The sequence below is a fragment of the Cupressus sempervirens genome, chromosome 8, assembly GCF_028749045.1.
Source record: "Cupressus sempervirens isolate cs-2001-9-10 chromosome 8, ASM2874904v1, whole genome shotgun sequence".
NCBI lineage: Eukaryota > Viridiplantae > Streptophyta > Pinopsida > Cupressales > Cupressaceae > Cupressus > Cupressus sempervirens.
The window spans coordinates 450,650,412-450,722,500 of record NC_143125.1 but is presented as its reverse complement, the minus strand read 5'-3'; positions in this window follow the sequence as shown (position 1 = coordinate 450,722,500).

The window sequence follows — 72,089 nt, the reverse complement described above, 5'->3', positions numbered from 1 at the left end:
CTCATCTCCCAAGATCCAAAGAATCCTTTCTCTTTGGCTACTGTGATAGTCACCCTAGCTAAGAGGAAGATGTTAAGTATAGAATCACTTAGGATGACCTCCAAGGTGATAGGTATTGACTGCTGGTTGGAGGATACTCTGGAGAGAAAAAGGAAAAGGAAAGATGAGAGCAGTTATACTAAAGATACTGTATCTCTTGTTATCTGCTCTGGGTCTACATTGACAAGAGTTAATAATTAGAAAACCTTGTCTAGACTTGGGAAAGATTCAAAAATAGGTCACCTAGCAATGGAGATCACCAAGCCCAACAAAGGAGGGTAGACTGAGGACATGACGGCTGAAGATTTTACTCTGCACTCTATGGATCTTGGAGAAGCAAGGCATGACATCAAAGTTGGCTAATGGAAGTCAACCAATGAGGTGATTGAAGGGCAGCTAGAAAGTTTAAAGTTATCTAAGACTAAGATGAATGTTGAGATAGGAGAATTAAATAAATTCATCAGACAACTAGTCACTCCGTTAGTAGCCATCTCTGGAGTATCAGTGACTAAAAATCCTATTGCTACTAAAGTTCATGCCCTCATCTCTCAACTCCAATAAGATAGACATTTTGGTTAGATTGGGAAGGAATGGATTGAGAAGCTCAAATCAGAAGGAGCCGCTATTGTTGAGTAGATTGGTAATGTTATCTTAAGGTTGGAAACAAAAAAAGATAACATTATATCAAATAGCAATACTCTGGCTGGAGAAAGGGTGAAGTGTGATGATTGCATCTCCCTCCTAATGATGATCATCCAAATGAAGGCCAAGGAAGTGGTTGAAGTGAATGTCTTGTCAAAGGGAGATGGAGCTTTGTTCGAGTGGCTTCAAGGCATGTATTTTAAGACTAAGATGATCTAGTCTATAGAGAAAGGGCTTAGAGAAACATAGGATAAGGTGAAGAAGACACAAGACAAAGGATTTGAACTTATGAGGGGATTACATACAAACTCTCAGACTAGTGGCCAGGGAAAAACAATTATTGGAATCAATGTCATGAAGGAGAACTTTTCCAAATTTTTGGATAGTTTGTCTGATATATCTTCCCATAATCGAGACAGGGTTGCTGAACTACAAGCACTTAGCATATGCATACATGTGGCCAAAGAGGAACTGCCAAATCAATTAAATTTTGTGAAAGAGTTGGCTAGAGAGCATTCTAAATGGCTCTTAAGGTATACCAATATCCACATGCCTAGACATGAAGAGCTCAACCCGATCATTGTTGCTACCAAGGCCTACAGAGAAAAAGCAAAAAAGGGGAAGAAGTCGAAGTGATTCACATTCTGACTTTTCTTTTATTTTCTTTTGTAATTATTGAAACATGCCAAATTGGTGCCTTGCCATTTGTCAATCTTGAGAAGATGAACCGATTGAACTTCCACTGTAATGATCATCTCAAAATTGTATATGTAAGAGATTGAAAGATTAATGAAAGGTTGGAAATTTTTTGGTGTGAAGTACTTTATGTTGTAGAGAAAATTGAATGGTATTTTATATCAATTATTTTCTGTTCCAGTTTTTGTTAGATTTAGTCTTATGTTTTCTCTTTTGTTTGAGTCGAAACTAGGAAAGAATAGAGTTTCACTTCTCCTATTTTGAAGCAACGAATGAATGTGATAGGTAGTGTTATTGTTCATTCAAAGAGAAATCTCTTCAGCATTTTTGATTTATTAATCACAATTTAGATTCAAATTTACTTAGTTCAGCACTAGCTATTATTTGGTTAAGCTTTACAAATTCATAAGATGTGTGAATTCATAAACTTGTTTTGATATTCAAATTTTTTTATTCGCCTGAGTTAGATTCTATTTAGGTCTAGCTTCGTTATACCTCTTCTATTCTTAGGTCAAGAACATACCCCAAATTAGTTTAGGAGAAGAACATAATTCATTGCAAATCTATTTTAGGGAGTTGTACCTACCAATTTAGAGAAAAGCCCATTCATCCACAAGTGGCTTTTCAATTGTTTGTAACCAAATATTTTTTCGAGTTTGAGAATTCAAGACTTATAATTCAAAAGAAAAAATCTATTTACCAATAGATTTTTGGGAACTTTACCGGTGATATGAATAGTTGCTTGACCAAAAATCCTATGTCATGAAGAAAAATGGTACTACCTCATGAAAACATTATTTCATGTTCCAACCTAACCTTTGTTTTCAAGATGACCAAGAAAACATTATTTCATCCCTTAATACATTTGTTCGGAGACATAGGAGGAACATTGAGCATTATAGGAACACTAATCAAATATTGGAAGAAGAAGAAAGAAGAGCTAAAGCTTTAGAAAGGGCTTTTAAAAGGAGGGACATCTGAAGAGTAGAAAGACAATTGAGAGAAGTACTCAAAGATAAAACTAACATATCATCCTGGAACAAGCAAGGTTCCTCAGAAGTACCAAGGAACAGGGTGGGCAAGACCCTATTTTTGATAAACTTGCAAATCTTGATTTTTCCATCTTAGATGTTCCAAAGTAGAAAGTTGAAAAGAAAATTTAGAGTAGACCACCTTCCCTTGTTAGGAATCAAGACACTAACTTACTTTGCACACTACGTATCAGGTATTGGCCCTGTACAAAATTGCTGCTCCCCCAGTTGTTAATTTCCTGCCATACACTACTAGAACAATCATGGCTGCTCAATGGGCCACAACAACATGACCATTAGCACTAATAGCTTATCATCCCCTCCTAGCTAGTTCAAGGAAGAATTTCCCAAAATTTTTAGGAGATGGGAAGGTTACTACAGATGACCACGTTAAAGCCTTCTTTGTAGCTGCACACATATTAGGAGTTGGACATGAAGATGTTGCTGTAAGATTATTTGTGGAAGCCTTAATATAAGGTGTAGTAGATTGGTTCTATCATTTATATGATGGTTTAATTACTGATTGGGATACGATGAGAATAGAATTTGAGACAAGGTTTAAAACTATGGAAGATGAGCATGCCTTGTTAACACAGTTGAATTCCATTAAAAAGCAATCCACCATGAGTATGGGAGATTTTGTTTCCAAGTTCAATAAGATCATTAGTAGAATTCCAATTGCTGATAGACCTACAAATAGTAATTTGAAAACATTCTTTATAAGTGTGATGCCCCCAAACGTCAATTATGATTTGAGAAGAGCACATCACATGGATTTAGCAGATGCACAAAAGAAGGAAATTGAATTTGAAGATGATTTGATTTTAGTGGGAAAATGGAAGTGAGAGCTTAAAAATAAAGGAAGATCTAGTAATACCACATCCTCTGATGAAATAATCCAAAAATTGTTGAATGAATTGATAGCAATAAAAAAATAATTACCCAGATTCAATAATTCCTATCAGTGAAATTATTAAAACTTGCCTAGAAGGAATAATGATGGAAGATATCTGTAGCTTATAGGCTCACAACCCAGGTTGTAGATTGAGGAAGCACCAAAGAAAGGAAATATGTACATCTTTCATTTGACAATAGATCATGATAGTGTGAGCTATTTGGAAACAACTTGTATGATGCAGTTATTATCCACCAATGAGCTGAACATTGTGACCCCTAGCTTAGAATCAGATTCATACTCAAATGGCAACTCTGGAAATTTATTTTTAGAATATGAGTTAGATTTTGAATCAAAAGGTGAATTCTATGTGACTGTTGATGGGACTTCTTACACAGTGTTGACTCGAGGTCAAAGGTAAAAGAATCAATCTCCTAGTCATGCTCACAAGAATGATCCTAACACTTCAAAAAGTAATGTTCATATTGATCAAGGAATATTCACTTCACAAATGGGTAAGGATAAAATGTCTTTTAATTTCATCCAATTCTATGAAGAATGAAAAATTCAAATTTCCCCTATAGACTATTTGAAGTCTCATCCCTCTGAATTAAAAAGATGAGTAGATAGATGTAAAGGGAATACCTTAGATTTGAATCATAATGTAACTATTGAAAAAGAGGATGAAACCTTGACATCTAATCTATTTAGCCAAGAGGATTCTACTATTTTAGAAACCTCCCTAGGGTAGAAACCCAACTTGTTTTATATTTCACTATATATCAATGGGTGCAAATTAAGCAATTGCATAATAGATTCGGGTGCATCAAATAATGTTATGCCATATTTCATAACTAAAACCCTGGGTCTCAATCTTACTAAAGTGCATGGGAGGTGTTATGCTATGGATGCCAAACAAGTCCCTTTACTTGGGAAAATCAAAGATGCTCAAGTAGCCTTGGCCTTACATCCAGAGAAGAAACTCTTATTGACTATCTTAGTAGCAGATATTTCAGAAAGCTATGGACTTCTTTTAAGTAAGAGTTTCTGCCAAGACTTAGGAGGAGAAATTAAGCTGGACTAGTCCCAAGCAATCACACCTATTAGGAATAAGAAAGTTAAGTTAGAACCTAAAGAAAAGGAAAAATTCATGGTTCTAAATTCATGGTTATTCACTGAAGAGGCTCTAGATGGACAAAGAGATGAAGATCAAAGCAAAGGAATTCTCAATGGGGACAAAGATGTAATAGGCATATGAACACTTGAATTTGATGGAAGTTGTGCCTCCTCAGGGTTTGGTGCAAGTGTAGTATTGATACCCCCTAAGGGAGAACCTAAGCCCTTGGCTTTCAAATTAGAATTTAGAAATATGAATAATACTACAAAATATGAGGCTTTGTTTTTGGGGATAATATCAGCAAAAGAAAGAGGAGTAAAGATCCAGAGAGCTCGAGGTGATGCAGAACTCATAGTTAGACAAATTAAAGGACAATATTCTGTGAAAAATCATAGGTTAAAGAACTATAGAAATAGATTTTGGGATGAGATAGAAGGTTTAGATGCCTTTTCTATTGAAGCGATGCTAAGGGAGATGAACACCAAAGTTGATTCTCTAGCAATTTCTGCTTCTTTGCTACTACCTTATCCAGATTTTAGAGATAAGAAATACCATATTGAAATTGTGTATCAAGATTTTTTTCTAGACAATGTAGAATCCTAGAAAGTTTTTGAAGATAACAAGAGCTTATAGTTGTTCCTAGGAAATGACAAATCTAGTTCTGCACATGAATCCAAAAATGATAATCATGAAAGTTCTGATGTTGAGAAGAATCAAAATGGTAAAATTCAATTGCAAGGTAATATAATTCACCTATACTTCGTAGCCTTAGAAAAATTATTTAACAGACATGATGCCTACATAAAGAAGAAGAGGGTAGAAAGGGGACCTACCACCAGAGAATATGAGGGGGTAAATATCAGAGACACCCATGACCCTAAAATGATCAACATTGGAAAATGATGTTTGCCTGAAGAAAAGGAAGCTACAAAACAACTCTTCATGGAATATAGGGATGTCTTTTCTTGGAGTTACAAAGATCTAAAAAGCTATTGAGGTGGGGAGGTAAAACATCAAGTTCTACTCAAAATTGATGTGGTTCCTTTTCGAAAAAAATAAAGGAATTATAATCCTAAGGTCGCAGATGCCATTTTTTGGGAAGTAGATAAAATGTTGAAAGGAAGAATCATCTACTGCATCCATCACTCTACCTGGGTAGCTAACATAGTACCAGTCAAAAAAAAGAATGAAGAAATAAGGATCTGTATTGATTTATGCAATTTGAACTAGGCATCCTTGAAGGATAATTTCACTTTCCCCAATATGGATTACTTACTACAAATAGTGGCTAGATCTAAAATGATGTCCATGCTTGACAGGGTTTTAGGTTACAATCAAGTTGAGGTAGACAAGAAAGACCACCATAAGACAACATTTACCACTCCTTGGGGTACGTTTGCATATCACAAAATGCCATTTGGGCTTATCAATGATGGTGCCACATTCTGATGTTTTCTGATTTGAAGGACCAAATTGTAGTTATATACCTAGATGACCTCACCGTGTTTTCAAAAAAGAGAAAAGACCACATGGAAGATGTAAGGAAAGTCTTACAAAGATGCCAAGAACATGGAATCTCACTCAATCTAAAGAAATCAGTTTTCTATGTAATGGAAGGAAAGCTCCTTGGTCATATAGTATCTCAAGAAGGCATTAGAATTGATCCCAAATGAGTAGAGGCCATTCGAAGGTCAAGTTTGCCTTCAAATAAAATAGGGGTTAGGTTATTCTTTGGGCAAGTGAATTTCCTTAGAAGGTTTGTACCAGATTTCATAGACACCACTAAACATATTGTGAACATGATGAAGGGAAATTCAAATTTTAAATGGCATGAGGTGGGAAAGAAAGCCTTTCAGAATATAAAAATAGCTATTGCTAATGCCCCAATTTTAAGTCACCCAAATTATAAGCGAGATTTCTTCATCTACTATTATGCTTTTGAACATACTTTATCGGCAATACTTATGCAGGACAATGATGAAGGGATACAAGCCCCAATAGCTTTCATGAGCATACCCTTGAAAAATCATGAGTTGAAATTCTCATAGATCAAGAAGCATGCTTATGTAGTAGTCAAAGCACTCAAGAATTTTTGATTCTATATCTTGCATTCACACTCTGTCATTTTTGTCCTAGATGTAGCTGTGAAAAGTGTGTTAACACAACACGATGTAGGTTGTAATGTCAGAGGAGCATGGATAGAAAAGAGTCAAGAATATGATATAGAAATTAAGCCTACCAAGATAGTAAGGGGTAATGCATTGTGTAAAGAAATTGTAGAAAATAAGATCATTGAAGAATCAGAAGAATTAAGTGAACAACAAGTAGTATTAGCAGTAGGTCTTCATGATTCATGGTTTGAAAATATTTCTTACCTATTAACATACGGAGAATGCCCAGAGGGCCTAAATACAAAACAAAGAAGGGATCTTAAATTGAAAGAAGCTAAGTATGTAATTTGGGATGGAAAATTGTTTAAAAAGGTATTGATGACACTTTTCTCAGATGTGTGGACAAACAACAACAAGAAAAACTATTGAAAACTTTTCATGATGAAGCTTGTGAAGGGCATTTTTAATCCTTTGTCATAGATTTCAAAATATTGAGACATTGCTATTATTGGCTTGGGATGTTCAAAGATGCTTATTCTTGGGTGGTAAAGGGTGAAAAATGTAAGATGTTCACTAGACATCCTTAATTAGTTTCTCTACCATTAAGACTTGTCATCATTGAAGGATCATTTCAATAATGGGGTCTTGATTTTATTGGCCCAATTAGTCCAACATCCAGTGCTAGTCATCAGTACATGATAACTACAATTGATTATTTCACTAAGTGGGTGGAAGCCAAAGCAACCAAGAAAACCACTTTCGAAGTAGTATGTGAATTCATCAAAGAGAACATACTAGTCAAATTTGGTGTTCCTATCAAATTAGTGATGGATAATGCAACCTACTTTTCTTCAATTGAGATTACTGATTTTTTATTTGAGTATGGAATTACTATTAGTCACTCATCTGATTATTTCTCACAAGGAAATGGTCAACCTGAGTCTAGCAACAAGAATTTGATGAATATTATTAAGAATTTGGTCTTGAACACTCAAAAGATTTGGCATAGGAAAATTCATGAGGCACTATGGGTAGACAGGGTGACACCTAAAAGAGCAATCAACATATCTCCATTTAAATTAGTGTATGGTGTTGAAGCTAATCTACCATTACCTTTTGAATTGGCTGCAAAAAACTCAGAATGGTGATCGAAGATGATATCTACAAAGATGGTCTAGAGAAGAGAATTTTGTATCTGAGCAAACTTGAAGAGGAAAGAAAAGAAATGGTGGATCACATTACACAACATCAGATGTAGGTGAAGGATCTATTTGATAAGAAGGCTAGACCATAGAAATTCATGGTAGGAGACAGTGTGTTACTTTTGGATAAACAAAGTGCTCCAAAAGGTATGCATAAGAAGTTTGACACCTTATGGAAAGGTCCATTCAGAATTCATCAGGAATTTGAGAATAATTCTTTCAAATTGGCTTATGAAGATGGTGAAGTACTACCCTTGACCTATAATGGTTAGGATATGAAGGTTTATCAAATTGCAAATTGAGAACAGGTAACCCTTATATTGTATTATACTTAGGTTTAGTTTCTTTTCGTGTTTCCTAGTTAGTCTCCTTTCCTTGCTTTTGTTTTCCTATTCTTTTCCTCATTTTTTTTTTTTTTTTTGTTGTGTTGCCACCTTTTATCTTCTTTGTAAAACTAGAGATTTTAAGTTCTTTGCTTGGGTATGCTCTACCCAAGTCTCTAGTGAGAGCCAATTGTTGCCCCACTTTTAATGCTATACCCATTTTGCAAAGTGGAAAAGGTTTTGTGTTTTAGTATGGTCTGGGTATGTCTTAGTCTAGTCTTTTCTCCTTAGGTGAAAAGTTTCTCCATTAGATTTCCCACCTTTTCCTTCTCCTGCATTACATAACTGGGTGGGTTTTCCTTGATGTCGTGAGTTTGTGGGTAGTCTAGAATATAATTCGATGCAGATCCTTATGTTTCAAAAAGATTTTCACAAAGATATTTTTGAGGATGGAATTTTTTGCAACTTATCATGATTTACACATAAAAAAATGAAGCTTGCAGAGAATCAAACATTGCCTTCTTCTCGATGGGTTTTCAATGCATGAAGGTAATTTTTTGCAAAGGTTAATAAATGTGGCTTGCAGATTAAAACAAGAAGAGAATGAGTTGTTCTATGGATAAACCTTACTTTCATCACAATATTCTACTTTGGATTACATTTGGGATTCATCATGGTGCTTAGAATCACCTTAAGTGAAAAACTCTAAAATGACTTCTCCACGGCGGGCTTTCGACCCATAAAGTCAATTTTTTGCTAAAGGTATTTGTAAAGGGAAAAAATGAAGAAGTGGGCCCTCTTTTGACCCTCATAGTCCTTTTGTGGTTTTCCAAACTCAGAGAAAAGGCTAACCCAAAAGTTAGAAGGTAAACAAAGCTTGAGTGAAAAACTAAAGATCACAGAAGTGTAGTGAGCAGAATCTAGTTGAGCAGATATTTCCTTACAGAGTACTCCATTCTTAATTCTCTAGAACTAGGTGAAAAATGGGAAGGTGAGTATGTAATAAAGGAAAGTTACCATTGGGCCAACAAAAATAGTGAAAAGACATGGAAAAGTCCATTAGAAATTCTTGCATTTACTAATCCAATAGATTTATCCTTTATTTTATTCATGTGGCATGAATCTTGAAGATTAATGGGTGGATTAGGATTTCTATATAGGGAGAAACATAACAGTTTTTCAAATTACAATTTTTTCTTGAATTGTTATACTATTGAATTGTACAACATTTTTAAATCTCTTATACTCATGAATTCTATCCTCTGTGCTTCCTCTAATTTTAAGGTTTTGATCCACTTCTACCTTAGTTAAAATGGCAACCAGATTTGCTAGGTTTGACAGACTTAATGGGATCAAATCCACATTGCAGGGTTTCACAGATACCTCGCTCCATTTCTATGACATGCAAGACTTTCAAAGGAGGCTAAGGTTAGAGTCAATTCACCCTATAACCAAGAAGCTCTGAGGAAGTGGGCTAGTGGAAGTAGCTAGGTTTACAGTGGCAGTTCAAGCTTTGCAATTAATTGTTGAATGCATAAATCACTACAACTCAGATACTAGACAAATTTTGGTACTTGATCATACAGTTCTAATCTCTATTGATAGGCAAACTATGGTAAATTTACTCTGAGTTCTAGAATGGGAAGAGTTCTTTAAGTTGACAGTAGGAGGGGCAATGTTTGAGTTCTCCTTAAAGAAGATGGTGTGGAGAAAATAAATTATGAGGTCTTGGTTCCAAAAACCATGGGGAACTAAGAGTAAGGTTCTTAAAACTCTATTCAATATTGATCTCAATCCCAAGATCGTAGATGTCATGTTCGCTTGCATAGATTGAAAGGTAAGGTGGAAGCACTTAATTTTATTGAAATAATATTTCTTTCTAGTATAAATTATCTATTTAGATACACATTATGTTGATTGGGCCTATGAGGTAAGTGACCATCTGTCCAGAGCCCTTAGCACCACAAAATTTTACAACACCTTTTACATGTCTTCTTTCCTGATTTATATGTTAGCTTCTCTACAATTGGGGCCAGGCTATTCCTAGAATAGAGAACTTCCCTGATGATGTGAAAAGTTATGAATTCTATCCATGCTTACAATTGTATAATAGCTATGTAGAATATGTCAAAGTTAATGATGCATTTATGATGGGAATTTGAAGGGAACTCCAAGGATGCTCAGAGAGAAGGTTCAACCCAGAGGCAATGGTAACCATTAGTCAGTTTGTTAGCTATTTTATCCAGTTCTCATTCTTTTTATATTTATGTCTTGCAACTTTTGATAGATTTTCTTTGAAGTTGCCTAGGTATTCGAGCGATATGATCATGGTAAGAGAGATCATGAGGTAGGTGATCTAGGTGAATGTGCTGAGTGCAAGCCTAAAGAAGAAAATGTATGAATTCCCTATGAAGGTTGCAGCTTATAGTTGTGAGTCTCGCTCTGATGTGAAAATATGCTCAAAGCATTCGAGACTAAATATCAATTAGAAGCATATGAGGTCGTAAGACCTATGTTTGACCTAAATGGTATGCAAGAGAGATGTTGCAGATTGGTAGTCTGATCAAACATGTTACCAAGTCAAAGACTATTGGGTGGACTAGAGAGATGAGCTTGAAAATAGAGATCGTGCTTTTGCTAGGCTCATAGTGGATAAAATCAAAACATATGGTATCAACTTTGATGTAGAAGGATTGGAGGATTATGGCCAAAATATGTACAGAAATACATATTTAACTAAGCTAAGGGGGATTTCCATAAGTTTTGAGCCATATGTAGATGTTAAGGAAAATTTTGATATCATGATGGCTAGGATCATCAAGAGAACAGGGAAATAGGTTGAATGGAAAACCAAGAGGAGCCAAAGTAAAGGTGTAGCCACTCAAGCTTCTCCAATAGCTACAATGCCTACTTCATCTCAGAGTGCTACACTAGGTGTGACCATAGCTTCCACTAAAGGGCCAATTCAACCTTTAGGTGGAGGGGATCAGCCTTTGGACAATAATGTCCCCATAGCAAAGACCTGTCATGTTGGCTCCCTCCCAATCATTGGATCCCAGATTGGTGCTGAGGAAAAGAAGATGGAGGAACCAAAGGATAGCACATCCACCTCAATTCCATCCCCCCATGTCACACTAGTTCCATCACCTCATATTTCTCCAATTCCTTGTCCCCATACTACTCCAATTCCCTCTCCTCATCATGGTCCTATTCTACTAGCAAGTGCTACACTTCTACAACAAAGTGGCTCTTTAATACAAATAGTAGACTTAGGAGATGGAAAGAGAAATAATAGTGAACCTACTGAGTTAGATGAAGTGGTAAAGAAAACTCTAGAAGTGGATAAAGGTCAGATTTCCTCTAAGCTCATCTCCCAAGATCCAAAGAATCCTTTTTATTTGGCTACTGTGACAATCACCCCAGCTAAGAGGAATATGTTAAGTATAGAATCACTTAGGATGGCCTCCAAGGTGATAGGTACTAACTCCTAGCTGGAGGATACTCTAGAGAGAAAAAGGAAAAGAAAAGATGAGAGCACTTTTGCTAAAGATAATGTATCTCTCACTATGTGCTCTAGGTTTGCATTGACAAGAGTTAAGAAGCAAAAAATGTTGTCCATACTTCAACAAGATCTAGAAATAGGTGACTTGACAATGGAGGTCACCAAGCCCAATGAAGGAGGGCAGATTGAGGACATGACAACTGAAGATTTTACTCTGCACTCTGTGGATCTTGGAGAAGCAATGCATGACACCAAATTTGGCTTATGGAAGTCAACCAATGAGGTGATCGAGGGGAAACTAGAAATTCTAAAGTTTTCTAAGACTAAGATGAAGGCTGAGATAGAAGAATTAAATAAATTCATCAGACAACTAGTCACTCCATTAGCAGCCATCTCCGGAGTATCAGTGAGTAAAAATTCTATTGCTGCTGAAGTTCAGGCCCTCATCTCTTAACTCCAAGAAAATAGATATTTTGGTCAAATTGGTAAGGAATGGATTGAGAAGCTCAAATTAGAAGGAGCCGCTATTTTTTAGTAGATTGGTAATATTATCTTAAGGTTCAAAACATAAAAAGATAATATTATATCAAATAGCAATACTCTGGCTAGAGAAAGAGTGAAGTGTGATGATTGCATCTCCCTCCTAATGATGATCATCCAAATGAAGGCCAAGGAAGTGATTGAGGCAAAGATCTTGCCAAATGGAGATGAACCTCTATTCAAGTGGTTTCAAGGCATGCAGTTTAAGACTGAGATGATCTAGTCTATAGAGAAAGGGCTTAGACAAATAGAGGATAAGATGAAGAAGACACAAGACAAAGGATTTGAACTTATGAGGGGATTACATACAGACTCTCAAACTAGTGGCTAGGGAAAAGTATTTATTGGAAATAATGTCATGAAGGAGAACTTTTCTAGATTTCTGGATAGTTTGTCTGATATATCTTCCCATAGTTAAGACAAGGTTGCTAAACTACAGACACTTAATGAATGCATACATGTTGCCAAAGAGGAATTGTGAAATCAATTAAATGCTGTGAAAGAGTTGGCTAGAGAGCATTCTAAATTGCTCTTAAGATATACCAATATCCACATGCCTAGACATGAAGAGCTCATCCTAATCATAGTTTCTAGCAAGGCCTATAGAGAAAAAGAAAAAAAGGGGAAGAAGTCGAAGTAATTTGCATGCTACCTTTTCTTTTGTAATTATTGAAATGTGGGAAATTGGTGCCTTTCCATTTGTCAATCTTGAGAAGATGAACCGATTGAACTTCCATTGTAATGGCCATCTCAAAATTGTATATGTATGAGGTTGAAAGATTAATGAAGGATGGAAATGTTTTGGTGTGAAATACTTTTTTTTGCAGAGACAATTGAATGGTATTTTATATTAATTATTTTCTATTCCAGTTTTTGTCAGATTTAGTCTTATGTTTTCTCTTTTGTTTGAGTCAAAACAATGATAGAATAGAGTTTCACTTCCCCTATTTTGAAGCAATGAGTGAATTTGGTAGGCAGTGTTATTGTTCATTCAAAGTGAAATCCCTTCAGCATTTTCAATTTATTAATCACAGTTCATATTCAAATTTACTTAGTTTAGTACTAGCTATTATTTAGTTAAGCTTTACAAATTCATAAGATGTGTGAATTCATAAACTTGTTTTGATATTCAAAAAATTTTATTTGCCTAAGTTAGATTCTATTTAGGTCTAGCTTGGTTATACCTCTTCTATTCTCAGGTCAAGAACATACCCCAAATTAGTTTAGGAGAAGAACATAATTCATTTCCAATCTATTCTAGGGAGTTGTACCTACCAATTCAGAGAAAAGCCCATTCATCCACAAGTGGCTTTTCAACTATTTGTAACCAGATATTGTTTCAAGTTTGGGCATTCAAAAGTTGTAATTCAAAAGAACAAATCTATTTACCAACATCTAACAATATGGGTGGTGGCTGATTTTGGAATTCCTAACATAAATATGTATCTAAGTCATTGAAATAAATAGTGACTTACCACAAGTTTACTTTTATTGTGCATATATAGTTTCTTTATAATTACATTTGAATCATAATAAGAAAAAAAATGCTTCTTCTTAGAAGGTCATGGTTTTAGGATCATTATATTTTGAATTTGAGACATTGGTCTCTATCATTCTAGCCCCTTTATGATTCTTTTTCTATAATTCCCACTTGGCAACAATTTTTGTATTTATTTGTATGGTGCCATTATAGTATAAGAGTGATTAGAAATTAACTTGACATTTTTTAAAGATATATCACTTCAAAGCTTTTCCTATTTCCATAGCACTTATGCTCACATTTTTTCTTAAATGGATTTGGATGAGAGCCAACACTTTGAAAGGAGATGGTAGATTTTAGTTAGAAATTTTGGACAATGTAAAAGAATAACTCACAAGGAACTCTTCTTCAAAAAGATTGTTGGTGGCATGATGCCCACCACATCTTCATCATATAATATCTCTGAATAAATGAGATGATTTTTTAATAAATCCTATTTAATAAGAAGAGTTAAAGATAGAAAATTGTTGAAGGATTTACCTTCTACCTTAGTTCTACAAATAGAGACTATGTGTTGACAATTGGATAATTATGATATGTAATTTTTGTCATTAATGACAAAAAATGATGTACATGTTGACAGAAAACCTCAAAAATAAAGATACTTAGTGTTTGGTAATAAAAAAATTGTCTAAGTATAGATTTTGGTTTACACTAGTGTATTGTTTTGTCTATAACATGTTGCAGACATGATATTATGAAAAGAGAAGTTACATGGAGGTAGGTTACATGTTGGTGATGACATGTATAACCTCAAAAGTTTGTACAGACTGTATGGAATAGATATAATCATGTCTTGATGATGTAGGATAGTGGAATTGAAGGAAAAAACTATTTTTTTTACAAAACAATTACTTGTCCAATTAGGGTTGACATCCTAGATGTGTACTTTAACTTGGAATTGTGAATTATGGTCTTAGTTGACCCAATAGTAATTTTTGTAAAGACATGGTATTTATAAAAGGGACTTCTTGTGATAAGAAGTGTACTATCTTGATATTATAAGGAAGTGAAGTGCTTGTATGTGTTTGTTACTGTTCAACACTACTTTATTGCTTTATTATGCATGGTTTAAAGTAAGTAATAATATCTAATTGGCAACTAAAGTTTGTAGATAACTGATTCACCACCCACCCTCCCCCCCACACAATATTCCCTATTTATAACAATTGGTATTAGTGCATAGTTACTTTGAAGAGGCTTAACATCTTAAGTAAGATCCCTATGAATATGGAATAGTTGAAGAAGAACCTTGAAGAAGCACTTGAACAAATTGATCTCCTTATTGAAGAAAGAGATAAGCTAAAGGATAAATATGAAGATTCCAAAGTATACATTGGTCAATTGAAGGAAAAGATTGAACATCTGAATCTAAGCCTAAATATACTGAGTTTGGAACCATTGATGATGACTATTCAAAGTTGAAAACATAATACAAGATCTTGAAGCATGAGTTGAATATTACAAATCTAAAACTGGCTTTGATAAATGATCCTAGCAAAATTGAATTTGATTTGAAGACTAAAAATACAGATTTGAGAGAAAGTCTGGCAAAGAAAGCATTTGAAATTGAAACATTGAAAGAAGATCATGAAGAACTCCATAAGTACAATACTATTGTGAAAGGTGAATTGACACAGAGTAAACAACAACTTGAGAAACTTTACTCTAGCAGAGAAAAGCTTGATGATTCAATGTCTATACAGAGACCTTATGAGAAGACTTGTCTTGGCTATCTAATTAACATGTCTGTGAAGAAACCTAAGATTAGGTTAGATCCAAAAGCAAAAGACAAATTTGAAGACAAGATTAAATCCAGTCAATCTTCTAAGAAACCTAAATAAGTTCAACAAAATAAGGAAATTGAAATCTTGGATGGACCAAAGCATGTGGAAACTCCTAAGGAAACTAGGTATGAATTTAGAGGTAAGTGCTTTTTATGTAATGAAATAGGTCATATGAAAAGAGATTGTACTAATAAGTCATTTAATTATGTTAAGGACTTTTATTGTCATAATTGTAATGGTTTGAGGATATTTGTCATGATGGAAGGAGGCTATAGTAAACCTTGGTTGACACTTGAAGATTGGATAGATAAGTTTGAGTAGTTATCTGATTACAAAATGAAAATAACAACTTTTTCGTATTTGTGAAGTATGCAACTAATGCAAGCTCAAGTTGATGGATAAATGGAGTACAAAATTGAATTTTACTTCATTTCAAACACATTCAAAGTGAAGAGCATTCAAAAGTGACTTGTCAGAGTGATTTCAAGGAAATCCCTATTTTTGGAGAGAGGTATTTTATCATTTTTCTACAATTTTTTTTTGCTAAAAGATATTGTTGATTCATGGATATGTTAGTTGTTCACAACGTTAAGGAGGATAGACCTAAGTTTAAGATAGTTTCCATAAAACCTAATGAAGGAAACCATAACTTTGCATTGTTCATCACTCCAAACAACATAGTCTATTTGGAAAATGTACAAAATTATTTTAATTGTAAGTTTGAGTCAAGTGGTAGTGAATATATGAATAAGGATATGGAATTGGTCTTTAACCACGACATGATAGTGAAGTTTGGTTTTGAACACTTAAGGGAATTAGAATTTTTTAAGTATCATTTTATGATAAGATAGATACAAATGAATGGACACAAATCATATTGAGTAGGATACATGATGAAAAACTATAGATGAAAGATAATGTGGTAGACATTTTAGCCAACCTTAGACATGAGGTAACTGGTCTTAGCAAAGAAGGAAGTGTACCCATAGGTTAGAAATTGGTAAAGAAAAAAGTATAAAGTTACACTAAGGTAGTATACAATGGGAAAGCTATGGTAATCAACTCCATCAAGTAGGATGATGTGAGATTTCTTAGCAGAATTATTGCTTATTTAGTTTGTGCAAGTTCTAAGATAGATGAAATTTCATCAAGAACTATTTATGTAGCTTATAAGATATGTGTTGAGAAAGAACAAGTAAATCTAAGTGAAATATTGAGGATGCAACTCTTCAAGAATTCTAAAAAGATTAAAAGAACCAAGAATGGTGTGTTTAGATTCCAATCATTGATTAATCACATATTCTTTCATGTGTTGAAGAGATTTCCCTACTTATCAGTAACAGATATAATGAGTAGTGACAGATGCACTATGGAAAAGATTATAGAGGTATAGATTTGGCACATTTGATGAGATTACACAACATGCTCATCAAGCAACCTTGGAGAAAGCATCTCACAAGAAGGTTGAGTCAATCATGAAGAAGGCATTATTTGAGGTTGGAATGACAGTGAGTGAATCTAAGGCCATGAGATAGACAATGAAACAAGGTATATTGAACATACAACCCTTGTTAGTTTTAGTTGTTGAGACATCTTCATAATAGAGCATTGCACATGCAGTAGTATCTAATGTTTAGCCTAGTGAATAGAAAAGAAAATTAGAAAGATTAATTGAAGCAGTATCTTCAAAGAAAAAGAGAGTCAAAAAAATGGCCATAGGACCTAGTAAGAGGTAGAAAACATTGTTAACAATTGATTCAAGTGATGAGGAAGAGGGGGAAATAGGAAACTAAACAAGCTAAAAAGTTGACTCCACCTAAGCAAGTAGCAATCAAAGCTCGACAACCTTGGAAGCCAAAGATTGAGAAGATTAACACAAAAATTTCCATTGAAGGAAACTTTATTCAGATGAACATATTTTATGACTTATACAATAATTTTGAGAAGGATCAAATTGTTATATCTATTGTAAGATATATTATAGTAAATGATCTAAGTTTGAAAGATATCAGAGGAGTAGTGAACCAAAAAGTCTATGAGAGACTTATAGATAAGAAGACTCCTACAAGGGAAGAAGACCTTGAACTTTAGAAGTCTATGCTAAGGACCATCTACAAGACTGATGATGAAGATGAAATTAAGAGATTGTTGAATAACCTTGCACCATACTTGAGAAATAAGTTGAGGCCTTTCTTATTTATGGTTGGTGAGAAGGATAAGTTGAGAAAGGAGAAAAAAGTAGCTATCAGTCAAATGTTGTTAGAATCACACACATCATCTTCTCTAGCTCCTAGAATGTCAAAAGTGTCAGTAAGTGGTGACACTATGTAGGTTGATCAAACCAATGTTACTCTTGATGTTGATGGTACCAATCCATTTGGTGGATCTAAACCAAATGTACCAAACATTGACGATGTTGAAGAAAAGTTGAAACAAATTGAGGAAGAGAAGAGGCTAATAGAAATTTAAAAATAGAAGATAGAGGAAGCCAGGCAACAATTGCTTGAGGAAGATAGGAAAAGAAAGGAAGATGAAGAAAATAGAAAGATTGTAGAAGAAGAGAAGAAAAAGAAAACTAATGAAAAAGAGAGGAAAAGATCAAAAGAGAAGAGAGAAAAAAGAAGAAAAATAAAGGATAGAAGAGGAAGAGAAAATAGCACAAGAAGCAACAAAGAAATAGAGGGAGGATGAGACTAAACCATCTAGTTCATCCACTCTGCTCTCTCTTGTGATTTTAGCTATTGATGATAATGATTAGACTGATCTGATCTCATCCTTATCTAAACTTTTACAGAAGAATAAAATGGTGAAAATTTTGCAGAGATCATTAATGGAAGTAACTAACAGACTACACAGTACTTTAACAGTACAACATACTAAGTCAGACCCAGAACAAAGAGCACATGTAGTGCTAAAATCCTTTGATGAAGAGTATAATAATTTGCTAAATGTTGTAGTTGTGAAGACTCAAATTTCCATGATGCTAACTTGTTTCACACCATTTGCCAGAATATCAAGAATGACTAAGTCAATCTTGATACATGCATAAAAGAACTTCAAAAATGTTAGCAGGAAGGGAAATCTTTGTATGTTGTGTACCTTATCATACAAACTAACTATAGATTTGGACTATTAATTAGAGACTAAGATGAGTGAGCTAGAGGCTCTATATAGCCAGATCCAACATCCATCTAGCAAAGTTGATGATTTTAAGAGTCAAGTTGCTAGTATTCATAGTGACATTAGGAAATTAGAACTTTGGAAAGAGTAGATCTTGAAAAGAACATCTAATTTTTGAGAATCCATTGCTCTAGATTTATCTTTTGTTGAGAAGAAGCTAGAGGAATGTGTCAAGACCAAGGACACATATACAAACTTTTTTCATTTAGATATCAATGTAGTTGAGATTGCATCATATGATTTATGTACAATTCTCACATCACCTGAGCCTACCAAAGAAATATGGAACAAATGCATGGACAATCTGAATACCATTTTTGATGATTGTATGAAGATAATATTAGCATAAGGAAGGACATCAGTTTTGTAAGTTTTTGGATAGAATCTTGACATTTTGACCTTTGTCATTAATGTCAAAGGGGGAGATATGTGAAAATTGTATACATGAAAAAAGGAGAGATTGTTGGGAGAAATATATGTGAAGATTGTAAAAGTATAAAGTATATTGTAAGGGGGAACATATATGTAAATTTGAACAAGTTATAATAGATGTAATGTTTATATGTTGTTTATGTTAAGTTTTTTGTCACTTAGCCAATTTTCCCTATTTTGTTTCCATTAATGCCAAAGAGGGAGATTGTTGACAATTGGATAATTATGATATGTAATTGTTGTCATTAATGGAAACACATGATGTACATGTTGATAGGAAAGCTTAGAAATAAAGATACATAGTGTTTGGTAATTAGAAAATTGTCTAATTATAGAGTTTAGTATACAATGGTGTATTGTTTTGTTTATAACATGTTGCAGACGTCATATTATGACAAGTGAAGTTAAATGGAGAGAGTATACATGTTGGTGATGATGTGTATAACCTCAAAAGTTTGTATAGACTATACATAATAGGTATAATCATGTTTTGATGATGTAGGACAACATAATTGAAGGAAAGAATTGTTTTGTTTACAAAACAATTACTTGTCCAATAAGGGACGACATCCTCGATATTTACTCTAACTTGGAAAAGTGAATTGTGGTCTTAGCTAACCCAATAATAATTTTTGTAAAGGGATTGTATTTATACAAAGGACTTATTGTGATAAGAAGTGTGTTATCTCAATATTATGTGGAAGCAAAGTGCAAGTGTGAATTGCAAATTGTGACTATATGTGAAAGCAATAGATGCAAAGTTATCTAGTGATCCAAGATCAAGCTAAAGATTAGAGATCAAAAAAGGAAGGTAAATAACAGTAAATTACTTGTTTGAGTAGTGAGCTCTTCTTTTATTTGAAATTGCATGTTTGGGCTATGGGCTCATCTTGCATACATTATACTACAACTCCTAAAAAGGTTGGCACAACTCCTCATAGGGTTGGAATCAAAGTCTCCTAGCAGGGACTAATTATACTAAATTTTTTCATTAAATCCTAACTGGGTCCATCCTTTAACAAGGAACTTATATATCAATATATTATCTAGTGGGTATCATCCCCACTACTAGGGTTTTCCCTTTGCCAATGTTTCCCTAGTTAACAAAATATGGTGTTATGAGTTATCTTTGTACATTGCTATTGTTACTATTCAACATTACTTTATTTCTTTATTATGCATTGTTTAAAGTAAATAATAATATCTAGTTGGCAACTAAAGTTTGTAAATTACTGACTCCCCACCCCCCCCTCCCCAAGTAACCCCTATTTCTAAAACTACATACATTCAACCATATTTTTTTCTCAAGAAGGATGTGGTTGGTGATACATATCCAATCATGATTCTAAGAAAGTTGATCAATAACCCTTTATTATTAAGGTAGGAATATAATTACTTGTGAAACATTTGTTATGAAATTATAGATAACTAAAAAAAAAAACTCTCAATGTAGAAAATCTTGAATACTATACTACCAATGCAAGAAAAATAATTAAATCTCATATAATTTTTTTTATTTGATAAAGTTTAAAATTTAAATGAATTTTTACCAAAAAATTTCTCCATAAATAGATAAAAAATAAAAATGTTGCTTCTATTAAATGCTTGGCTATCTAGCAAGATTGATGTAATTTTCATAATTAATTTCCTTAAAGCATGATCATCACTAAGAATTGAAAGAAACTCTATCGAGTTTAAATTCCAATTCCTTAAGTATGGCTGGCCCAATCATTTTAATCAATGTATTGAAGTCAAAAATATATTTCATATATACAAATAAGAGCTCTAGTGGCATATAGTCCCACCTTGTGTAAGGAGGGAGAATTATGATACATTATAGTAATTGTTTGAAGAAAATAAAATAAAATCAAAGTGTTTTCCTACATGGTAAAAATGAGCACAAAGTACTATAGAGTAGGGTTGAAAAAGAATTAGTGTCATCATTTTAATAGTTTGTTAATGAATCAAGATTTGAGGTTGACATAGTTGAATCTATGAATTGGTCAAAATGCATGAATGATAAGGATTGATGAGTTGATGTATTTAATGCATGAATTGAGTTTGTTAAGAGATGTAAGGTGAATATTTAATGTGAATTTTCTATAAATTTCAAGAAAAAAAAAGAAAAAAAATGATGGACAATTTTAATGAATCTAATTAAACCCTAAGATCTACAGTGATGTTTAAGCCAAAAAAGATCAAAGCTACCTATTTAAAGAGTCATAAGAGATGTTTTATGGTTGTTTATTGGAAAATTTGTGAAGAACCTATGAAGAATAGAGTAGAAGAGGGAAACAACGAAGTTTGTGAAGAGTGATTTCTTGAAGGATTGCCGAGAAGATCAAAGATGGAGTATGTTAATGAACTAGGAATGAGTTGAATGGAGATCCAAATTTGCAAAGTGAGTTGTATTTTATTAGATCAAATGTAGCTATTAATTTCTAACCATTATAGTACTAAAATCCTAAAATTAAGGTTGATCTAAAAGTCATATTGTATATCCTTTAATCAAGGTGAAATTCTAATGGAATCATCTGAAGACCTCTAACAAGTACACTCCTAATAGGGAAATTAAATCCTTTAACAAGGTCACACCTAATAGTGTATTTTGTAACCTTTAATAAGGTTACCACTTAATTGAGATGATCACTTTAGAAGAGGGAAAAGTGGTAGCATGTTACTTGGTGGTTTTTCCCAAATTGGGTTTCCACATTAAATCCTAGTGTTACACTTATGTGAATGTTATTTTCATGATGCAACATGTTATTTACTATTGATTTGTTTATTTATTTAGCATATACTAAGCAAACAGATAAGTGATGAGATGAATAAGTTGGATTACTAATGAACTATTATATTGGTCAAGTGGATTATGAGTTTGGATAAGTTGTTTGAAGTTGTTATAGTTTGAATTGGTACATTTGGACCTAAGGATAACTTATTCATCCCCACTCTTAGTTATTATATCATTCCAAAAATTGGTTTTGAAGAGCTTTGGTGCTTGTTAGGAAAGTTTGAAGGGAATTAAACTAAAGATCAAGATGTACAAGAAAGAGGTACCCAAGCTAAACAAAGAGAACTTCTCAACATGTAAATTCTTGATGAGATTACATCTATCTGGAGTTGGAGATTTTGTATTATACCACTTGGACAATGAATACATTGAAGTGCCTAGACCTATGACAATTGAGAAAATCAAGGAGAACCATGAGCATAATCAAATGATGCTAGATCTAGCATCTTCCCTAAGTTATGTTGAGTTTGATGATGTGAAGGATTACACTACTATGAAGAAAATGTGGGATAAGGTGGCACAAATCCATGGAGGAGACAAAAATGTGTTAAAGGATAAAGTTAAAAGTTTGAGAGATAAGTTTGATGACATTGGAATAAAAGAAGGAGAAACTACTACACTATATTCTGGCCAAATAAAAGAGGTGGTGAATGTACTTAGAGGAGCCATAGTAGACATATCTGATGAGACTGTAATAAGAAAGATATTGAGGAATTTACTTCCTATCTATGCTATTAGAGTATCTATAATACAAGAACTGAGTTTTACACTCGATAATGATATAATCTTGGATAGTCTAATTGGAATACTCACTACATTTGAATTGTTAAATTTTGATAACTATAGACCTTCTAGTGTTGAATGTGATTTCAAGTCTTAACTAACCCTTGATAGATCCAAAAGAAAAAAAAAGTTCAAAAAGTAAACTTGTGGATAGTGGCTTTGACTTAGATGATGACCTTTATGATCTAAAAGCATTGTTGGCAACAAGGATACCAAGAGGTAAATGCAAATACAAAGGTAAGCTCCCTATTATATGTTTTTCATGTAACAAAGTTGGTCATATTGCCACAAGATGTTTTGACAGAGATGAGAAGGAGGAAAGAAAAGAAAAGAAATATCAAGAAAGGAGAGAAAAAAGGTAATTGAGGTAACATAGGCTACAAAGGAAAATGTAATAAATCTGATTACATTGCTGAAGAAGATGGTTGTGATAGTGATTTTGATTAACATGATGAAAAGTCATTTATGTTCCAATGAAAGATGAATCTGATGAAGGTGAAAATATTGAGAAGACTTTTCTAATCTCACATGTGAGTAGTGTTGTGGTTCCACAATGCATGCTTCATTTCAGTCAGAAATGGGGACTCCCCTACTTATATTTTTGGCTTTTTTGGGACCCTAGTCTAGTGTCTAGGCCATTTTGAGGTCTCACCAAGAACCTTGATTCATGTCTATGTCCTATCTGGGAAGCCTAGTTATCAAAAGGAAAAGTTCTGACCAAAATAAACCAAAATTTAAAAAAACTGCATAATAGGCGCACCTACTTGATGTGCCTCCTATGCAAAACTCATAATGGATGGTATTGAGGGCTCATTTGGTGTAGTTGTGCACCTACGCAAGCTATGCCAAAGGTCATATAACGTATTAATAGGAGATTCCCCTCCCTCTTCACTTCACTTCTATTTTCTTTGTATCATTGTCTCCCCTCTACCTTCCCTCCACACCAACCTTCGATCGTAGCTTTGCACTAATTGAGGTGTGAGACACTCATTCTTGCTGCAATTACATACAATACATTCAAACAATATTAAGTTGGTGCGCATCAGTGCACCTCCTCAAGTACATTAATGTGCACCCATTCCTACATAAAACTTTTTAATTTTTCCTTTTTAAAAACAATTCATGAACACCCACACTTAGAGCTGGGTGCACATTAGTGCACCTACCTGGGTGCATTGATGCACACCAATATCCACAAAATGAACTTAGAAAAACCTTAAATATAACTTTAAGACCTCCTTTTTTGTGTAGTAGTGCACCTTGTCAGGTGCTCTACTGCACATTTAAAAGACATAAGTAGGAACTCTAGTTGGCATTGGAATTGGGCCACTAAACTAATCTCCTCCCATGGGGGGCTATGGACCTACAATAATCTAAAGGGTGGGTGGGCCACCATCATTATACTATGGGCATGTTATGTATAAAATCTTCCTTTAGAACCATTATAGTAGGTAAGAAGTATGGGAAGATTTTGATCTTGAGATTTAAAATGGGTTTGCACATCAGGTGCACCTGTTAGGTGCCCCTAGTGCGCCAATCTTATATATAGAGGGTTTTAAATAGTTTTTAGGTTGACAAAGCAATTTTTTGTTTTATTTTTTTCCATCTAACTTAGTTTTGGGACATTATTATCCATTTTTCTCTCAATTCTGATGGGCATCTTCTTTTGTAGATATTATGGCATCTTCCTCATCCTCCTTTGGCGAGAAAATGGCACCAAAACTAGTAGTATTCAAATTCCAAGGTGTTTCGATGAAATCAAGGTTTCAAGATGATAACTTAGAGATCAAAGATACAGTTTTGGGACATACAAATTTGGGAGATTTTCTAAATATTTGCAAAAAACCAATTGAGAGGTCCCAAATGATCTCCACACTTATCAAATCAGGACTCGTTAATGCAGCATCCCACCTAGTGTTGGTACAATCTTCAAAACTCATTATGACACTTTCATAACACTTTGCTCCTAAGGAGAGGGTTGTGAAGATTATAATAGGAGAAATTGTTCTTGATCTCTAACAAAAGAATATTGAGAAATTGTTCCATCTCCCACAAGCAGATCAATTTATCAGGCTCACCTATCAGCAAGCAGAAAGTTGGTATCAAGAACACATTAAGGAGGCCTCTAAAATCATTTAGTCTTCATACCTCATTAAGAAGAATTCTTTAAGGAAGAAAATTAGAAAAGTGGATATGACTAAAGGATACATGATCGATGACATTGGATACTCGATCATACTTTTGAGTAGAGTTATGGGTCTACCAGTAGCTAGACATCTAAACATATTTATGGTGCACTTTATTGAAATAATAAAGGAAGCAAAGATGCCACTAGATTGGGCTTCTACTCTTAATCAAAATTTGTTTGAACAGTTGGTGGTGGCAAAGAACTAAAGGAAATTGTACATGACATCATACTTGGTATACTTATTAACTGCAAGAGCAACAAACTATCTAGGGTTGTACAAAAGGGTAGCATGCAAGATGGTAACACATAGCCATACATTGTGTACCCTCAACTAGTAAAGGAGAGGCTCTCAGAGCAAAGAAAAGAATATAGAATTGTGAATGATGCTTTCGTATTCACTATAATCCAATTCATAGAAGGAGATTATGTGAAGAGATTGTCAGCTGGTGCAGTGGCAAAAATTTTATTGGTTGGGGCTTATTAAATTCAATTTCAAACATTTACATATCTAAGGGCAGTAGGTACAACCCTTAACCCTAAGAAACTCCTAATGTATCCTAGTGATAAACTTGTTCTCTTGAAAATTTCTTGACAACTCTTGTTTACCTATGATAGAGTTAGAAAGAAACATAAAATATGTTGGACCTAGAATTTGACTATAGGACCTTTTTAGGTAGATTAGAGGCAAGATCTCCCCTCTTTTGAAGGTAAATGGGATAAGTATACATTGGAAGAGTATAATTCTCCTCGGCCATGTTTTGATAATATTGGGAGAGTATAATATGTGGGAGGAAAAGAATTTCAACATGAAGTTTCGAATGATGATGATATCCAACAAGTGTTTAGGACATAAGAAGCTTTATTAGAGCTTGACACAAAACTCGAGGATTTTGCAGAAACCCGTATAGAGATGGACAACTATAGGAAAAAAGTGAAGGATAAGTAGAATGCCTTAGATTTACTAGATGTGGTACATGTCACTAAACTAATTGAGAAATTCAAGGGCAAGTACCTAGACATAGCTCTAGTATAAAGGGAACCAAAACCTAGATGCCAAAATTTCAATTTTGACACTCGATGAAATTTTGCATTTTTTTGGTCTCCAAGGTGTGCTATTATGCAACTGTGCTAGGTGCACTAGGTGCACTTTTTGAAAATTGTTTTGGAAGATTTTTTGAAGAAGTTAGAGGTGCACTAAATTCTAGTGGTGCACAGATAGTTAACCACAAGTTCTAAAATTAGAGCTTTCCATGCATTGGAAACACATTCTAAAAGTAGTTTAACTTCGACAAACACCTAGTGAAGGTTGAGCTCCATTTTCAGCACTTCCAAACACTTCTACATCAACTGAAGGCTCTCTTCTTCTTTTTCTCTCATGATTTCTTTGTTTTATGACATGTAAAGGCTCATGCATTCAATTAATGATATAAAAAATGGATGGAGTCCTACTTAGCACAAGTTAGATAGATAGTTTGTACATAATTAGTTTTGTTTTATTAATTTGAAAGCATACGATTACATGAACATATCTCTCATTCTCAACACAAATAGAGGACATGATTTCTTATACATACAAGATTGTAAAATCTAATCAGGGCAACCGTTATTTTACAATAATATATGCTTTTGGTGCTCACATTTGGAGTTTAGTGATTCTTTCCTGAGTGTGTCATATTTTTGTGAATGTTTGTTCATGGAATTGTGATTCAACCAAAAGTTTATTGCATTATTTCTGGTTGTGAAAATCTTCTAATTCTAGTGTTTTCTATGGCTTTACAAATTTCATTGACATATCTAGTTCAAGAAGAGATCATCATTTTTGTTCCTGCATAACTTTTTGTCTCGCATGAGCACACTTTTTGTGGCCTTGCAATTTGATGAAAAGTGAAATATCCTATAGTTACTAAATTTTCCATTGATGATTGCATTAGTGGAATTAAAGAAGTGCTACTCCTACTTTCATTGGTTTCCCAACGGTTTCTTTGAAGACTTAACTCATAGATGTGTTGTTTTCGTCGCTTATGTCAATTAGGATTTTATTTTCATGTTATTTTCTTAAACCTCTTGTCACCTTATCTTCGTTATTTACTTAATAGCCACTTGGTTAACTAGGAATTCATATAGTTGCATTGTTAGATTGCATCCATCATAAAAATAGAAAATAAAAAAACATAGTTTCTTTTTTGTGTATTTTACTCTTTTGAAGCAGCGAACAAATTTTACATCTTATCCTAACTTATCAAAACTAGCAAAGTCCTCCTCGTGAACATTCACATTTATCTTCAACTGAGTAGATTCTAGTAGGTTGCAAGATTGCCTAGAATCTTGGAGTTGATTCTCGGATTAACTTTTCAAGAGAGGAGTTCAAAAGAATTCTTGCAATTAAGCATCGTGCAAAATGATAGCTCAATAGAAGTGGCACTAGAAGGAGGGCTCATTAACATTTGAATTGGAAGAAAATTTTCTAAAACTTCAAAATTTTGCACTTTTTACAAGTTCTAAAATTTTTATGAGTTTCTAAGATTTTGAGGTGCGCTAGGTGTGCTGATGCACCTGCTGCATTGGTGCACCATATTTTGAGGTGCACCTCATCTTGTGAGAAAGTGTACCTTTTAGAGGTGTGCTTTTTCCATAGCTAATGCAAACTAGAGGATTTTGATCTAGAATCCCCAATTTAGCGAGCTTTGAGATCTTCACCAAGTGCACACGAGTTCCTCAAACTCACCCAGTTTTGCAAACCCCACAGTGACAAAGGAATACCTCAAATTCAACCACTTCCATTAATCATCTCATCATCATCTTCTTCGGCTCTGCCTCCATGACAACCAACTGGTGGACCACCAAATATTCCAATAGTTCCACAACAACCACCCCTGGGTCCATCAAATCCTTCAATTTCCTTTTATGCAAATGATGTAGACTCATCCATCAACTTGATAGGTGTACTCAACAATCTTCCAAAAAATCCTGAGAGCTTTTGCCCAAGTTTCATCTATGGAGAGACATGAATTGCCAAAGATCACATTATGATGTTCAAGGAAATTTGCAACTGAAAGAAGATCGCTAATGAGAATGTGGTTCTCCGCATATTCCCCTACTCTTTAGGGGAAGTTGCCTTTAATCAGTATGTCAATTTGCCACTTGGTTGTATTGGGGATTGGGCTACCTTTAAAAAATTGTTCTTAGAATAATTTAAGACTTTCATCAATCTAGCTATAATATATCAACGATTCATATCAATAAAGAAGGATGCAGCTAAGGTAGTGTCACATTTCAACCACTTTTTTCACATGGCATACCACAAGTTAGAAATTCCATACACTATACCTATTGAGGCTACTATTTAGATTTATCTGAACACTATGGACCATCATACTGCTATTTTTCTAAGAAGACTTCCACCAACAAATATCGACACATTGGACAAAGTCTTTACATAAGCAATTACCTTCACTAAGCAAGTCAATCCCAATGGAAAAGGATTGATGCTTCCAAATCAAGTATTACAATAGTGCCAACATACCCTATTGGAGCACCTACATTTCCTAGTCAATTCATACCTATGAATCCAATTCCATTACAATAGGCACCTTCTCTACAAAACCCTACTTTAACTTATCCAGGGTATGAATCTCTGAAAATTGCTTTCTTCAAACAAAAGGAAGTGACTTCCATTGAGGAAGACAACAACTTTGCCTCTGAATTTGGCCAAATGAAAAAGTCCATGTCACAAATGAATAATGAGTTGACTTGTTTGAGGTTGGCATAGGGACAAAAAAAAAAACTTCAAAAGAAAAAATGTTGGTAATTATGACAACATTTACAATTAGAACTTTGCTGGAAACAACAATGTTGCAAACAAAAATGCTGGGAGTAATAATGGAGGAAATGGTTTCAATCTTGCTGATCGTAAAAATGGTTTCTAGAGATAGAAAACATAGTGGAACACTCATTCAAATAATGGAAGCATTCCTGTAGATAGAAAACAAAAATAATGTTTGTATACATATATCAACTAGTATGACGATTGTCAAAATGCATCTAACAATGATGGTTCTTATTATAATGGGAATCAAGAGATGAATCAAAATTCACAAGCAAGTGATAATGTTCCTCTTGTATAGTGTAATGCTATGCTACTATAATCCTATGATTCTACATAGAACATATAGGTAGAACAACCAACCAATGAAGAGTTCTATTTTCCATTTAGTCAAGAACTAGACATCTAGCCTAAGGAGATGTTTTCTTTTTGCAATGACAATTGAAATACATACAATTTGAGAAGTATAAAAGAACCTATGATAGATGGAATACCTCCAGTACTACAACCAACTCCTCTTGATGTGAGAGCAAGTAACAATTTGGTACCAATTAGGCCACCTCATGGAGGACAACAAAATTAGAACCAAGGAATTGTCCCAACAATCCTAAAAAATCTAGCTTGGTCTACTGAGAAATATAGCATGATAGAAGATTTGAAATGAACAAAGGCCAACATGTCTATGTTTGACATGCTGCAAAAGTTTCCTGAAACAATTGAGAAGTACTAATGAGAACTCTGGATCATACAAAAGTACCCCATAGTACGAATAGTATTTCTCAAAAGATAGTAACCCAACAAGCCAATGCTTCATAGGTGATGCCAACTATGTTTAAATACAAGGTTGAGCTGCCCCCATTTCTACTTAACATTAATATATATGGGAAGAATCTTCATAATTTCCTAATTGATTCAGGAGCCTCATGTAAAGTTATGCCACTGTCAATAGCACAAAGGTTGGGAGTTATTCCTTAGACTTCTAATTAGATAGTGATACAATTGGATAAAATAGAGGTAAAAGTCATTGGTGTGTTAAATGACATCCATATATAGTTGATAGTTGACCCCCAAATTCAAGATGTCATTAATATACATGTGGTTGACATTCCTAAAACTTATGGATTGCCACTAAGTAGAGAATGGACCAAATTCCTAAGGGGATGGTTTTCCATGGATTTTACTTAGCTTTGGTTACCATGGAAAGGTTTGAATAATCAAATCAAGATAGATGCGGAGCCAAAGTTAAAAAAGATGATTACAGAATACAATGCTCCAAATGAGGTAGCATTGTTACAAACAGATTTGGGCTCTTACAAGGTGATGGTTTTTGATACAGCTTTTATCAAAATATTAGATGATTAAGATATGTAATCCATGATTTTAACCCCAAAAGATGAGGTCATAACACAATTCATAGACAACATGATGGTAATTTATAGTGTCTAGGAGGAGAATCTGACCCCAATATCCTCCTCCTTCTAGGATTTTGTTGATTGCATAAAGTTAGCCATACAGAGTTTGAGTGTTCATCATGCCAAGAAGCAGTTGCTAAAGTTTTAACACAAATGATGGAAGTAAAAAATGGCAACAATCCAAAAGATGAATCCGTGGGAAACCAAAGTTCTATAAACATTTTTGAATCTATTGAAAAGATCAAAGAGGAAATTGAAAATCTAAATGCATCATATAGTGATACTTCTTCAGATGGTAGAGGTTTGTCTTCTCCTGCACCCAGAATGATCAATGTTCAAAGAAGAAGACAATATGTTAAAGGCCAAGGATGGACTTTAGTAGTCAGCCATCCTAAACCTAAAGTGGATGAAATTAAAGAATTGATAGGGGAAATTTAGGACAATTAAGAAAAGCATACGCTCCCAATATCAAGGAATAACAATGGAAAATCACTAAGTCCACCTCGCGAAAGACTACAATGGGTACCTAAGAGACAACCCTTCCAAGCTCAAGTAAAAGAAAACCTAAGGATGAATAAGCATAAGGTTAGAAAACCCAAGGTTAACCTGATTTGGATACTTCTCTTTGATGGTTGCAAATGTAAATCAGGAGCCGACACAGGCATTGAACTGATTAATCCAAAAGGTACGTCTTTTTACACAACATATCGATTGCAGTTTAGATGTACTAATAATGTTGTAGAATATGAAGCATTGATTTGAGCACTTCTCTTCACACTTGATAAAGGAGTCACAGGGCTCATAGTGGAAGGAGATTCTCAGTTAGTCATACGACAAATGAAATTAGTATATACTTGCAATGATAAAAGGTTGTTGGCTTATAGGAAAAGAGTATGGGATCTGATGGATGATTTTGAAGCTTTAGACATAAAATCCATTCCAAGAAGGAAAAACATGTTAGTAGAAGCCCTCACCATTTTAGCTAGTGCATTACAACCAATTGAGAGAACTAAATTGAAACAATGTTTAGTTGAATTGGTTGCAGCTCCATCTATTCTTGACAATATCAAAAACTTTCAAGTCTTTTAGGATGATCAACATATAATCAAATCTATTATGTGTAATGGACACTTTAAGGGGCAAGAAATTGATGACACTCTGAATGAAACACCTGAGGACAATGAACTTGAAGAAGAAAATGGTGTCTTGAATTTAAAAACTAACATTGTTCCTAAAGGGATGATTGAGGTTGAATGTTATTTTGATTGTGATGAATCAACACTTAATAGGAGGATGACCGAAGAGAAAGGGATTGAGGAATGTGATTCGTATAATTTAGGTACTAATGATGATCCTAGAATGGTAATGATTAGGAAAACATGCAATGCACAAGAAAGGGAAGAAATGCTCAAATTGCTTACATAATATAAGGATGTTATTGCTTGGAGCTATTAAGAACTAAAGACATATGATACCTAGATTATTATGCATGATATTCTACTCAGACCTGATGCCAAACCTTTTCGAAAAAGGCAAAGACCTATCAGTCCTATCCTTGAACCATTGATAATGAAGGAATTCAAGAAGTTATTGGATGCAAAGATCATTTTCCCCATTCACCACTCTACGTGGGTGGCTAATTTGGTTCCTGTGCAGAAAAAGATTAGAGAAATTTTCCTTTGCGTAGATTTTCGTCATTTGAACCTTGCATCTAAAAAGGACAACTACCCATTGCCTTCACTGGATGAAGTTTTGCAAATTGTAAATGGTTCAAGGATGATGTCTTTATTGGATGGATATTCAGGTTGTAAATAGGTAATGTTTGATGAAGAGGATAGGCTAAAGATGACCTTCATGACTAAATGGGGAACTTTGACCTACAGAAGAATGCCTTTTGGACTGATTTATGCAGGGCCTACATCTCAATGAGCTATGGATGAATCTTTTAAGGGACTAATAAAAAAATGTATAGTCATCTACATGGATGATGTAACTATCTTTTCAAAGGATCAATGTACTCATATATCTGATTTAAGATAGGTATTCAATAGATACTGTAAATATGGTATATCTCTCAATCCCAAGAAATGTTTATTTTAGTTTACTAAGGGAAAGATCCTAGGTATTATGAAGTTATCACCACCTCAAAGTCTAAAAGAACTTAAGTCCATCTTTGGTAAGATGAATTTTGTGCAAAAATTCATAAGAAGATCCACAGAAATAGTCTATCCCCTCAATGATTTACTCAAAAAGGGGGTAAAACAGAATGGGTTCTAGAGATTAAGAAATTAGTTAAGGATATCAAAGTAGCCATTTTAGTGGATCTAGTACTGGTAATTCCTAACTATGAGCTTCTTTTCAAAACACATTCCTTTGCTTTAGAAAATCCATGTGCTAGGATCCTAACCCAGAAGAAAAAGAAGGAAGATGAAAAACCTATTTCTTTTATGAGTTACCCTTTGAAAAATGCCGAGTTGAATTATTCCAACCTTGATAAATAGTCTTTTTCTTTAATCAAAGTGGTAAAGAAGTTCTGCCATTACATACTGAGAAGTAAGGTGTATGCTATTATGCCTGACCCAACAGTAAAGACATTATTGATACAAAATGAACTTGGGGAAAGATTAGGGATATGGATGGCGATACTACAAGAATTTGATCTAGAGATCTAACCTATGAGCTTAGTTAGAGGTCAAGGGTTATAAAAAATGATAGCAAATAACCAAATTGCAGATGAAAATAAGTTCAAATTTGATGGTGAAATTGATATGGAAGATCAGAAGAAGATGGTTGTATCTCAAGTCGATATTGGTCAAGGTGTGGTGACAGATGTCTAGTACTAGGATATTGTATACTATCTTTTACAAAATCAATACCCTAGTTGGATGAATAGTTCAGAGTGTAGGGGACTCAAAATGAAGTCTGAATCCTATATGCTACATGATAGAAAGTTTTACAAAAGGAACTATGAAGGAATCTACCTGAAGTGCTTAGGATGCAAGGAAGTAAAAGAAATTCTGGAACACTTTCATGATAAGTATGGTATAGGGCATGCTTCAATAGAAGTGATTACTCATATTATTTTAATATCAGGTTACTTCTAGCCCATAATATTCAAAGACATTTTCTAGCATGTACACACCTGCCATATTTGTCAAACAAGTGCTAATAGGGAAAGATATCCTACAATGCCATTACAACCGATGTTTGAGATACACCCCTTCACAAAGTGGGGGCTAGATTATATTAGTCAAATCAATCCACCTTCATCAACTAGGAACACTTTTATTCTCATAGCTACTAATTATTGTACATGATGGATAGAAGCAAAGACATTTAGAAACTACATTGCTAAGGTGGTAACAGACTTCTTGGAAGAACACATTTTTACTAGAGTCAGGATGCCATTCTCCTTAGTGTTTGATAATGGATCAGCTTTTTCATTAGTGTTTCTAACCCAATGGACATTTGAAAATAAAGTTATTATTAAGTTCTCTTCAAATTATTATCCACAAGGGAATGGTGTTGCAAAATCTACAAATAAGAACTTGATCATAGTAATAACACATTTATTGAAGGAGAATCCTAAAGATTGGCATACGTAACTCAAATATGCTCTATGGATAGATCAAGTAATGGTCAAGAATGCTTTGGGGAAATCTCCATATTTTCATGTTTACAAAGAAGAATTAGTATTCCCACTCAATCTTAGGATTCTTGTTTTGAAATTCATGAGTGGGTATGTTGAAGATGCTGACAGAGTAGAAATCAGATTGATGAATCTTGTAGAGATGGATAAGAAATGGACAACTGCATTAGAACACATGGCTAAACATCAAGCTATCATCAAGAGCTAGTTCAACAAAAGGGCCATGAAAAAATCCTTCAGAATCTCTAACTTTGTTCTACTTTGGGATAAGGCAAAAGAAAAGTTAGGCAACCACACCAAATTTCAATGCTTGTGGATTGGTCCCTATTAGATCACATAAGTTCTCAGAGAAAATAATTTTAGGCTAATTTCCTTATAGGGGGAATTGGTTTCGTTGCTTGTTAATAGGCAATCTTTGAAACATTATTTTGAAGCCTAACCAAAAGAAAAAAAGAAGAGATAGGTTTCATTTCTGCAAAAGTGTTTATTTTTTGCAAGTGTGTTTCTTTGGTTGTGTGTCTTCTTTTAGTCATGTTTTTGTTTTCAAAGTTGTGTCAGTCTAGGGGGTAGGTGCACTCTATTGGAATTCTTTTTAGAATAATTGAGAGGGGGGTGAATCAGTTATTCAAGGTCTAGATGTACAAATAAATTTTTTCACAATTAAGTGAACCCATAAAACATTCTTAACCATGCATCCATTCATTGTGTGTTACCTAAAACTGATATATTACTGTCAAATCAACATGCAGAAATGTAAAGAATAAAATAGAACATATCTATCAACACATTTGACAAAATTATTTAATGTGGAAACCCAATTTGGGAAAAACCACCAATAACATGTTACTCCTTTTTCACTCTTCTAAAGTGATGCCCTATTAAAGGCCAACCCTGTTAAAGGTTACAATAGACACTGTTAAATATGACCCCATTAAGAGATTTCAATAACCCTATTAAAAGTAAGCCTTTTTAGAGGACTTTAGGCCATTCACTTGGAATGCCACCCTATTAAAAGATTTTCCAATGACTGTTAAGTCAACCTTACTCCAAAGGATTTACCCTAGGCTGATACAATTATTAGAAAGTAACAGTAGAGCTTTAATCTGACACAACTTACAACCTTACTTGGAGATTATAGATCACTATTCAGTCCTCAACTCTATTTGGCTTCCAATCTTTGTAGCTCTAATAGCTTTTTCACCCTTCAAACATTCATCCTCTTTAAGCCTTCTTTCTTAGTACACCATTTTGGACTTCTTCTCTTGAGTCACTTGATGAAGCAAACTCCTTTTCTTCTCCTTGTCAAATTTTTTGCATCAAGACTCTCTAACCTCTTTGCTTCATAACTAGACATCCCTACATATAGGAAATTAGAACACTTTTTCTGCTCATTATCCATCACCAAAATTGGACTTTTTGACAGATTAGGTAGGATACAATGTATCTACCCCATATCTTGTCTTTTCTAGAAACTTATCCTAGAATCCATTTGAATTCACCTCCAAAATGGTTTACATAAGATTTTGTGCCACCAACTCATCGATCTTATCTTCCTCCTAATTCACAAGTTCCAAGAAAAAATTTTGCCAGATTTTATTTGGCAAATCTTCTATCTTTTCATAATGCAACAACTAGACATTGTCAATTTACTAATACTCGACACATATTGTGTTACTTGACATCTACTATAAAATCACTTGGCATTAACTAGATTTTATTGGTGCTTAGCATAAACTAAATTTTACTAGGCATCTACTAACTTACTTGACATCCACTAGAATTTTCTTTCACTCGGTTCCAACTAAATTTTTGCTTAGCTTGCACTAACTTTTCTCGGCACCTTCTATCAACCTGGTCAAGCTTGGAAAATGAACTTTGTTCAGCCTTATTCTTCTGAACTTTCTAGGTGTAGCCAATCATTTTGTAACCTCAAGTAGATCATCAATACATTATGTTATCACTATCTTAACTAATTCTTACACTTCAATACATAATCATAACTCAACCTTTCCTCTTGGTACTTTTGTTACATGTTGTTGATCAAATCATCCTCATCAATCAACTAAGTTATAGTGCTTGAAACATATAAGAAATTGTCTTACTAGCATGTGGTAAGTTTGACATCAGTGACAAAATAATGATTGAAACACACAGTCTTCTTCAATGGTCTTTCTACTCAAATGATATTTTCAATCATATATCAACAATCTCCCTCTTTGGCATTGATGGCAAACCAAAATGATCAACTGGTCAAACAAATGATAAAAATCTTGTTCCATCAAACTAACAAGGTTAAAATAGTAAGGCAATACCAAAAAGAAAGTTTGTGATTAAAACTTCTCCCTCTATTAGTAGCTCCCTCTTCTGATTAGGTTAAAAAATAAAACTCCCTTTGAGTTCCTTCTTTTCTAATTGTCTTTTGAATATTAGAATATCTCCCTCTTTTTGTTCTGATCCTTCCTCTGATTGCTTTCTGCTAGGGCTTTCTCCCTCATTCTTTCTTATCAAACCAATTAGTAATGTACTTTCTCCCTTGATCAGTTTAATGAACTTTCTCCCTCTTTGACTACAATGCCAAAGACATATACTCAACACTTGGCATCTTTGATATATGCAAACATTATCTTTTTTAGGCTCTTCAATTTTCTCCCTCTATTACCTTTCTTGTGATTGATTTGTAATTCCAGTGCTATGATTACTTCAGGCAGTCCCTAAAGTAAGATCCACTGCATCAATTTGTGTGAAATAAATGTCAACTTGTTTGATGCAGGGTACTCCCTCTATCTTTTACATAGCCTTTGATAGAGGTATCACCCCTAGTTTACCTCTCAAATACTCATAAGCATCCTTAGGTAATGCTTTGGTGAAGATATTAGCAATTTTCTCCTTTGTGTTCATATATTCCATCTTCACCTCTTTGTCTTGAACCACTTCCCTTACATAATGATACTTTATTACAATGTGCTTTGTCTTTGTATATATTATAGAATTCTTTGATATATTTATAGCACTTGTATTATCAAAATAAAGTATTATTGGTTCTATGATTTCTTCCTTCATTCCCTTAAGTAGCTATTTGATCCATACAATGTTTGTGTAGTTAAATATAGTAGCAACAACATACTCTACTTAAGTAGTAGATTGGGAAGTACAACTCTGCTTCTTGCTAGTCCATGTAACAAGTCTTCTACCTAAGAAGAATGCTCCTCCATTGGTGCTCTTTCTATCATCAATATTTTGAACCCAATCAACATCAATGTGGGCTTTCAGTTCAAACTTTTCATTCTTCTTATAGTATAAACCATACTCTTCTATTCCTTTAAAGTATCTCATTATTCTTTTCACAGCCATCAAGTGATTCTCTCTAGGGTTAGTAGAGAATCTTGCAACTATTCCCACAACTAATGCAATATCAAGTTTGTTGTGTACTATATATTGCAATTTTTCAATCATAGATTTGTATAATGTTTGATTGACCTCAGCTAAATCATCATTCTTCTATAGCTGGAGTGCTGTCACCATAGGTGCACTTACTGGTTTTGAATCCTCAAGTCCAAATGTCTTCAATATCTCTTTGACATTTATATTCACCATATTTCATTTGATAAACTTGTAATCCTACAAAGAATTTGATCTCACCAAACATTGACATTTCAGACTCTTGTTTTATTTTATTTGTAAATTCTTTACACAAAGCATCTTGTCCTCCAAATATTATGTCATCAACAAATATTCTAGATAATAGTATACCTTTCTCTTTATCTGTCTTCATGTACAAATTTCTATTATCATATGTCCTTTCAAATCCAGTCTTAACAAGATAAGTATGAAGTCTTTCATACCATGCTCTTGGTACTAGTTTCAATCCATATAGGGCTTTGTGTAGTCTACACACCATGTTCTTATTATTTTTATCCACAAAACCTTCTAGCTATTCTATGTAGACATCTTCTTCTAATATGCCATTCAGAAATGTAGATTTGACATCCATCTGATAAACTTTGAAACCTTTGTATGCAGCATAAGCAAGCAAAATTCTCACTTCATCTATTCTTGCAACATGGGAAAATGTTTCACCATAGTCAATTCCTTCTTCTTGTGCATACCTTTGCAAACTAGTCTTGCTTTGTTTCTTGTCACTTCACCATTTTCATCTAACTTGTTTCTGAATACCCATTTTGTGCCAATACCATTCTTGTCTTTTGGTCTAGGAACTAGACTCCAAGTCTTGTTCTTTTCTATTTGCTGAATTTCTTCTTCCATTTCCTTGTACCAATCATCATCCTCCAATGCATCTCTCACTATCTTAGGTTCCTTCATGCTTAACAAATATGATTCACTTCTCAACCTATTTCTTATCATTGGCCTTGCATCTTTGTCTCCAATGATTTGATCTATAGGATGGTACCTTTTGACATATTTGGATAGTATAGGCTCATTTCTTGTGGCTACATTTTGTCTCTTAGCTTCAGTATCATTGTGTGCATCTCTGTTAGGTGTTTCAACATCTCTTTCATGTGTGCTAATCTTAGAGTCAGATTGTGTATTTTTTTCATTCTACAATTCAACATCTGAATGTAACTTGACATTCATAGGATGTGACTCAATAGTTGTTCATACTTTCTTTTTCTTTGATACATGATTTGTAGCATCTTCTTTAGCAGGCATTCCTTAATAATAGTATACAAATGATTTGTATTCTTCTAGTTCTTTTTTAGATTCAGCCTCATGTGCTTATGTAAACTCATCAAAATTCACATTTGCACTTTCCAGAATTTTGTTAGTGTTAGTAATTAAACACTTATAAGCTTTACTTCTTGTGGAGTAACCAAGGAATATACCTTCTTCACTCTTTGCATCAAACTTTCCACTCCTAACATCTTTGAGAATATAGCATTTTCTTCCAAATACCTTAAAGTATTTCACATTAGGTGGATGACCATACCATAGTTAAAAAGGTGTTGAATGAGTACCTTTCTTGACTTGCACATGGTTCAATGTGTATACAACAATGCTTACAGCTTCTCTCCAGTATTTTAGAGCAACCATTTTCTCCATTATGAGTGTTTTGGCACAATCCATTATATACCTACTTCTTCTTTCAACAATTCTATTATGTGGAGGGTTCCTAGGTGCAAATGTCTACTCTTGATTCCTCTATCATTATAGAACATCTCAAACTCATTTGAAGTGAATTCACCTCCTCCATTTGATCTCAAGAACTTCAAACTCTTATCTATTTCTTTCTCAACTCTTGCCAAGTACCATTTAAACATTTGAAAAGCATCTGATTTTATTTTTAGAAACATAACTGTCATTATCCTAGAGTAATTATCAACAAACAACATTATATACTTATCTCCTTTGTAGCTTTGCACTTCAATAGGTCCACACAATTTAGTATAAATTTTTTTAAGTATTTTCTTAGAGATATAAGCTTTACTTTTAAAGCTTGACTTTGTCATCTTGCCTAGTTGACATTATTTGCACATTATATTTTCTAGTTTCTTCAACTTAGGAAAACCTCTAACTCTTTTCATAGTACGTATACTAATTAGATTATCAAATTTAACATGACATAATCTCTTGTGTGAAAGCCATACATCATCAAATTTTGCAATAATACAAGTAGCATCTTCTATATCCAAATAGAACAGATTACTCCTAGTTTGATCACCTTTTCCAATCAAGTTTCCATTTATATCATATATCTTGGCTGATTTATTTTCAAAGTCAACTTTGCATCACAAATTATTCAATTATGACACACTTAACAAGTTATAATTCAATCCTTCAACATAATAAACATTGTCACATGAAATCTTGTCTGTGAATTTGATAGACCCTTTCCTTTTATTAAACATGGTGCATCATTACCAAATCTTACACTATTTCCATCAAAATAGGTTAAGGTAATGAACTTAATTTTGTCTCCAATCATGTGATGTGAGTATCCACCATTTCTCATTCTTGTTCACACAAGTCATAAGTGCAGTTGCCTCATCCTCATCTGATTCACCTTTCATTACAACATATACCACTTCATCATCATTTTCATTAGAGTCATGTTCATCAGCACTATAGCATGACTTCTTACCTTTATCTCTATATTCTCTTCCATCATCTTCTCTTTTATTTTTGTGCTTGTTCCCTTCTCTAAATTTCTTCTTCTATGTACATCTTGCTACAATATGACCAACTTCATTGCAATTGAAACAAATGATAGGTAGCTTACCTTTGAATTTACCTTTTCCTCTATGAAATCTTCTTGCTAGCATTGCTTACAATTGTTCAATGTCTTCCTCCTCTATACTATTGTTACTAGATGGATACTTTATCTTTCTTTTCTCCTTCTTCTGCTTTACCTCCTCAAAATCCTTTAGTAACAATTTTTCTTTGAAAGATAATTCAATACTCTTTGGTCTATAATTGTCAAAATTAGATAGCTCAAAAGCAACGAGTCTTCCTACCAGACCTTCAAGGATTAGATCATTTCCTAGTATACATCTTAGCTCTTGGATTGTAGATACTCTAATGGCATACATAGGCAACAATGTTCTCAAGACTTTACTTAGCACAATATCATCATCTATTTTGCCATTAGCACCTTTTATTGCACTAACAACTTCTTTTATTGTAGAAACATATTGAGCAATATCCTCACCTTCTTCCATTCTCATGTCATCAAACTTACCTCTGAGTCTGTCTGACTTGGTTCTTTGAACATTTTTGCCTCCTCCATAGATGGTGTCTAGGGCATCCCAAATATAGTTTGCATTCTTAAGGCCTTTGATATCATCAAATTTAGCATAACTTAGGGTAGAGGCAATCTCCAACATCACCTAATTGTGTTTTTTTTTTTTCCTTCAAATCTTCAGTAGTTAGGGCTCCTGCTAGATCAACATGTTCTACTGAGATGCAAGATTGTGCATAATGTCTAAGTCCTCCAAGTTGTAGCTTCATCAAACTTTGCCATACAGGAAAGTTATCTCCATTTAGCTTGGGTACTTCTCTTTTTGACATCTTGATCTTTGTGCTTATAGTACCTTAAAACTAATCCTTTTAAGAAGATGGCTCTAATACTAATTGTTGGAATTCTTTTTAGAATAACTGAGGAGGGGGGAAAATTAGTTATCAAGGTCTAGATGTACAAATAAATTTTTTCACAATTCATTGAACCCATAAAACATTCTTAACCATGCATGCATTCATTGTGTGTTACCTAAAACTAATATGTTACTGTCAAATCAACATGCAGAAATGTAAAGCATAAAACACAACATATCTATTAGCACATTTGACACAATGATTTAACATCAAAACCCAATTTGAGAAAAATCACCAATAACATGCTACTCATTTTTCACTCTTCTGAAGTGATGCCCCATTAAAGGCCAACCCTGTTAAAGGTTACAATACACATCGTTAAATGTGACTTGGTTAAGGGATTTCAATCACCTTGTTAAAAGTGAACCTTGTTAGAGGACTTTAGGCCATTCACTTGGAATGCCACCCTATTAAAGGATTTTTCAATGACTGTTAAGTCAACCTTCTCCAAAGGATTTACCCTAGGCTAATACAATTGTTAGAAATTAATAGTAGAGCTTTGATATGATACAACTTACAACCTTACTTGTAGATTATAGATCACTACTTAGTCCTTAACTCTACTTGGCTTCCAATCTTTGTAGCTATGACAACTTGTTCACCCTTCAAGAATTCATCCTCTTTAAGCCTTCTTGCTTAGTATGCCATTGCATACTTGTTCTCTTGAGTCACTTGATGAAATAAACCCCTTTTCTTCTCCTTGTCAAATTTTTGCATCAAGACTCTCTAACCTCTTTGCTTTATGACCAGAAATCCCTACATATAGGAAATTAGAACACTTTTCTTGCTCATTATCTATCACCAAAATTAGGGTTTTTTATGGATTAGGTAGGATACAATGTATCTACCCCATATCTTGTCTTTTTCTAGAAACTTCTCCTATAATCCATTTGAGTTCACCTCAAAAATGGTTTACATAAGATTATGTACCACTAGCTCATCAATTTTATCTTCCTCCTGATTCACAAGTTCCAAGAAAACAAACTTGTTAGCTTTTTTTGGCAAATCTTCAATCTTTTCATAATGCAGTAGCTCGACATTATCAATTTACTAATGCTTGGAACATATTGTGTTACTTGACATCTACTATAAAATCACTTGGCATCAACTGAATTTTATTGGTGCTTGGCATCAACTAAATTTTACTCAGTATCTACTAACTTACTCAGCATCCACTAGAATTTTCTTTCACTCAGCTTCAACTGACTTTTTTCTTGGCTTGCACTATCTTTGCTTGACACCTTCTATCAACTTGGTCAAGCTTGGAAAATGAACTTTGTTGAACCTTATTCTTCTAAACTTTCTAAGTGTAGGTAGTCATTTTGTAACCTCAAGTAGATCATCAATACATTATGTTATCATTGTCTTAACTAATTCTTACACTTCAATACATAATCATAACTCAACCTTTCCTCTAGGTACTTTAGTTACATCTTGTTGATCAAATCCTCATCATCAATCAACTAAGTGATAGGGCTTGAAACATATAAGCAATTGTCTTACTAGCATGTGGCAGGTTTGACATCAGTGACAAAATAATGATAGAAACACACAATTTTCTTCAACAATCTTTCTACTCAAATGATCTTTTCAATCATATATCAACACACTCAAGATTTTATCTTGACATGTTTTTCTAACTACTCTTTTGGTTCTAATTTTAGGAGGAGGTATTTCTTTGTCAATTTTTTTTGAAAATTTTGTGTCTTAAAGAAACTGAGGAATAGATGTTACTTGCAATAATAAAGGGCTTTCAGTCTTGAATTCAAGATTGTAGATCAACAAGTTTTTGACACTTTAAAATTTTAAAGATTGATTGTCTCAGGTGATGTCAAACCAAGGTGGAAGACAAGAAGGGATGATCCAAGCCCCGTTTATTCAAATAGAAGGGTCTTCTTGAAGGAATTGCTAAGATCATTGTTTGGCATGAGAGTTTTTGAAAAGTTCTTAAAAGAGGAATGCAAGGGATGTTCACAAAAGATCAAATCCAAGAAACATCACCAATGTTTTGGCCACAGAGTCTAAGCATGGTTAGGATATAGAAGAAAAATATGAAAGAAAGGAATGTTGTTAAGACTGAAGGATTCTAAGAGATCTAAAAGGGTAATTTGATAAATGAATATGTACTCAAGATAAGCTATACCGAAAACATTGCTTCATTAAATAATCAAATGGCAACATTATGAACTACGTGAAGTAAGTATTCAAAGGATTACCAAATAATTTAAAAGTGACAACCCACTACAAGCCCTCAAACTAATTCTCTCATTTGGATAGACAAAGGATTGACCAACAACTTTCATGGAGATTCTCGACAAATGAGCCAAATGGGGTGAAAGATTGTTTTCGAGTTGTCATTTTTTTTTTATAGATTACATCCTGTGATATCAAAGGAAATGAATACACAAAACATACACTAAACTTGGAGCTTGAGATTCTAAGATTTTAACTCCAAAGTGACTCAAAATATGATTTGAATGTTTGAGATTCAATTGTTGTTTGACACATGTCAGATTGCCGATAAAGAAATGCCTTTGTCATTTCTTCCTTTTTTCGGGGCTATTTGTTGCATTTCCACAATGTATGGCCCATTTCAATTAGAAAGGGTGACCCCCCCCACTTATATTTTTGGCTTTTTGGGGACCCTAGTCTAGGGTCTGGGCCATTTTGAGGTCTCACCTAGAACCTTGATTCACTCTAGGTCCTATTTGGGAAGCCCAATTGTCAAAAGGAAATGTTCTAACCAAAATAAACCAAAATTGCAAAAACTGCATAATAGGTACACCTACTTGATGCACCTACTATTGCAAACTCATAATGGATGGTATTAAGGGCTCATTTGGCATAGCTACACACCTACACAAGCTACGCCAAAGGTTGTATAACTTATTATTAGGGGGGTCCCCTCCCTCTTCACTTCACTTCTCTTCTCTTCACATCATTGTCTTCCCACTACCTTCCCTTTGCACTAGCCTCTAACCCCAGCTCCACACTAATTGAGGTGTGACACACTCCTTGTTCCATCTGCATACACAATAATCAAACAATGTTAAGTTGATGCATGTTGGTGTACCTCCTTGGGTGCCCAGATGCACACCAATTCCTACATAAAACTTAAAAAAGAAAATTTTAAGAATAATTCATGAACACCTACACTCAGAGCTAGGTGTGCATCAGTGCACTACTGATGCACACCAATCTCCATGAAATGAACTCCAAAAAGCCTTAAATCTAACTTTAAAACCTATTTTGGTGTGCATTAGTGCACCTCATCAAGTGCTCTATTGCACATTTAAAAGACAAGTAATTTTTATAAGGGGTTTACACATCAGGCACACCTGTTAGGTGCACCTAATGTGCCAATCCTATATATAAAGGGTTTTAAATAGTTTTTACATTGACAAGCAATTGTTTGTTTTATTTTTTTTGTCTGACTCAATTTAGGACATTATTATCCATTTTTTTCTCAATTCTAAACTAATGGGCATCTTCCTTTGTAAATATTATGGCATCTTCCTCATCCTCCCTTGGCAAGAAAATGGTACCAAAACTAGTAGTGTTCAAAATCCAAGGCATTTTGACAAAATCAAGGTTTCAAGATGATAACTCAAAGACTAGAGATACAGATTTGGGACATACAAATTTGGGAGAATTTCTGAAGATTTTCAACAAACCAATTGTGAGGTCCCAAATGATCTCTACACTTATCAAATCAGGACTTGTCAATGCTGCATCCCACCCAGTGTCAGTGCAATCTTTAGAACTCATTATGACACTTGCATAACACTTTGTTCTTGAGGAGAGGGTTGTGAAGAGTATAACGAGAGAAATTGTTCTTGATCTTTGACTGAAGAATATTGAGAAAGTGTTCCATCTCCCATGAGAAAATAAATTTATTAGGCTTAACTATGAGCAATAAAAAAGGTGGTATCAGGAACACATTGAGGAGGCCTCTAAAATTATTGAATCTTCACACCTCATTAAGCAGACTCCTTTGGGGAAGAAAACTGACAAAGTAGATATGACTAGAGGATACATGATTGATGACATTAGATACTCAATCATACATCTAAGTAGAGTTATGGGTCTATTGGTGGCTGGACATTTGAACATCTTCATGGTGCAGTTTATTGAAACAATAAAGAAAATGGAGATGCTACTAGACTGGGCTTCTACTTTCAGTCAGAATTTGTATGAATAGTTGGTGGTGGTGAAGAACCAAAGGAAATTCTACATGACATCATACTTGATATACTTATTAGCTGCAAGAGCAATAGACTATCCAAGGTTGTACAAAAAGGGTACCATGCAAGATGCTAACACATGGCCATACATTGTGTACCCTCAACTAGTAATGAAGAGGCTCTTAGAGTAGAGCAAAGAATATAGAATTGTGAACAATGCTTTCATATTCGGTATAATTTGATTCATAGAAGGAGATTATGTAAAGAGACTGTCAGATGATGCAGTGGCACAAATTTTGTTGGTCAGGGCCTATTATATTCAATTTTAAACATTTACATATCTAAGGGTAGTAGGTGCAACCCTTAACACTAAGAAACTCTAAAGGTATCCTAGTGATAGACTTGTTCTCTTGGAGATTTCTTGACAACTCTTGTCTGCCTATGATAGAGTTAGAAAGCAACATAAAATATGTTTGACCTGGCCTTTGACTATAAGACCTTTTTCAGTAGATCAAAGGCAAGATATTCCCTCTTTTGAAAAGGTGAATGGGATCAGTATCCCTTGAAAGAGTACAATTCTCCTTGGCCATGTTTTGATAATATTGGGTGAGTACAATATTTGGTAGGAGAAGCATTTCAACATGAAGAAGCCATAGAAGATCATTGGATGAATACTACAAATGACTACAATATCCAAATAAGGGATTATTGTAGGATGACTTTGTATCTGGAAAAAAAGGATTTGAAAATAAAGATTCCATTGAATGTACTATAGCAAGACCTCGAGGAGTTACTTGATCCTTTTTTCAACAGGGATAAGATTGGCGAAAGGCCCATATGAATGCTGAGGTTGATAGAGAAGAGAATTTTGATATCAACCATAGGGTGAGGCACCTCATTAGAATGATGTAGGAAAGGATCAAGAAACCATTTAAGCTTGATCTAATTCCTAAAATAGTTATCTTTCATGCACAAGCCCGTCCAGCCAAAGGGAGAGGAAAAAAGGTTACCATCTCTACCTTTATAGCTCAGTCACAAGTAAGGCCCGAGATAGTGCACTAGTTTGATAGGTTGGTTGGTCATTATAGGGATCATAAGGGTAAAGGCAAGGGGAAAGGAAAGAGGAGTTCCGCTCAAAGAGCCAAGCTTGAAGAAGGAGAAATCCTAGAACCTCCACAACAAGGAGAAGAAAACATTCAAGGGCTAGAAAATATTGAAGCCACACAAGCCCAGGATGATCCTCAAGTACCACTAGTTGCACAAAGCCAAATAGAGGAAGAAACTAAGATACAAGAGGTTTCCCCACCTCAGAAAATAGTTCAAGCATTCCTCTAGTTCCAAAGAGAAGAAATATTAAGACTCTGGTGAAAAGGAGGCAAAAGGTGATCAAGAAAATGATCCCTTTTCCATCCATCCCTGAACCCATCCCAGAAGAGGAAGAAGAGGATGATGAAGATGAAGAAGATAATCTACCCTCGAGTCTATTAGGATTAAACCATGAACAAAAATAACTATTACATGCAAATATAAACAATATCATAAAATAATAGATCACATAGAAAAGAACACAAGACACCAAGATTTAACATGGTTCACCCAATCCCCAAGATACATCCACCAAATAGTAAGTTCGATATTATTATGATCCAGTGATTACAACTTGATTACCAGCTATAATCCCTTATAGCTCAATACTACTACAAGAACTAATTTTTACATCACCACACTAAAAAAATCCCTAATTCTAAGCCCTTTTATACAAGTATTTTTGTTGCTTTAGGGTTACAAGATGTCAGCCATAAATTGGTGAATACTAGCCACAACTAGTACCCCAAATAATTTATGAAGTATGTATAGTACTTCCTTGATCAATCACCACAAACTAACAATCTCCCACTTGGGGGCTAATCAGACTCCACACTAGATAACAATCTCCCATTTGGAGACTGATCCTATAGCAATACTGCTACCACATAGGGCTCCCACTGGATCAAACCATCACAGACTCTATTGTTCTTTTATTCCTATTTAGTCTAGGAGACCAACCAAAGTTGAAGAGGAATTTAGCTTGTCTCATGTCACTACCTTTATAAACATATCTGCTAGATTTTCATCTATATGTATCTTATCTAGCTTTAACTATCCATCATCCAAAACTAACTAAATGAAATTGTACTGCAATTGAACATGTTTAGTCTTTGAATGCAAAGTTGAATTCTTTACAAAATGAATGACACTCTAACTATCTATAAACAAATAATTATCCCTCTGAGGGTGACCCAATTCTTCCAAGAAGAACTAAAGCCATATCATCTCCTTCATTGCCTCTGTAGCAGCAACATACTTTCCCTTTGTAGTGGATAAGGTTGCCCCACCAATAGTAAATACATAACCTATAAAACTTCACTTAGTATCGATATCTCCTACCAAATTTGAGTCAACATAGCCTTTTAAATTAGTAGTAGAGCCCCCAAAATGTTAACACTTATTGGATATTTCTCTTAAATATCCGAGAATCCATTTGAGTGCATTCCAATGCTCATTTCTTGGATGATTCATATATCTACTAATGACTCCCACTGCGTGTGGAATATATATCCTAGTACATACCATAGCATACATCAAGCTTCTTATAGTTGAAGCATAGGGTACCTTTGACATCTTATCCTCCTCTTCTTGTGTCTTGGGACACATCTCCTTAGTCAACTTCAAATGACTAGGTAAAGGTGTGCTAACAGTTTGAGCATTCTCCATAGAGAAACATTGCAACACCTTCTCAACATAATTAGCTTGAGATAGCATCAATTTCTATTCTTCCTATCTTTTCAAATCTTCATACCAAAGATTTATTTTGTTGCCCCCAAATCCTTCATAGAAAATGCAGGTGCTAATTGGCATTTCAGCCCCTTAATATGATCCATGTTAGACCTAGCTACAAGCATATCATCAACATAGAAACATATTTTAATGTAGCTATCATCATCCAACCTCTTCAAGTAAACATAATGATCTAAATGACACCTACTATATCCATGCTCATACATAAAACTATCAAATTTCAGATACCATTGACGAGGTGCTTGCTTCAAGCCATATAAACTTTTCTTCAATTTGCACACTAAGTTATCCTTACATTTGACCTCGAATCCCTATAGCTAAGCCATATATACCTCTTCATCCAAATCATCATGAAGAAAGGTTTTTTTAACATCAAGCTACTCTAAATGCAAATCTTTTGTAGCTACAATGCTTAAAACAATACTGATAGAAGTCATTTTAACAACAAGAGAAAATATCTCATCAAAATCAATGCCCTTTTTCTATGCAAATCCTTTTACAACTAACTTGGCTTTAAATCTTCTCTTACCGCCATCCTCTTCTTTTAACCTGTAAACCCACTTATTCTATAAAGCCCTTTTATCTATAGGCAATTTGCATAAGTCCCAAGTCTTATTTTTTAGCAAAGAATCCATTTCTTCTTTCATTGTAGACTCCCACTAAATCTTAGTATCCACCTGCACAACTTCAACATAACATTCAGGTTCACCAACATCAATAAGTAAAATAGAATACAAAGAGGGAGAAAATCTTTCTGGAGGTCTAATTTGCCTTGTCGATTGTCTAACACTCACTAGTGTGTGTGGTAATTATTGTTTCAGTTGTTGCACATCATGAGGAATGGCTAGAGCATTATCTTTTTGAGTATCATCTAGTACTACATAATCATCTTCTTTCTTCTCATCTTGTTTCAATAGATCTTTGTACAACACCTTCTCATCAAATATGACATCCCTACTTCTTACAATTTTATGATTTTCAAAATCCCAAAGCCTATAAGAAAATTCATTAATGCCATATCCAACAAATACACATTTCTTTTACTTAGCTTCCAGCTTGGTTCTATTTTTTGAATTTATATGAGAAAATGCTTCACAATCAAAAGTTTTGAGAAAATAATAACTCACCTTCTTACTAGTCCGTGCTTCCTCTGGAATACTATAGCCCAAAGGAGTAGAGGGACCTCTATTAATCAAATATACAATAGTATTGACAACCTCCCCCCACATGTGTAAGGGCAACCAAACATGCAACCTCATGCTCCTTCCATGCTCCATTATAGTCCTATTCATGCATTCAACCACTCCATTTTCCTATGGAGTCCTTGGAGTAGTTTTCTATCTATGGATATCATTAGTGGAGCAATAATCTTCAAATTCATGACTGCAATACTCACCACCATTATTAGATCTGAGATATTTTAATTTCTTACCAGTCTCATTTTCAACCAAGCATTTCCATTTTTTGAAAGTTTGAATTACATCGAATTTCTGTCTAAGGAAATAAATCCATACTTTTCTAGTTGCATCATCAATAAAGGTAACATAGAAATGAGAGCCACCAAGGGAAGATACTTGAGCCAGTCCCCATACATCGGTATGCACAAGCTCTAATTTCTCCTTTTTATTTTCCTTCCCATTCTTCACAAAACTCACTCTCTTTTGTTTTCCATACACACAACTTTCATAGAAATCTATATTAACACATTTCATACTTGGTAAAACTTTCTTTGAATGAAGTACTTTCATACCTTTCTCACTCATGTCCTCAAGTCTGTTGTGCCATAGCATTATATCTGAAATTAAACTAGTTATTTGTTCTCCCTACTCAACTACAATAATTTTTCCTAAAAATTCATTTTTCTCTAAAATAATTAAAATAGAAGGAACAATATGACCTTTACAAAGATATAAGGTTCCTACTTTCACACCTTTTGCTACTACAAGGGAACCTTTTGAAACCTTCCAATTTTTATCATTAAAAGTAACTATACAACCCTCATCACCAAGTTTCCCTATTGAAATTAAAGTCCTACTCAACCTTGAAACATGTCTTACCTCATGTAGTATCCAATGATTCCCATTCTACAACTTAATCTTAACTTTTCCATTTCCAACAATCTGATTGGGTTCATTATCTCCCAAATAAACAAGCCTAAAATCCCCTTGGACATAATCAATGAAATAACCTGTATGAGATGTAGCATGAAATGAAGCACTAGAATCTAAAATCCATGAATCAAAACTTTCTAAAGACATAATCAAAGCATCTTTTTTGGATTTGTTACTTACAACATTTGTCTCCTTGTCTCCATCTGCTTTATCTCCTTCATTTTTCTTTCAATTCCAACAATCTTTCTTTTTATGCCCTAGTTTCTCATAGTACCAACAGTCATTCAATCCTCTCAATTGAGACCTCCTCACCTTTGACTTTCATCTTGATTTCTCATGATTTCCAAAATTACTTCCTCTCTCAGTCGTTCTATCTCAAATTTGTGCATTCAAAGCACTTCCTAATGTAGATCCACCTGAGGATTTCTTATGAGTTTCCTCACTCAAAATAACACCAATCAAATCATCACATTTTAGTGTACTAGACCTAGGGACAAAATTACTCACAACCATTACCAAGCCATTCCAACTTCCAAGCAAAGAACACAAAATCAAGAGAGCCCTAATTTCTTCATCAAAATTGATAGCCATAGAAGATAACTTACTAGTAATAGTATTAAACTCATTTAACTGATCTACAATAGATCCACCTTCTATCATTTTCATATTAAATAAATGATTCATTAGAGATACCTTGTTTGAAGCAAAGGGCTTTTCATACAGTTTCACTAGGTTTTGCATCAACTCTTTTGTTGTCTTTGCTTTTGTAATATTAAATGCCATCGATGGTGCTAGGCATAATCAAATGCTTCCACGTGCCTTTATATCCAAAAGATCCCAGTCTTCATTTGATATGGATCCTTGATTCTTGGTTTTTCCTTCCAACGACTTCCATAAATCCTTTTGATAAAGATAGTCTTCCATTTGCATCTTTCATAACTGAAAGTTCTGCCCATTAAACCTATCAACCCTCAACTTACCCTCATCTGCCATCACTCCCACTCAACCATGAAACTTTTCTCTAGAGGATAATTGAAGAAACAACCTTGTTCTTATACTACTTGTTAGGATCAAACCATAGAAATAAATAGAAATTACATACAAATATAAACAATATCATAAAATAATAGATCACATAGAAAAGAGCACAAGACACAAAGATTTAATGTGGTTCACCCAATCCCTGGCCTACGTCCACCAAACAAAAAGTTTGATATTATTAAGATTGAATGATTACAACCTGATTACAATTTGTAATCTCTTATAGCTCAATACCACCACAAGAACCAATTTTCACATCACCACACTGAAAAAATCCCTAACCCTAAGCCGTTTTATACAAGTATTTTTTCTACTTTAGGGTTACAACATGTTTTATACTAGCCACAACTTTAGTGGCGAATTGGTTAATAGTACAAAAAAATATTTTTTGGGGCTAAAAAAGTCAAAGGACTCAACTAGCTAGGGCTATAGAGAAAGAACAGAGAAGAATCTCTATGGTTATGCCACCATCTATTCTAGATGAGCCTCTACAAACCACTACATTAGAGGATGAGATGCAACAATGGGTAGATGAACAATATGTAGAGGGTACTGATGTTTTTAAGATGTCATATTTTGACTTTATGCCTGTAGGTACTAAGTTGGTTGGGGATAAGATCAGAGACATGCCAACCAATCAACCTCAATAGGAAGATTTGACTTAGATGCCCCCAAAATCACAAGGACTTGAGGTAATTCCAAAAGCCCATCTACAAGTCATATTGTGCATTGAAAAGGGATTGGTCACCCCTCTACCTCTTAATACAGAAATTGAGAAGGTCTAGGTAGAACCTGAAAAAGAGCCACAATAAGTATCCACTAATGAAGTGTCAGAAGAGGGAAAAATAGGTGAACAACCTCAACAAACTTCCCAAGACACAGAGGTGAGAACTGTGGGCTCCACAAATATAGAGACTGCAAATGGAGAGCCATCACAAAGGGAAAAGACCTTGGAGAGGAGCAATAAGGGAAAGGGTATAGCTGAACAAAATCCTTCATCTTCTAAAGGAAAGTCCTTAGCACATCATGTTCCAAGGTGGCTCTGAAAAGAAGTGATCAAGAACAAGAAGCAACAGTTCACTACTAAGGAGGAGGATAGAATGGAGCTAATATAAGTATTAAGGAAACTTGATTCACCTCCTAAGGATGTGTGACCATTAGCCTTCATTATGAGTGATTAGAATCAGGACCTTTTTGGTCATGTGGCTATCCCTCCTCCAGAGTCAAATGTTGAAGACTTGACTCCTAGGGATTATCAAAACTAGGAATTTTTTCTTGGAAAGCCAACTTTGGAATCTGTGAAGCTGATGATCACTACTGGGATGAAGGAGGTTTTTAGGAGCCTAAAAATAGGATGGGGCAGAGTTGATCACACTTTGGTAATAGAATGAAATCCTAAAAGGATATTTGAGCAAATTTTTTGGCCCTCTGGACCCCACTAACCCTGAGGAGAGTCTAAATGCAACAATTCAAAGGAGAGATAGGGGAGCAATGCAATTAGACCCATTTTTGAGTGCATATCAGTAATGGTGGGAAAATTTTGAGGAAAAAGGTGTACTCATCATCCAAGGGAATCTTAAGCTACTACATTTCATGCAAGAGAATGTAGATAAAATGGTAGTAATTTTAAACCTAGATTTTGGCTTAATGGGTGAGGTGCATACCTAGGGAAAATATTTAAAGGCATTATAGGCGATCATAGGCTAGAGGTATCAAATGTTAGTGGATGTATATACAGTTGAGGAGTTGGATAAACTAGATGATTGGATTGAGAAGATATCAAATAGTAATAAAGTAATGGAATCATTACATATGAAGATCCATAGGCTCAAGGACAAAGCCCAAGAGAAAATTTTGGAAGCTGAGAAACACTATAGTGGTGCGTGCTTGGATATTTTTGAGGATGATGCACAATAGAAATTAATACCTGTAGAGGTAGTGGTTGAGAGATATTACAAAATTTTTGATGAAGTTTTGAATGATGATGATATCCAATAGGCATTTAAGATAGAAGAAGCTTTATTAGAGCTTGACACAAAACTTGAGGATTTTGCAGAAACCCATATAGAGGTGGACAACTACAGGTAAAAAGTGAAGGATAAGTACAATGCCTTAGATTTACTAGATGTGATGCAAGTCACTAAAATAATTGAGAAATTCAAGGGCAAGTACCTAGACATAGCTCTGGTATAAAAGGGGAACAAAACCCAGATGTCATTTCAATTTTGACACTCAATGAAATTTTGCATTTTTTTTGGTCTCTGAGGTGTGCTACTGCATAGCTATGCCAAGTGCACTAGGTGTGCTGGTGCACTTTTTGAATTTTTTTTTGGAAGGTTGTTTGAAGAAGTTAGAGGTGCATTGCTACACTAGGTGTGCTAAATTCTAGAGGTGCATCGATAGTTAACTACTAATTCCAAAATTGGAGCTTTCCATGCATTAGAAACACATTCTAACAATAGTTTATCTCTGATAGACACCTAGTGAAGGTTGAGCTTCTATTTTCAACACTTCTAGACACTTGTACATCAAGTGAAGGTTCTCTTCTTCTTTTTCTCTCATGATTTCTTTGTTTTATGACATGTAAAGGCTCATGCATCCAATTAATGATATAAAAAATGGATGGAGTACTACTTAGCACCAATTAGATAGATAGTCTGTACATAATTAGTTTTGTTTTATTAATTTGGAAGCATATGATTGCATGAAGATATCTCTCACTCTCAACACAAATTGAGGAGATGATTTCTTATAAGTATGGGACTGTAAAATGTAATTAAGGCCGCCATTATTTTGTAATAATATATGGTTGGAGTGTAGTAATTCTTGCCTACATGCATCATATTTTTTTGAATGTTTGTTCATGGAATTGTGATGGAGCCAAAAGTTTATTGCATTATTTTTGGTTGTGCAAATCTTTTGATTTTGGTGTTTGCTACAATTTTACAAATTTCACTAACGTATCTATTCGAGAAGATATCATCCATTTTGTTCTTGCATAAATTTTTGTCTTGCATGAGTGTATTTTCTATGACCTTGCAATTTGATGAAAAGTGAAATATCATACGGTTACTGAATTTCCCATCAACGATTGCATCAGTGGAATTAAGGAAGCACTACTACTTTCATTGGTTACCGACTAATTTCTTTGAAGGCTTAACTCATAGATATTTTTTTTTTGTATTTTATGTCCATTAGGATTTTATTTTCATATTATTTACATAAACCTCTTGTTAGCTTATCTTGATTATTTTCTTTACAAACCCCTTGTTAACTATGAATTCATATAGTTGCATTATTTGATTGCATCTATCATAAAAATAGAAAATATAAAAACATAGTTTCTTTTTTTTGTGTTTTACTCTTTTGAAGTAGCAAACATATTTTACATCTTATCCAAAGTTATTAGATTCAGAAATGGCCTCCTCATGAATATTCAGATTTGTCTTCAACTGAGCAGATTCCAGTAGGTCGCAAGATCACCCAAAACCTTTGAGTTGATTCTCAGATTAACTTTTCAAGGGATGAGTTTGAAAGAATTCCTGCCGTTAAGCATCACCACTAGTACATTTGCACTTGTTTTTCTACCAAAATTTTTTACCAAAGGTATGATTTATTTTATTTTTTGGTTTTCATCCTTGTATTGGTAAAAAATGTATTAAGTTTTCTCAAGTTGGTCAAAATTTCAACCAACTCAGGTCATAAGAAATAAAAAATATGTTAATCTTATATGTATATAGGCTTACACTCACTCTGGTCATACGAAATTAAAAATATGTTAAATCTTATATGTATATAGGCTTATAGTCATATAATATTATTGTTTAATCTTATTTCATTCTTGCTCACATATGGTATCTTCGTAGGTAATATTGGGGCTTCATGTGTAAATTTTGCAGGATATCCATTGCTGGAGGAAGGTGAATGATCTTTGGACTCATTCTACGGTAGCTCTAAGACATTGGTGGAAGAAGAAAGTAGGAAGCCTTTACATGATTTCATTGAGTCCAAAAGGGAAAACTTGTGATCAAAGCAACATTCTAGGCATCCCAGAGTGGACACCTGGGCTAGATTTGCACAGTAGGCAAAGTCCATCATGGATTTTGAAGCCGAGCTTCCCAAGCCCAAGGATTCTCTGCCTGTAGTGCCTTGAATCTGCATCTTCTTGCATAGATATCGCTAGAGGAAGTTGAATCTGATACTCAGACAAGCTAAATTGACACACAATTTTCCATTTGAAGGTTATAGTGTCCTGGTGAGATTTTAATTTTATGTGTCATAATCAATGCAAAAAGAATCTAAATATATCATTTATATGCCCTTCTAGATTTGTGCAATATGTTCGCCTTTCAACAATGAAGAGTATATGATGTTTGTGCAAAATAATTATATTGATATCTTGGAAAATGATCTCTTAATTTCATGATCATCAGATGCATTCAATCAGTAATCCTCAATATGCACCAAGTGCTTGTATCTTACTCCATAGGCTCTTTCAATTTGATAGTATGGATCAAAATGAGATCTTCTTTCCAATAACCACAAAGAACAATGCCTAAATTCTCTCTTCATTACTTACTACTAGAAGCAATGGACAATAATTGGTGTCAAAACTATGTGGAAATGCAATTCCCAACCTATTTGTATGCTTCTAGCTCCTATCATTTATAACTAACTATCTTGCAACTTCCTTGAGAAAAAACTATTTGGCAAAAACTTTGGGAGTTTGATTAGGCATATTGTACTTTCTAATACATAGATGTAGGTTAATTTTTGAAACTTAGCATACCATGATCCATACTTCACAAATTTCTCCACTCAACTTGATAATCTCATCAGGAGTGCCATTTAATACTCTCACTGTGTGCATAGCAAAGGATTTGTTTGCAATCTTAAACTTATCCCTATCTTGAGGTTACATTTCTGGATAATAATCATATATCATGTGTTGTCTTGGTCCAATTCCAGTTACACCCAAAAATTCCAATCCTTTGTACTTGTGTACTCACACAATCATGTAGATCATACACAAGCTCATGTAAAATGTCATTGGTTTCATCATAGTTCTTAATTGTATATTTAAGTTTTCATTGATCATTGTTGCCCAATCATATCTTTCACTTGCATTAATGATACTCTTGATTAAATAACACATCATTGGTCTGAATAGTGCCGCTTGTGAGCTTCCAATTACTTTAATCAATGTGATTATGAGGTCCTGATATCTTCTTTAAAATCTATCTTGGTCAACTTTTACAACTTGGTATTGTGCTTCCTAGATTATAACCATTCATTGTTGACAAGAGTGATGTAGTCATCCTCTTTTTTTCAAACTCTTTCATGAAAAACTCTCGTGTTCTGATTAAGCCATCTTTGTGCTATGAGCTATTGAATGGATCCCTAATGTTATCAAGTATGATTGCAACCACAAGACTTCCTTTAGGGGTAAGTACTTGTTTCAATATCATATCTTCCAGTACATTCAGCCATTAGCTTGGGTCATTGTCTGGCTGGTGGAAATGTAGCTGCATGAAGTATACCACTCTTCAAGATTTTCTTTGCCCATGGTGATGGATTGTGTTGAAATGTTCTATCTCTTATCAAATTCATGTAATAGGAAGCAAGTTTGGTATCATTTATTTTCTTCCATTTGGATGTAAAGTTTGTCTCAGGGAGCATGTCTCATAAATCATGTTTCAGATGCATAATACTTCATTGTCTTGAGTTTATCCCATCTTTAGGTGCCTTTCCCTTTTTCCTTAAGCCTTCTCCTCAGTTAGCTCCTGCCATTCTTTAACCTACCATACAAAATCCTACATTAGGTTTTTTCTTTCTATATTTCTTTAAATTGATAGGAGTTATTATTTAAGAAATCCGAATTCAAGATCATGAACAATTGTGATTTGTCCATTTTCTTCTCTGCTTAATGAATCTTTAAGCAATTAGACCACACATACTTTGTGACTACTTTATAGATCTAATACATTGTCTAATTTCAATGAGAGCTCTTAGCTTGAAATTCAAATCTGGAGATGTTTTGAGTTTTCACAAGGCATGATTACTTTCAGATTTTACAAATTCAATAGACACCTGTAGCTTGTAGCCTTTAGAGCTGATTTCTCCTTACCAAAATATGTACTTTCATAATTGAGGAGTCTTAGTTTCAATGTTTATAGACCTAATCATGAACATTGATCAACATTGTGCACAAATTTAGCTTGTTAAAAAATAGTTAGTTGCTGATGTAAATAGATTAACTTTGCTCCTTATTTGATTTGCTTGAGTTGATTGAGTTTATGATTTGAAATGAAGTGGGTAGGTTCCTTTTTATATGGCTATAGAGTCCAAATTGTATGAATCTAAAAATAGATGAATTGAAAAAATTCATATTAATTAAATCATCTCACTTCACTCACCAAATCAAAACCAATTCCTTAATTTTAGATCATGCTTCTTCATTATTTATTTAAATTGCTCCTCATCAACATTTATTTAAAATTTAAATCACACCTACTCACAAATGGTTCTAATATTCCCATGGACAAGTAATGTTCCAAATTTTGTAAGGTTGGGGATTGCAAAGGGTCATAAAAGATGAAAGGCATAGGTATGTATCATAAATAAGTGATTGTTTCTTAATCTAGTGCAAGACATATTGTTGCATGATTAATCACTATTAATTGGCACTCTCCTAATAAGGAACATTACAAGTTGCTATCACCAAGTGCATTTACTTTATGAGTTATTAATATATACTTTGTCTAATCCTTGTTCACTCACTAATAGAGTTAAGAGGATAGGTTGGCTTGTCAGGATTGGAGTAATACCATGTTAGAGGAAGCTTTTAAGCTAGTGGTATGAATGTATATCATGAATCTTTGAGGACATAGCCCTAAAATAGGTAATGCTTATATGTGCCACAAATCCTTTGAGGGAGCCTACTTGTAGAGGGTTTCCAAGGCCCTCTAAAAAGTAATTTCCCATCTTTCTTAAGGTTAGTGATGAAGAGTGCAATGGGGAATTGAACACTTGAATATGTATTATGAATCAACAATTATTTGTTAATGCAATTGAAATGCATAATGATGAACATTGATCATTAGGAATTGGCATTTTCCTAGTAAGGAATGTTTTATATTTCCATTTTTATGCGAGATCTAAACCCTTGTTGGGAATAGTAGTGTAAATTAGTGGAGGTCTCAATAAGGGACCTTACAACGGCATCAAAGCACTATCTTGCCATCTTGCAGGGTATTGGATGAAAATAAAGAATCATTCTAAGTCAATAAGAAGAAATATAAAAATGTAATTTATTATGTGTATATTTGGTGTAGGCTTTGTGTCTTCATGCATTAATGAGTAAACTTTGTGTACGGTTAGCGTATTCATGCATTAATGTGTATACTTCATGTATGCTCTCTGTCTTCATGCATTCATGTGTATGTTATGTGTATTCTTTGTGTCTTCATGCATCAATGCATATATTTCGCATATCCTTTGTCTTCATATATTTATACATCCTCAAGTATGTGCTCCACGTGTGTTTCTACCATTGGTTGGTCTAGAGAAAGATAATAACTAGGAGCAAAAAAAAAGATATGAATTTAAGGCATGTTGTTATGCAGACATTGCTTTTTGCAAATTCAATTGACATCATTTTGGAATGGCCTACATTCTTTCTTCTGGATAAGAGAAAAATGTATAATGATAATATCAGAATTGAACCTTGATAGCAATATTGCAGTTTGACTTGCTATAGTAAATGTCTCATATTTATCAATATTAGAGTAGCATGGTGCAATATATAAACAATAGAAATGATTTTATGATTGCTTAACTATTACTTAACTCCTCCATTCATCACAATGGAAACAACTCAATACTACACTTCATGAATACTCATGATAATGTTTAGTTTCTATAACTAGGGTCGTTCCTAGACCAAGACCTTAGCCTCAAGGGTTCACTCTCGCTGATCCTACCTACGTATTCTCACATGGGAAGTTAGAGGCTTCATAGTTTTTAGTTAGAGGGTGCTCATTCTCTCCTCTTGACAAGATTTCTAATCTCTCTTTAACTATTATTAATAATTAAGTGTAAACTTAGTCCCATCACCAATAAAGATACTAATAAAGATACTCATTGTATTCAGGTGATGGTTCCATCTCTACCATTACCTATCATTATTTGCAGCAACTTACACATATTCATAAGGATCATATCAAAAATCACACACATCATGATTATAATGAGCATCTGCAAAAACTTGCTCATACACATCACAAGTACACAGGTTAACTAGCTTTCCATACATCACATACATAGCAAGTTGGTCTGACATACATCTTAAAGACTATAGTGACCCACTCACACATGAATCACAAGACAATGATGACTACCTCACATATAATGGCTAATCATTCCTTGCCCATGTACATCCTAAAGGAGGGATTGTTAGTGCATTATGCACTACACTATGGGTCCCATTCCATTCCTTGGTCTTGACACTAGTAGATACTTGGGAAGGGGATTAGGCTCATCCCATGCTAAACCCAATTAGGTGAAGTTTTCCATTTCCACTTCAAACTAAACCCAAAAGCATACCATGAGGTTCATCCAATTATCACCTACCTATTCCTCATTAGAAATTCTCTTCCCTGTAGTCCCTCAGACAAAAAAGCAATTAATCCTTGAGGAGGTAGCCTCATGATAGGTATTAGATATATGTGCCACAAATCCTTTGAGGGAGCCTACTCAGAAATGGTTTTCAAGGCCCATGGACAAGTAATTCCCCATCTTTCTCAAGGTTAGTGACGAAGAGTGCAACAAGGAACTGAATGGTTGAAAATATATTGTGAATCATCAATTATTCCTTAATGCAATTCAAATGCATAATGATGAACGTTGATCATTAGGAATAGGCACTCTCCTAGTAAGGAAAGTTTTATATCATTATATTTGAGCAGGATCTAAACTCTAGTTGTTAATAGAAGGGTAAGTAAGTAAAAGGCTCAATAGGGGACATTGCAATAGTAGAGTATGCTAACATCCCATTTGAGGAAGGAAACGAGTGGAAAGGAAACCAATAACTCTTCAATGGTAGCAGTTCGACTATATATCAACTAAATATTGTTGAGGGTCTAATAAATAGCTACTGATTATTGGAAAAGAATCAAAATATTACAATGACTCAAATCAAGAGTCACATATAAAATAGTCATTGATTGATGGAGGTTGTGATATAACGCTTTAAGATATGAAGTCATCTATTCACCCAAGCATCGAATAAGATTCAACACTCTATCATAAATTGTCAAATGATGGGGGCACACAGAGATATAAGAGATATGAAAGAAGACCAATCACAAACCATCTATAATATCTGTAATGCTATTCTTTTGATGAACCATGATTTTACCTAGGATAAACAAGAATCCACTATCATTGGTGTCAATTGAAGCAAATAAATGGGTATGTAGGTAGCATTAGAATTTGGACTTAAAGTTTAGTTAGAAGATGAATTTTCTTTTAATTTAGAGCATTAAAAATACATATTAGTTATTGCTAAAGGGATAGGTCGCATCCCCTACTTTTGGCCTTGTAGAAAATGTCCTGGAAATAGGTCCCCTGTTCCCTCCCATCACCCTTCCAAAAATTCCATGGAACATTTTAAAAACTAACACAAGTCAATGTTTTTCTCAAGATAGAAAAGTAGAAACAAATCCAAGTGGGCTTTGACATGAACTAATGGTTCTAGGGTAGCACTAAGTTGAAACTATGTTTCACGCATGCATCATAGTGTTGGAGTTGTAAGTTTATTTTGTGTCTCAAATAAAACATTTTCTAATACCATAAATGGTCATTAAAAGTTATATAAAACATAGAAAATCATAAAAGATATTTTGAAATTCACACACACACATATACACTATCATCCCACTATCCCATCCCTGAAATGTTGTGGATGATAGATTTAACAAACCTTTGAGCATTATTTTTTATATATTATGATAATATTTGCTTAGCCTATTTTATGAAAATTTGTTAGTTATGAATGGTTACTTGCTGCAGATATTCATGTCACCCAAACAATGTATGTTAACCTTCTTTCATCTATGCACTTCAAAAATTGTTTGGGTAAGGAAGCCACTCTCAATTGGCTCTTGAAACTCTTTTAGACACATTTAGTTTAGCTCATATAATTTGCTTTCATAGATATGAATATGCAGCTAGTCACATTCCTTTGACACTTGTATTTGTGAGTTTTACATGAGATTCATCATGGGCTCCTTTATGCTAGATAAGTGAGTAACCTTGCATGTTTGTAGAGACATATCTTTCTCTTGAAAAATTCACCTGGATGCCTCTCCAAATGAATATTCTTGTATTTTTACTAGCTTATGAGACAACTAATGATGTTTGATTAAGATTTCTTACCTGTAAAAAAATCTTCTTCATTTGTTTACTTCCACAATGGAAGACATTCTACATTGTATCCTTATTAAGTTCTATATATTTGTGACATCAATGGACATTAATATAATTTCATTTCTAATTGATATTATGTTCTAGGCATTTCTATAGAAATTTGAGAAGTTGGACATTAAATATATTTCTATAGAAAGTGAGGGAAAAAATATGAATGTTGTTGATTTAGGAGATGTAGTGGTTTTGCTTGCATTTGGGGCAGTTGTAAAGGAGATGAAGGTTTTAAGTGAAAAAAACATATAGATTGTTGACACAACCTATCAATGGGTGTCTAAGGTATGTTTTTCCAAGCATACAATTGCTACACTTAGCTATACATGTGAAAATTTGATAAAAATCTACTAGGAGAGTAAAAATCATTTGGTTTCTTATCACTATTCTTTACATCTGTAACTAAAATGAATGCCATTTTTTCACAGGTTTAGAATACTACTGAGAAGCACAAAAAAGGGAGCTATACCTTGATCATTCATGGGAAATATTCTCATGAAGAAACTATTGCCACTGCCTCTTTTGAAGAAAAATATATCATCGTGAGGACCATGAATGAGGTAGAGAACAAGATTCAAAACTTTTTCTCTAGTCAGAAAAAGATCTTTTAATTTTTTGTTTAATTTATACTTGTGAATTGTCTCATTCATTTGCTTTATTAGGCAACATATGTTTGTGATTACATTCTCAATAGTGATCTGGATGGATCTAGTGGAACAAAAGAAGAATTTCTTGAGGTACATAACATTTCTTTTTCTAGAAAAATCAACCTCAGGCTACCTTCTTGTATTAACTATTACATTATTATATTCTTTTAATAAGAAATTCAAGCATTCTGTTTTCAATGGATTTGACCTGAATGAAGACTTGGTAAGATTGGGCATTGCAAACTAGACAACAATGCTGAAAGGAGAAACTGATGAAATAGGTCAATTTTTCTATTAAAATTTTTGTGTCTAGTAGTTTCTGCTAAGTACTACATATGCTAGCTAGGAATTTTAAGAATATGATATCCTCATATAGTTTCTCAATAGTAGCCCTAAATATTTTCTAAGCTTTTTTGTTGAACATTGTTCATAAGGAGCTCAATAATGGCATGCAACGACTTGTAAACTTTGTTTTTGTATACCATGGAAAGACTTGTAAACTTATCTCCATATTCCAACTTTATTAAACTAATTTCTCCTCTATCTATTTTGGTGCTCAAAATTGGTATTGCTATTCAAAGATAGTAGTAGATAAAACATCATGTGAGTATGTGATGTTTAAAGGTAGCCTTCATTTGATAACATTACTGGGGTATGTTTAATTTTATATGTTACTTTTGTATCTAATTTTAAATACCTTTCTAGGTTTTCATATATGTTTATAGAATTCAATAGAATGGTCTTACTTGAACATAATTCATGTTCATTTTCTGTGGCTTTTGATATTAGCTCTTGGAATTGGTTTAATGTGACTCTACACAATTTCATCAGAAGTCTATTCTTGATTGTCCTTTCCAAGAAGATTTTTCCAGCCCAAATGAGTTCAAAGAAATAAGTTCAAATCTTCATGGTATGTGAGATTTTGTCACCAGCTTAATTTTTTTGAGAACTGTTGTTATGTGTTCTGACATTTGGGTGTTTATACATATTGACCTTCCAAAATCATCGCTTTGTTTTTTGAGTGTGGAAATCATAGTGGATTGTACCTTCCTTGAATCTTGAAAATTAAGAATTAGTTTCCTTGTGAAGTGTATTATTGTAGTCAATATCATATTCACTGCATTGTTTCAAAAAAGGATTTTTCAACTGGTTTGTAATTTCTTATGGTTTCTTATTGGTGTATTGTCAAATAAGTGATGCAACATGCTACATTGACTTTGAAATTAATGGGTTGCCATTTTTTGCTCAAAATGGCATTTTTTTCCAGATTCTCTGGTATACAAATGTAGGGATAGTTAGTCACAATACTGCCTACTTTAAATAGTCTTTAACATGATTGCTATCTAGAAGTTTGAATATCACTTAGAGATAGTTTTTTTTAAGAAAATGTCTTGCACAAGTCTCCTGCATTGTAATGAGATTCTTGCATATAGATCCAATTTTTCAAGGCCTTCTTTGTTTCCAAGATTGACTCGCTATGTTTTTGAGTCTTTGGGATGTGGATATGCATTTCTGGCAATGTCTATCCACAATTTGGAAGACTTTTCTACCAAAATAGTTATTATGTAAAATTTGAAATCATTATTTATTGCACTTAACAAATTTACAATTATCAATGGTCTGAACAGTGAACTTGTTCGAAACAAATAGTGACAACTAAAATGGATAATTCCAGTTAATCATTTAACCTTTAATTATTTAGATAGTTATGAAGTTCACTTCTAGATTCAATTGTGTGCATTTTTAGATAGTTACAATGCTAAAAAATACACACAATTGAATCTAGAAGCGAACTTCATAATCTTCAATGGATTGTAGAAATCTAATATTATTATTTAGATAGTTTCAATTTGTTTTAACTTGTTTAATGAAAGGAAATAGTCACTTTCATGATATCTTCTTAGCTATCTGAGTTATCAATTATTGATTGTCAGGTAACTATACATGCACCGAGTCCTAATTATTTCAAATATTGTGAAATGCTATATATTTATCATGGTCATGTTATTGGTTTTTGTTCTTATTATAGGTCAAAAGAAGATTTAAGATTTTCTTAAGTTTTATGTCTTCTGCAACCTAGATCTTATTAGGGAAATGAGTACTCAATCCAAGCAGGTGATTATGGGGATTTCCATTGGTGTGATTGCTGGCATGATATTAGTAGCCTATTTCCACTATTGTATTATATACCATAGAAAGCATTATAAAGACCAACTGAGTAGGAATATTCAAAGTGGTATATCACTTCCCATTTGTGTTAAGAACATTGATTCAAGTACAATACTTTCAGAATCTGTAATTGACCATGGAGCAACTCTAGCATCTAAACAAAATGGCCATTAAACTTGGAGGGGCAAATATGAGAAAGATTTTGTTTCTTCAGCCTTTGGAATTCCAAGATACTCATACAAGTATGCCATTTTTGTATTTTAGATTTGTACATTGTGTTTGTTGATGGGCTTCATAGTTGACTTACTTTTGATTTGACCTCTGTTTGTAGACTATCTTTTATTAAATATAAAATGTATTTATTTGACCTACTTCATAATTGAGTTGCTTTTGATTTGGATTTTGTACATAGCTTTTCTTTCATCAAATATTTAATGCACTTATTTGTTCACTTTTTCATCACTGGTAGTATTCTATAGCTTGTTGAAAATGCTTAATGGTACTGGAGCACCTAAGCTATAAGAAGTGTTCCTGTCTAGGATCCAAGTGTTCCTCTGACACTTCTGATGGTCTATAGGATTCCTTGTTTATTTAAGGATCTCCTAACCTACCCTACCCTACCCACCAAGTTAGCTATCTCATCTTCTAGCATTACAAGCTTTGATCTCTAGAAAATATCCCTTAAATAGGCTTATAAGGGTCTTCTAGGGTTCAACACCATTCCCATACTCAAACAGAGGATTGCATGAGTTCCAAGATTTTTAAGAACATAATCAACATTTCCAAGGTGGTGGCAAAGATGGGTTACTACCCAATTGTAGTGTTTCTTTACAAACAAGGATACTAGAAGAGCCCCAAGGAGGCCTAATTAGGGCTAATAAAATCACCTTTATAGGTGATATAGAATTTGAATTATAACTACTTTGTTTGAAACAAACATGCACTTGTATCACACAAAATATATCAAACTTGTTTTTTTCATTTCTTTATTTATTTTACTTTTGATTTTAATCCATATTCCATCATTTCTCCCCTTATTTATTATAATTAATTTTTGTCCCTTATTTATCATAATTACTTGTCATCAGATATTCTTTTTAAGTTCATTGATTATAATCCACACATCTTTATTTCTCCCCCTTTATATTCCACTCTTACTTGTGATGACTCCCTAAGTTAGACTTGAGCATTTTGTGCATTTTTTTTCTTCCTTTTTGAATTGAAATCTCTTCCATGGCATTAGAACAAAGGTTTACTTATGCCCTTGCTTCTGCTATGGCTATAAGCTTCTCATAAGCACACAAACCACTATATGGGTTTAAACACTGCAAAATGGAGTACATCTTAGGTGTCTCTTCCAGCAGCAATGATTTCTATTGAGATATATTGCTAAGTTATTTCGATGAGTGATGGAGGGATGTAAACCTCATTTGTTGTGGATATAAGTGCCCTCTTTAGTTGCTCTATAATTATCTTCATAGGTTCACTAAATAAACCATTCTTTGAGGGCACAAATCATCTCTTGACCTCTAGAAGTTTTGTTGATAATTGCACTGGCTATGTTTAGTTGTTTTCTATGGTACAAATATGAGGTGCATATTAATTTTATTAAGTTTAGAATATTTGTGATTGAAAATTTAGTAAGTTGGTAGGGCCTTATACATTTTTCCTTATAATCCTACAAACTCTCCACATTTTTTCTTATTGATTGATGCAATTTGTATAGAAATCTCAAGGTAAGTCATTTCCCATAATTTTAGTGATTTTATTTGGGTATGTAAGTGCTCCAATCATGTTCTATTGTGTTTCATTTTTTCTCAGTTAAAGACCCATAGTTCATACCCACAGAATGGTAGAGAACACAAGCATGTAGATCAGATTTGATTTGAGATCCAGTTTGTAAATCTAGATATCTCACCTTTATTGAAAATGATTGCAATGGGATTGAGTACTTCATTTTCTTGAATATATTAGATTTACTGTAAGATACTTAATCTAGAATGTAATACAAACTGACTCTAAAGACAACTACTTGTTTTAAGCATCCAACAGGTTTTGGATGAGAAATGCTCACTTATAAGCAACTAACATATGCTTCATTTTTTCCTCCCAATAATGATCCTGGCAAGATATCGACAATTGGACCAGTTTTAACACTAAGACAATAGTTAATATTCAACAACAATATTGTTCATGTCTAGAGAATCATATATAATAGCTCTGTTGAGATATAAGTTGGAGGAAATATAACAAAAATAAAAATCACACATAGATGAAAAATACTAACAAAGATTTTATAATGGTTCATCCAATCTGAACTACATCCACTCTGCAAGCAGGGGCAAATATATGAGAGAATCTCTATTATTAATCTCAGTGTTTAAGATTACATACAATAGCTCAAAATAGTCACATATTTTATGCATTATAAATTCAATATTTTTCATCATAGCATCTTGAAGAAGAACAATTTTGGAATTTCCCACTTATAGCCTTAGAGAAATGATTGGGTATCACACTCATGTAGAACCATTACAAAATAGAACCAATGCAGAACCATTACAAAATAGAAATATTTTCATTTGGGTAATCATTTCAAATTTTCATGTCAATGTATCTTCTAGATGACTTTGTCTTTGTCTTGTCAAAGGAAGCTCTCAGGGGTTTGTGGCTTATGCACATAAACCATGAGTAACAAGATTTAGAGGGTGAAAACCCTTTGATTTAAAAGAGCATTCTCATTTAGAAATTGCATCAAAACATCATATATTTACAAGAAATTTAGTTATTCAAACTATTTTCATTTGTTGCAAGTTGTAGGTATAATCATATGCAGTTGAATTGCCATGTTTGTGTCAATTTAATGTTGTGTTACTTATTGGTGCAAGATTTCTTATTCTTTTGTTGTTCCTGATCCTCTTTATGGAGTTAAATAATCCACCTTTTATGGAGAATATCATAGAGTTTACAATGCTTTGGCTTGCAGTGTGCACTTGAGTTAAATTTTTGTTACTTTCAAATTATGTTTTTATGGTTGTAGTTGTGATGATGAATTTCATATTGATCCACTTTGTTTTAAAATAAAAATTATCAGCATAAAATTGCTTTGTATTTTTGGTTTAATTTTTTCAAGCTTATGTGTTGATTAGCTAGTTTTATTGATGATGCTTGGCAAAGTTCATTGCTTATGTTCAAATCTATTATTATAAGTGAAATATCTTATTTGTGACATTACAAGTGCCAGAGGTTGATGGTATCCAAGCAGCATGATACTACTCATTTTTATATGTTTACATTTACGATGACAAGCTCAACAACATACATTGTGTAAAGCATACTGATATCATCTAAAGACTTTGCCGACAGTTGGATGAAACTAGAACTCCTTCCTTTTTACTACATTGAGAACACAAAGAAGAAGAAAAATAATAGCATACATGTGACATCTGCCTTTTTTGTCACAACAAGCTAAAGAGAAAATTGGAAAAAATTAATAAAATGATATTCACATGTGGTGAATTTGAATTTTTAAAATTTAACACTAAATTTCAAGTTGCATCTAGTACTTCTCAGATAATTTCCAATGAAAAATCAAGGTGTGTACACAAGGTAATAAGCAACATAGTACTATTTTCCTGTATGATGTTTTTAAGATAATATACTTGAGAAGTCAGCCAAGATACAGTCAAGGAAATCTTTAGGTTTACTCTCTTTCTAATATAGATTAGTTGTAAAAAGTATAAAAAATACATTTGACTTCTAATGTGTATTAATCATCAATTTATCAATGAGCGTAGACTTTAGATATTTACATTACAATCAGACACCATGACTACTTCTATGATAGATTCTCTATCATAAATTTCCTTCTCGAACCTCCAATACATACAAGTGCCATTCATTGTTGAAATATGAGCACTATTGATGCATAAAATTATTTCCATTGCCTAGTCAATGAATCACAAAAGCTAGTAGCAACCTCAACCATGACACTATTGTATCTTATGTATATATTTCTAGATTTAATTATATATAGTACAAGTGATTAGTATGTGGATTTATTTTCATTTGAATATGTTTTTGTGATCCTAATTCTCCACAAACACACCAAAACAATTTTACAAATTCAGTCTAGGTTGGAAGATATTCATGTCTATGTACTGGTCTATAAAACTATCATCAAGAAGATAATCTAAGAGAGAGTTCATGGGTAGGCATTTGTTGGGGGATTCACCCACTCTATTTTTTTAAAGAAAACTACTTATTTTGGTCAAAATTTTGACCATCTCTTAAAATTTTTCCACCAATAATTGGTCAAAATTTCCACCAGTTCTTGAAAGTTTTTAACCAAGAATTGGTAGAAATTTTGACCAATTATTGTTAGTTTTCTACCAAGTATTGGTCAAAATTTCCACCAAATCTTGAAAGTTTTTTACCTAGACTTGGTGGAAATTTTGACCAATTCTTTATAGTTTTCTACCAAGAAATGGTCAAAATTTTGAACAATTCTTGATAGTTTTCTACCAAGATTTGGTCAAAATTGCAACCAATTCTTGAAAGTTTTTGACCAAGAATTGATGCAAATTTTGACCAATTCTTGACATTTTTTTACCACTATTTGGTCAAAATTTTGACCAAAAATGATAAATTAGAGTTAGCAAAGACAAAAAAATTTTGACAAATGTAGTCATCAAAATTTTGGCCAACTAGCAAGTTGGTCCAAATTATGACAAGAAAAATTGCCATGAATAGCTTGGTTGAAATTTTGACCAACTTGGGTTGAAATTTCGACCATAATTTGTTGAAAATTGAGTTCAAATTTACTACTATGTGCAAAACAACTCAACAAGTAGTAATGATAAATGGATAATTGATAGTGGTTTCTCACATCATATGACCAATGATACAAGTAAGTTTGAAAAGATAGAACACTATAATGATAGTTATGTTAAATTTGGAAATGATGCACCATATTATGTGAAAGGTAAAGGATCAATTATAATGAATGACAAGATCATATGTGACAATGCATATTGGATTGATGGACTAAAATACAATGTTTTGCATGTAGTATAGCTGAACAATTCAACTTATCTAGCCGAATTCCAAAAAAAGAAAGAAAAAAACTATGATACAATTGGTGAACTGATTAGGAGTGAAGAGAAAACAAGAGGTAACTTGTTCTATCTAGACCTATGTAAACATACATGTCTTTTTGCACAATTTGAAGATGTTCGGTTATGGCATAAGAGTTTATGTCATGTGAATTTTGATAATTTGGTTAGCATTAGTAAGATGGAAAGAGTAAGAGGATTACCAAGATTGAGAAAACCTAATAAAGTGATGTGCAAACAATGTCAAATGGGAAGGATGAAAAAGTATAGTTTCAAGATAAAAACCTATTCTTCTGATGATATTTTGGAGTTGGTTCATATTGATTTATGTGGTCCTATTGAAGTGAAAAGGTATTATGGAGACAAGTACTTTATTTTATTTGTTAACAATTTCTCTAAATGACGATAGTGATGTTTCTTAAAGAAAAACATGATACTTTTCAAATGTTTAAGTGGTATTTGGCTAGAGTTGAAAAGGAAATAGGTAAAAGTTTGAAATTTTTGAGATTAGGTAGAGGAGGCATGTACATATCTGAGGAGTTCAATACATTTTGAAATGACAAAGGCATCAAAAGGAAAATGTCAACACTAAGGACTCCACCACAAAATGGGATAGTTGAAAGAAGAAATAGACCAATCATGGACCATGCAAGAACATTGATGATGGAAAGGAATATTTCATAAAAATATTGGAGAGAAGTTGTAAGTATTGTTGTTTATACACTAAACCGAGTTCAAGTCAAGAAAGGCACAAACAAAACCCCTTTTGAATTATGGTACGCTTATGCACCATATGTCAAATATTTTAAAGTTTTTGGAAGAAAGTGTTACATATTGAAAGATGCAAGGAAAAAAATATTGATCTAAAGAGTGATGAAGGTATATTCTTAGGATATTCTACTAAAATTAAGGCATACGAGTGTTTGAATTCTAACACTAGAAAAACTATGGAAGTGCAAATGTTGGAGTTGATGAATTTGCAGAAAGAAAATGAAGAAGAATGCAAGAAGGAACCTAAATATTAGATTAATTTTGTCTACATATATGAAGGTGAACCAAGTACCTTACATCAACTTGAAAGGAGCTTGTCAATCATCAATAGAATGGCACTGCTAAGCATCAATAGACAAGCTCTACCAAGTCTCAACAAGTTGTTGAGCATTAGGCTATAGGAGTCAAGTCATATAGAGAGGAGACTAAACACTAGACAAAGGAAGCCAAGTTACAAAAGGAGATACTTGGAGGAGTTGAGAAAGTTGAATCAAGTGAATTAACACAAGGAGAAAAAAGATTTGAATCTAGTTTAGCAAAGTATGTGAGAAGACACCATACACCAGATTAACTCATTGGAGACAATGATTTGGGAGTCATGACAAATTTTTTTTTGAAGAATGATACATGTTTACTATATGATTTTGAGCCAAGAATAGTTAAAAATGTACTGGAGAATGGAGATTGGATTAAGTAATGAATGAGGAGATTGATCAAATAGAGAAGAACAAGATATGAACATTGGTACCAAGGACAAAGGATGAGAATGTGATTGGAACCAAGTGTGTATTCAGAAACAAGATGAATGAGAAAGGTAAAGTTAAAAGGAACAATTAAATATGTGTTTGTCAGGGATATGAACAAGATGAAGCAATTAACTATGGAGATAAATTTTCCCCAGTTGCAACATTGGAAGGATTAAGAACATTACTTGCATATGCTACTTACAAAGGTTTCAAGGTATATCAAATGGATTCATAATCTACATTTTTTAATGGAATATTGGAAAAATAATTCTACATTGAACAACTTGAAGGATTTGTTGACCTTAGCAAGAAGAGTGTGGTATGTGAGTTACAAAAAGCAATCTATGGTTTGAAATAGGATGCTAAAGCATGGTATGAAAGGTTACATACATATTATTGATCTCTAATCCTATGTTGTTGATTAGTGTCCAAACACTTAGTAATTTTCAAGTTATTTACTAGGAAAAGATTAGAAGGTCATCACTATGACAAAGTTATCTAATAAAGGCCAAGCATACAATACTTATACTAAGAAAGATATTGATTACTGAGCATTCTGTTGAGACTGAGTAGATATGTGAGCTGAGAAAAAGTACAAGCCAAGAAATATAATGAAGACTGAGCATATAATTTTTTTATCAAGAATCTAAGTAACAACATGAAGGTTTATGCATGACTAAGTGTCAGAGCATTCAAATGCCGAGTAATTCAATTTTGATATGAAAGTTTGTAATTTTACAAACTCATATGTAAACCATTTTGGCTGACATTTATATGAATTTAATATTTGAAGAGCCAAATTAGATTATAATTATGCATCATTGTAGAAGGTAATGATCCCTAGGCATGCAACTCAACCAAAAAAAAATGGATATAAATGAAAAAAGATGATGAAGTTTAAGCCATCAATCAAGATATGGAACCTTCATATGAAGTCTACTTAAGGAGGATTCTAACCCTAGAATTGAGGAGATTGCAAGTGTTTTAAAATGTACAAGAATGTCTGCACATGTAAAGGAGTGAAGGTGAAGTTGAAGAGAAGATCAAGTAGAGAGAAATTAGAGAAGTGAAGGTCTAAATAGAGTTATTAGACTAGGAGAATTAAATCAGAGATACAAGAAAGAGGAGACCCAAGATAAGCTTTCAAAGCATACTAAAGATCAATTGTTGAATCAGTTATTTTGTAATTGAGATAG